At 49.0% G+C, this 62,107-nt stretch overlaps 2 protein-coding genes across 17 annotated transcripts; both read left to right on the forward strand.

The window, feature by feature from the left end:
* The first annotated feature begins 719 nt into the window (after window positions 1-719).
* LOC146356089 (uncharacterized) lies at window positions 720-23,086 on the forward strand. Of its 11 annotated transcripts, none has more exons than XM_084831214.1 (6): window positions 730-876; window positions 5,394-5,491; window positions 7,155-7,307; window positions 9,294-10,304; window positions 11,073-11,202; window positions 13,874-23,086. In XM_084831214.1, the coding sequence occupies exons 4-6, from the start codon at window positions 9,477-9,479 to the stop codon at window positions 16,348-16,350; spliced, it is 3,435 nt and encodes a 1,144-aa protein (XP_084687340.1). In that variant the 5' UTR covers window positions 730-876; window positions 5,394-5,491; window positions 7,155-7,307; window positions 9,294-9,476; the 3' UTR covers window positions 16,351-23,086. The 11 variants fall into 11 exon arrangements, with proteins under 11 accessions (XP_084687339.1, XP_084687340.1, XP_084687341.1 ...); XM_084831208.1 differs by having other exon boundaries at window positions 754-876; window positions 9,387-10,304; window positions 13,871-23,086; XM_084831216.1 differs by having other exon boundaries at window positions 754-876; window positions 9,387-10,304.
* A 4,025-nt stretch (window positions 23,087-27,111) lies between these two features.
* Window positions 27,112-54,690, forward strand: LOC146356090 (52 kDa repressor of the inhibitor of the protein kinase-like). 6 transcript variants are annotated; one of them, XM_084831506.1, is made up of 6 exons: window positions 30,411-30,866; window positions 40,507-41,104; window positions 42,003-42,126; window positions 47,621-48,202; window positions 49,528-49,596; window positions 52,357-54,690. In XM_084831506.1, exons 2-6 carry the CDS (start codon window positions 40,700-40,702, stop codon window positions 52,824-52,826), a joined length of 1,650 nt encoding a protein of 549 aa, XP_084687632.1. In that variant the 5' UTR covers window positions 30,411-30,866; window positions 40,507-40,699; the 3' UTR covers window positions 52,827-54,690. The 6 variants fall into 6 exon arrangements, 4 of the variants coding, with proteins under 4 accessions (XP_084687630.1, XP_084687632.1, XP_084687633.1 ...); XM_084831507.1 differs by lacking the exon at window positions 30,411-30,866 and adding an exon at window positions 38,472-38,644; XM_084831508.1 differs by lacking the exons at window positions 30,411-30,866; window positions 40,507-41,104 and adding an exon at window positions 38,543-38,644.
* Window positions 54,691-62,107: the final 7,417 nt, after the last annotated feature.

A 62,107-nucleotide genomic window follows, 5' to 3' on the forward strand; every position in this document is an offset into this window, starting at 1 on the left:
AAAAACTTCTCTCTATCCACTTTCTCCACACCAATGCATTATTGTGTATACTTCTATTTTGTCTCCCCATGCCCACCTTTTTTCTAAGCTAAACTGTCCCAAACATTCCTGATAGGAGAGTTGCTCCAGCCCCTTGATCATTTTGGTTGCCCGTTATTGCACCTTTTCCAACTCTACAATATCCTTTTTGAGGTGTGGGGACCAGAAAGCTGGGTTGCTTCCAGCACCTCCTGAAAACAGGAGCCATTCCTGAACTGCCCAGCCACAGTTCATTCTGTTTTTAAAAAGCGTAATTTTAAAAAGGTGTTTTAATCTTTTTAGCCTTTTACTATTTTACCATTTATGTTAACCGCTCTGAAATCTATTTTACATATGGAGCAGTATACAAATATTGTAAATAAAAAAATAAAATAAAACTGTACACAGTATTCCAAGTATGGTCACACCATAGAGTTGTATTTCCATTAAAATATGGTCCGTTTAATTTTCGATCCCTTTCCTAATGATCCCCCAAACTGGATTTGCCTTTCTCACTACTGTAGCAGCTGCATTTGTTGGTTTGTTTCCCCCTTCTCTTAAGAATCCCCCTTCCCTCCACCCTGCGGGTAATTTCCATCTGCCAAGGAAACAGTTATGAGTCTGATGAGAAGCGAAACTCACAGACAAACCACTCTTCGCCTTGGCTCTCAGAGGGTTAAAGAGAAAGAGCTCCGCGTCCTAGAGAGGCCCAGGAAGATGAAAGGGGAATGTGTGTGTGCTAAGAAAAAAAATAGTCAAAGTTCCTTCCTGTTTGAATTCCCTTCAGAAGAAGATGAATAGAGGAGGGAGCTGGAAAGATTCAAGCTGGGAGGTGCGTGTTGCCTGCCAGAAATGGTGGTGAGTATTGCAACGGAGGAAAACACAGAAAAGGGCCAATTTTGTCCTTCCTGCAGATTCTATGCCTTTAACAGCTGGAAGACAGGCAGAAATCCAACAGGAGAAGCTGTCCCCAGCATAGAGACAGTGATGGGGGAGAGCTTTCCCTGCTGGATTTCTGCTGTGAAAGGCACAGGGACCTGGCCAGAGAACAGAGGCAAACTAACAACAGCAACAAATAATGCAAGGGAGAAAATTGTTTTATTAGACCAATTAAACAAACCTTAATTAAGTCTTGGGTAAAGGATGTGGTGGTGATGGTGGCTGCTAGGTGAGATGGCTTTAAAGGGAGGTTAAACAAATTCACTGAGAAGTGCTAGCCATGTTGATGACTATATGGAGCCTCCTTGTTCATGTGCAGTATACCTCAATATCAGTTGCTGTGTGAGGTTTGTGTGCCTTCAGGTCCTGCTTGCGGGCTTTGTGGGGTATCTGGCTGGTCAGTGCAAGAAAGGAGAATTCTATGCTAGATCAAGGAGGCAGAACCTGTTTCAGCCCAAGGGCCGCATTCCATTTCAGAAAAGCTCTCCAGTGGTGCGCAGGGCCAAAATACTAAAAATACCAGTGTATTTTATTTAAAGCTCCAACTGCCAGCGCCTAAGCCTTAGGAGAGGCATTTCAGCCTTTTAGAATGGAGGAGAAAACTGCACAAAGCTGGGAAACCAACAAATGATTGGGAGTTGGGGGAAAGGGGGTGGGGCTAGGGAAAGGAGATAGGGTGAGCAGAAAGGGGTGGGGCCTTCTAGAAACCCTGAGGGCTGGATTGGGACCCCGGGTCTGAGGTTCTGCACTGCTGGACTATGTGAACAAAAGTTCAGATCCCAAAGGGCTCTTTATCCACCAATTCATTTTAAATATTTCTAGGCAAAGCTCTTCCAATACAGCTTACCTAGGAAACAAGAAGTCTGCAAACATGATCAAATTGTTGTTGTTGTTGTTCAGTCATTCAGTCGTGTCCGACTCTTCGTGACCCCATGGACCATAGCACGCCAGGCCTTCCTGTCCTGCGCTCTCTCCCGGAGCGTGCTCAAGTTCATATTCATTGCATCCGTGATGCTGTCTAGCCATCTCATCCTCTGCCGTCCCCTTCTCCTTTTGCCTTCAGTCTTTCCCAGCATCAGGGTCTTTTCCAGGGAGTTTTCTCTTCGCATTAGGTGGCCAAAATATTGGAGCTTCAGCTTCAGTATCTGTCCTTCCAATGAGCAGTCAGGGTTGATTTCCTTTAGGATGGACTGATTTGACCTCCTTGCAGTCCAGGGGACTCAATACAGTAGTTTAAAACATTTCAAAAGCCAGCTGCACACTCCCATGAAATTAATTTGAATGACTGAAACAATGTAAAACTATCTGCACTATAGATCACTGACAGTACAATCCTGTGTATGTCTACTCAGAAGTAAGCCCCACTGAGTTCAGTGGGGCTTACTCCCAGGAAACTGTGTATATGGGGTTAGAGCCTAAGGGTGCAATCCTGTGCACGTTTAGACAGAAGAAAGTCCTACAACTCCCAGCATTCCCTAGCTAGACTGGGAATTGTAGGGCTTTTTTCTGTCTAAACATGCACAGGATTGCGCCCTAAATAGTTTAAGAATGGCAACAGGCCATCATCTCTACTAAGAGCAACCTAAAAGAGATGGGTTATTCAGGCCCTTTGAAAAGCCTGCACTGGGGGATCCAAATGTATACCCCTTGGGAGGGAGTTCCACAAACATGGTTGTTGTTCAGTCGTTAAGTCGTGTCCAACTCTTCGTGACCCCATGGACCATAGCACGCCAGGCCTTCCTGCTCTCCGCTCTCTCCCAGAGTGTGCTCAAGTCCATATTCATTGCATCGGTGATGCTATCCAGCCATCTCTGCCATCCCCTTCTCCTTTTGCCTTCAATCTTTCCCAGCATCAGGGTCTTTTCCAATGACTTTTCTCTTTGCATTAGGTGGCCAAAATATTTGAGCTTCAGCTTCAGTATCTGTCCTTCCAATGAGTACTCAGGGTTGATTTCCTTTAGGACTGACTGATTTCACCTCCTTGCAGTCCATGGGACTCGTAAGAGTCTTCTCCAGCACCACAGTTCGAAAGCATCAATTCTTCGGCGCTCAGCCTTCCTTATAGTCCAGCTCTCACAGCCATACGTTGCTACTGGGAAAACCATAGCTTTGATTATACGAACCTTTGTCGGCAAGGTGATGTCTCTGCTTCTTACTATGCTGTCTAGCTTTGCCATAGCTTTCCCCCCAAGGAGCAAGCGTCTTTTAATTTCATGGCTACAGTCACCGTCTGCAGTGATCTTGGAGCCCAAGAAAATAAAAACTGTCACTGCTTCCATTTCTTCCCCTTCTATATGCCAGGAAGTGATGGGGTCAGATGCCATGATCTTATTTTTTTTAATGTTGAGTTTCAAACCAGCTTTTGCACTCTCCACTTTCACCCTCAAGAAGAGGCTCTTTAGATCCTCTTCGCTTGCTGCCATTAGGGTGGTATCGTCTGCGTATCTGAGGTTGTTGATAATTCTCCCGGCAATCTTAATTCCGACCTGTGATTCATCCAACCCGGCGTTTCTCATGATGTACTCTGCATATCAGTTAAATAAGCAGGGCGACAATATACAGCCTTGTCGTACTCCTTTCCCAATTTTGAACCAATCGGTTGTTCCATGTCCGGTTCTTACTGTTGCTTCTTGACCCTTGTACAGGTTTCTCAGGAGACAGGTAAGGTGATCTGGTACTCCCATCTCTTTAATAATTTGCCACAGTTTGTTGTGATCCACACAATCAAAGGCTTTAGCATAATCAATGAAGCAGAAATAGAGGTTTTTCTGGACTTCTCTTGCTTTCTCCATGATCCAGCGAATGTTGGCGATTTGATCTCTAGTTCCTCTGCCTCTTCTAAACCCAGCTTGTACTTCCGGTAGTTCTCGGTTCACATACTGCTGAAGCCTAGCTTGTAGGATTTTGAGCATCACCTTGCTGGCATGTGGGCCATCGCCAAAAAGGCACTATCTCTAACGCTCACCAATTGCCTTTCAATCAATTTCAATCTAATTGATTGAAAGGCAGGCCCATGAGCAGGTCCTCTGAAGCTGATCTCAAGGTCTGGGCATGCTCATGTGGGTGCAGACAGCCCTTCAAATATCCTGTCCCCAAAGCATTTAGGACTTTAAGTTCAATAACAATACGTTAGAGTGGTCATTCGCACTGATTAAGTCGACCATTTCTCAATTGGGCCAGGGACGACAGCCTAGAATCCATTTGCAGCCATGGTCCTTCATCCAGCTAGGGCAGGCAGTCAGCCTTTCCCAACCATGTGCCCTCCAGATGGGTGGGACTACAACCCCCATCATCCCCAGTGAAAACCAGAGAAGACAGCCGTTTGGGGAAGGCGGAGCTATGGATTTAGATGCAGATGTCTGCCTGCAGCTGATTCAGGCCATTTGTTTGGGCTGAAAGTTAAGGTCACACAATGTTGTTTTTGAGATTATTTTTATTGTTCCATTTCACTGTGTCAGGGAATAAAAGGTGGCCATTCTTTCTCATAAGGCGGAGGTGTTGAACCTCCTTCACCCTGAGGGCTGGATTCCATTTTGAAGCTCTCCGGGGTGTGCTGCACTAATGGGTGGAGCTGAAGGTGAAAGGGGTGGGGCTAACAATACCAGCATATTTTAGGTTAAAGCACTTATTGCCATTTCCTAATCCTTAGGGTAGGCATTTAAAACTTTTTAGAATGGGGGGAAAACTGCACAAGAGCCAGAAAACCACCAAAAATTGGGTGGTTGAGGGAAAGCGGGGGGGCCTTCTGGGGAACCCCAGGGCCAGACGGAGATCCCAGGAGGGCCGGATTTCCCCACTCCTGCCATAGAAGTATCTGTCACAGATTAATGGCTATCTGCTTGATGTTTGTAGGAGGGCCGGCCCAAGACATTTTGTTCCCTGAGGTGAAGGACAAGATGGCGTCCCCTCTCATTCTATGCACAAAAGCCACCTGGACCGGCAGTTGAGTCTTGTCTTCGACACTGGCAATGGGACAGCATCGTCCACTGCACTGGAAGGCAGCAGCGTAGCTTAGGGGCAAGGGCAGGCCATGTGGCCCACAGCTCTCTCCTTCAACTGGAACCTTGCTGCCACCTCCCAGTCTCTGCCGCCTGAGGCAACCGCCTCACTCTGCCTCATGGCAGGGCTGGCCCTGCTTAGTAGCAGGAAACACTGATTTTCACCATATTTGTGTACAGCTAGGTAAGCCAACTCTAATTCCATAATAGTTGCCACCTACTCTACTAAATACACATCTGCTGCTAGACACTGTATTTGGTTCTGTGAAAAGTTCACACCTGACTCCTCGCCATCCTCTTCCGTGAAAATCCACTACAGAGTGGATGCTTCTTTCCTTTTCTTTGGTGGGGTTCCTACTTAAGCTAGCAGTTTAAATGGAAACTCAGCTTTGCGAGATGGCTTGCATTTCTGCTTAAAAGCTGCATGTCGCCTTTCAGATGGGTGAAGATCTTTAACTAAAGCTCAAGGTGTTTTACAAGCGGAACTTGTGGAGTCAGAAGTAAGCCCCGCTGAGATCAATGGAGCTCACGCTGAGGTAATTATGCATAGCATTCCAGCTGTGTCTCTGAAATTTAATTACAAGATTTTATTACTAGTTTGTGTGTCTGTCTGTTTGGGATGTCTGTGTTTTATGATGGACTATTTAACCAGAAGGTTAGCTCCCTGGAGTATAAATAATAGAAAAGCAGCGTGTGTGTGTAATATTATTAAATATATATAATTAAGAGAGCAATCCTATGTCCCCTAGACAGTGTCTGGGGGAGATAGGATTTTTCTGTTCCCAGCTCCTGTTTTTGTTCCCCTCGTAGAAAGCTCTGTGAGCTCAGAGCCGGGAAACTGTGCTCCCCGCCCCCCCGCCCCCCCGTAGCTGGCACGGAGAGAACTGCAGCAGTTGCCCCTCTGTGCCTCTCTGTGAGGGCGAAAACAGGGCATTCCCAGGGATGGGGAGGGGAGGAGACCACAGAAGCTGTTTTAGACAGCTTCCTATGCAGTCTCCAGCCCCATTCCTGCTCCCTCCCCGAAGCCACACTTAGACGCCCAAAATTGGGCACCTAAGGCAAACTGCAGGGCAGCCAGACCTCCTCCATGCTTCAGCCACCCTGCATTAGATAGGCCGTTGCCTCCAACTTCAGAGGAGATCAGAAGTAACTGACTATCTCAATAGGATTGCGCCGGGCGGGGGGGAATCCTATCTGGTTTTCTGGGAACTGATCTTCCCCCCTTCCGGTCTGCCGTGCAGGCAGCGCAGAACAGCTCCACGCTCCGAAGAGGAGCACGGAGCGGCCAAAATGGGGCGTTCTGGGGCAGGGAAGGCAGAAATGCCAGTACGAAACATCCTATATGTTGTCCAGCAGCCTCCTCCCCCGCTCTGCCTTCCTGCGGCTAGACAGCCGAAATTGTCTAGCTGCAAATGCAGGGCAGCTGAAGCGTGGAGGGGACGATCCCCTCCATGCTTCTCCTGTCCTGCATTGGATAGGCGGTCGCCTCCGAGTTCGGAGGCGGCCGCCTGTCCCCATAGGATTGTGCCCTTAATGAGTTAAATATATCATTATGTGTGGGGTTGGACTCGATGGTCTTATAGGCCCCTTCCAACCCTACTATTCTATGATTCTGTGATTAAATATATTAAATACGTATAATATATTGAAGCATTTTTATGCTGCTTTCGATCAAAAAGTCTCCCAGAGTGGCTTCGATATACACAATAAAAACAAGACACAACAAAAACCCAGAGGCTTACAATCTGAAAATATACGACAGAAAAAGAAAAAGGGTTAGGGAGGGAAGAGGAAAAAAGTAAGCAGTCTTTCAGCAGGTCTGGTGGAAGGGCCTCATTTACACAACTGGGGAAAATAAAGCTATCTAGTCTAGCCAGAATCTCAGCAGTTAAAATCTCTCTGCTTGCTATATTTCTATATTTGTTCATGTTGTTGCCTCTCTTAATCGACTATTGAGAATTGAAATGCTGGCAAAATGAGAGACCCAAGATACCATGTAGACCACATTGATGTTGTACTGTGAGCTGCTCTGGATGCCTGTTTGGGTCAGAACATACATTTGCAGAAATGACTAAAAAATAAATATATGACTATAGATATTGAGAGGGGCAAGCTCATTTTGCCTGTGAATAATGATGTTATGTGAATTTTATGTATTCATTTATTATTTATTTACTGCTTTTTTATCGCACTTTTCAGACAATTCCAGTCCCCCAAAGCGGCTCCCATCAATAAAAAAGGGAGGAAAGCCCTGCCATCAGGCTTACAAACTAAAAAGACAAGACACGCAAGGGAAGGGGAGTGGAGGGAGAAGGAAGAGGCGGGAGATCAGTTTTTCAAGGCCAGAACAAGGTGATGAGCCACAAGCAGGCATTTAAGCGCACTTGGGGCCAGGCTGATCTTCCCTCGTTGGTGTTCCTGCTTGAACGAGGCTCTTGTTCCTTTGTCCGATGGAGTGGGGCAGAGCGTTCATAAGAATGTAAGCAGAGCCCTGCTGGATCAGACCAAGGGTCCGTCTAGTCCAGGGTTCTGTTCACACAGTGGCTGACCAGCTGCCCCAATGGGACGCCCACAAGCAGGACATGAGGGCAACAGCACCCTCTCGCCCATGTTCCCCAGCAACTGGTGCACGTGTGTTTGTTTATTTATTTATTACATTTATATCCTGCCTGTCTTCCATTGTGGAAACATAGGCTCACTGCCTCTGATACCGGAGGTAGCATATAACCATCAGGACTAGTAGCCATTGATAGCCTTCTCCTCCATAAATTTCATAAGAACATAAGCAGAGCCCTGCTGGATCAGACCGAGGGTCCATCTAGTCCAGCATTCTGCTCACACAGTGGCCAAACAGCTGTCGACCAGGAACCCACAAGGAGGACAAGAGCACAACAGCACCCTCCCACCCATGTTGCCCTGCAACGGGTGTACATAGGCTCACTGCCTCTGATAGTTCAAGGTGTTTTACAAGTTTAACCTATGGAGTCAGGTTCAACTTGTAAAACACCCTGAGTTCTTTTTCCTTCCTTCTGCAGTCCCAGGGCAACTGTCTGTTGTAGGTGATATGACTTTCTGGCAGGGAAGGGGGAAGTGAGCTCCCTACAACTGCTCCTTCTCTGGCCAGTCGCAGCCTTTGAGGTAGGTCATAGTTATTCCCATTTCACAGTTGGGGAACCGAGGCTGAGAGAGCAAAAGCTTCTCGGAGCTTTCCAACTGACTCAGTCATATGCAGCCCATTGGGGCAGGGGTGGGCACGCTGTAGCCCCTGGCCTAATTTCATGTGCTCCCCTGGCCTAATTCCTTCAGCTCTCTGCATGCAGTCAGTTCAGACCTTTGGCAAGAGCGATCTGTCCCTTCTTCCTCTGCCTTCTGGGCGGGAAGGAAGAGGGGGAGAGAAAAAAGGGGATGGCATAAAGAGAGAGAAAAGGAAGTGGCAGAAAGAGAAAGAGAAAAAGGATGATTCACCCACTTTTGGCTCTGGCCCTGCTCACCACTGCCTTTGGCCTTCCCATTGCTGACACACACACCCTCCTGACATTAAGTGTGAGGGAATGTGGCCCTCAACAGAAAACAGGTTTCCCACCCCTGCATTAGCGAGAACCTTTCCTTCCACTCCTGACACCCAAACAACATGCTGGGTTTCTTTCCCCTCGCTTTTTTTCTGGGGTCTGTAGAGATTTGGCTTTCTTCACGAAAGTTTGCGGGCTCTTTACATGACACCGTGAACCTCCAGGGCGTCTCCTGCACTAAATGCCCACTGTTCCGTTTTTAAATAGATCGCAGATAATGAGCTAACGAATTACCCCGTTGTGTTCCGCTTGAGTTCCCTCCGTGAAAAGAGGAAAAGTGGCAAGAAGAGGAGCGAGATCAGTGAAAGATAGCTCAGATACAGGGAGAAGGAGGGGGAAGGGGAGGGGGGAAAGGAAGCGCATGCAAAGGGAGTCATTGTGATCCTGCATTTAAAACGGAAGCAGAAAGCCCTGTTTTAAATGCAGGATTTTAGGCTGGTGTAGAGATGCCTGAAATGTTGGCTAGGGGGAAAAGCAGACATATACACCTTTAGTTTCTTCAGAGAAACTCAGGTTTTCTTCCTCATGCTTGGAATTTGATTTATTTATTTGTTTGTTAAGCGTATATCCTGCCTTTCCACTAAAAATAGTGTTCAGTGGGGTTAACAGTAAAATACAGATAAAATAACGGTTATCATTGAAACATTAAAACGTATCAAAAGCATATTAATTTGTTAAAAATTAAATAAAAACACACATAAAAACCCATAAATAAGAAAGAAATAACATCTGACTGGAAGTTATACATGTTTGTCCCTTTCCCTCGCAGGGAGAAGCCCTTCACTTGCTAGGGTGTCTGTTGAATTGTCTGTTCTCCCACTGAGAGAAAACTCATCAACTTACACAGCAAATTGTTTTGCAGACCTAAGACCCAAGTGAGAGGCTGGACATTTCTTCCAACATTTGGTAAGACAGTAAGAAGACTTGGAGCGAAGAGGCAGGGCTACCTCGGATGAGGCCATTCTGGACCTGGGACAAAATGGCTGCCAAGGAAGGAATGCAGTCAGGCTTTGGCCTGCGGTTTCACGCAGAGCCAGAGCAAGGGGTACATCGGCGGATTAAAATGGAGGAAGATGACCCATCGGATTGCACGTCAGGGGAGGGATTGGAGGAAGCCCCTCATATCATGCAGGCCGGGAGTATCCGGGAATTCTTGCAAAGGCCGCCTGGGGAGCACGAAGCCAGTGACGGGTTACTTCAGCGTTGGGAAGCCCAGTGGCAGGAGTTTTTGAAGACGCTGGAGTACCCACACTCGGAGTGGGAGACACCACAGCTGCTGGAGGAACCCACCCCATGGGACAATACAAAGGCCTTCCTGGTCTCCTTCGAGCAAGTGGCTGAGGCCTGCCGGTGGCCGCAAGAGGACTGGATGGCCCGTCTCCTGCCAGCCCTCAGTGGGGAAGCTGAGCAGATTTTTAGCAGCCTGGATACCAGAGACAGGGTGGACTACAACAAGGTGAAGGCGGCCATCTTGCGGGGGGATGCCATTAGTCGGGAGCGGCAGCGCCAGAACTTCCGGCGGTTCTGCTACCAGGAGGCCGAGGGACCAAGAGGCGTCTACAGCCGGCTCCAGAAGCTTTGCCACCGCTGGCTGAAAGTGGACCGGCACAGCAAGGAGCAGATCCTGGAGCTGCTGATCCTGGAGCAATTCCTGGCGATCCTGCCCCCAGAAATGCAGAGCTGGGTCAGGGAACATGGCCCAGAGACCTGCTCCCAGGCTGTGGCCCTGGCCGAGGATTTCCTGCAAAGGCAGCGTCCAGATGAGAGCTGGGAAGAACAGGTGAGAGCTGGCATTTGTCATGGTCAGACTCCCTAAGTCACATTTTCACCCTTGACACCAATGCCTGCCGAGCCTGTTCAGGTATAATGAAAAGCGAGTGCCTCTTCTTTTATTTTCATTAGTAACTAGGGAACGGACCTGGCTTTGCACATTTTGGAGTGGTCCTTAGTTTGACAGAGTGAAGCCTTCAAGCAACCTTTCCAGCTGTCCGAGTTGGACACATGGGGCCCGCCCCATCTGAGTGAAGCCATACTTGCTGGCACCCCTAGGCACGGCCACCTGAGGGAGAGGGCTGCCCACTCCATTCCCCAGGCGGTGGGGGCTGCCCCACAGCAGGGCAGAGGGGTTAGCCGAATAACTCTGTCCTTCGGCCTACTCATCTCTGGCCTCAAAATGTATGGGCCACAGAGCTTTGTGCTGGCTAGCAAAGTCTGCCTCCTAGTGGATGAAGATGTTGCTGCAGGCGTCAAACACACGGACGCATTTAAATAAATTAAAATCAATTAATGCATTTTAAAAACCAGTTAACCCCAGGGTGCACCACATTGGGGACCCCTTCACGAGCCCCATTGGAGATACCCGTGGGTGGTATGGCGCCTGCAGGTGCTGCGTTGGGAACCCCTGATATAAACCATAGCTTAGCATCATGTGCGAACTCAGCCCCTGTGTTTGAAGTCGCTGTTGAGGTCAGCTGATGTTAGGCACAATCCGCTTCTCTTTCCCAAAGCACCGCCACCTCCACTTCCGAGTCCCGCCTTTTTCTTTCAGGAGCTTGGACCCATTGAGGAGGTAGCTCTGGATTTCTCCGAGGAAGAAGAGGCTGCGCTGAACGGCGAGCAGAGGCAGGATTACAGAGAGGCTGAGGGGGAAGTTGACGACGGAGACGCCAGCTCTCTGGGTAAGCGTGACCTGGTTTTGTTTCCATTTCTTCTTATTTTTGAAATAAGTGTCCCACTTCTCCTCAACGAGCTCAAAAAGTGGCTAATAATAAGAAAACGGTCATAACGGCAGCAATCAGCATCTGTAAAACTCTGAAACGGACGACCAAAGATATTGGTATGCTCCTGTGTTCCGCTTCTGAAGAGGTGAGGAGTTTCAGGGGATTCAGCACTTACTCAGACTACTCAGACTCCGTTAAAACATTAAAATACAATATACAACATCTAAAAACCGTTTACATAAAAACATAGGGACAATATATACAAACAACATATAACTAAAAACAACTTTGAACTAAAAACAATTTTTAAAAAATCCAACAACAGCTTAAAACAACACAGCCTAAAAACAGTACGCAAGAGTCAGCACGAGGAACAAGAGTTCCCAAAAGGGAAGGCCTGCCGGAATAACAGCATCTTCAGTGCCTGCTTCAAAACCTCCAGCGAGGTCAGCAGGCGCGTTCCAACCAGCAGGTCGTTCCACAACGGAGAGGCGGCAAAGGAAAAGGTCCTCTGGCGTGTGGCTGCCAGTCTCACATGAGGCAGCCGCAGCAGAGAGCCCCCAGAGGACCTTAGGTGGCGGACTGGGACGCAGGGGAGGGCTGCGCCCTAAGGTGCCTTGGACCTTGACCATGTAAGGCCTTAAAGGTAAGAACCATCACTTTATATTTTGCTTGGAAACAAATTGGCAGCCAGTGTAAAGATTTTAAAACCGGTGTAATATGGTTTCCATGGGATGTCCCAGAGACCAACCTGGCTGCCATATTTTGTACGAAGTGTCCGAACTAAATATACAGGCAGCCCCAAGTACAGCGCAATGCAGAAATCAAGCCTAGAGGTTACCAGCGTGTGTACCACTGTTACCAGGTCCACATGTTCCAGGAATGGGCATAGCCGGCGTTATCAGCCGAAGTTGATAACAGGCACTTCTCACCGTTGCCTCCATCTGGGGTGCCAGGAGCAGGGTTGGGTCAAGAAGCACCCCAACCTACAAACCTGTTCCTTCAGGGGGCGTGCAACCCCATCCAGAACTGGGTGACATACCTCCATACCTGAATTAGGACTCTTCACGATAAGCACCTCTGTCTTGCCTGGATTCAGCTTCAGCTTGTTCTCCCTCATCCAGCCCATTTCCAACTTCAGGCAGTTATTCAGAGGAGTCATGCGTTCCTTGGATAAAGATGTTAAGGAGAAACAGATTTGGGTGTCATCAGCATACTGATAACACTGAGCCCCAAACCTCCTGATGATCTCTCCCAGCGGTTTCATGTCGATATTGAACAGCATCGGGGATAGAATGGAGCCCTGAGGGACTCCACATAATAGTTCCTTTTTCAAGGAACAACTATCCCTGAGCGACACCATCTGGAACCATCCTGAGAGAAAGGAGCAGAACCACTGCAGAGCAGTGCCCCCAACTCCCTCAGGCAATCCAGAAGGATACCATGGTCAATGGTATTGAATGCTGCTAAGAGCAATTAGTTGACTAAAAAGCGGACACAGCCTCCAAACACCAGCAACTTTGACTGATAGACAGGCAGGCAGGCAGGCAGGCAGACACTACCTCTATATGCTTATTATCCTAAAATCTCTACACAGTTTACATTAAAAAAATACATATAATACAATATAAAGACCAATGTAAAAACAAAATAAAATAATAAATACTAATAAATAAAACATTACAGCAAGAACAAAAGAAGAACAAGGACTGGAAAACATTTTTCTTGTAGCCTTGGTGGTCCTGTATTATGCAAAGCTGTCTACAGACTTTGCACTTCACTGCTGTTCGTGGATTCTGATTGTACCCTGAGACACTGCTGACCTGACACTTGTTTTGCACTTTGACTTCTCTGATCAATCACAAGACAGAGACCTGAGCCTGGGCACTGGACACATGCTCCATCTCCCAACATTTTGAAGCAGATGCTTCTCAACACCATTTTAGTATCTTCTTTTAAAAGGCACTGGCTAAAGATTTTATACCCTAGACACCCTTGTGGCAGGTAGTTCCACAGTCCCAAGTCTCAAAGTTCTCAAGCTGATTGGTGGGAGATTCAGGACAGATAAAAGGATGGAAAAACACTCTCACACAGGGCAGAGTTAAACTATGGAATTCGCTACCACAGGATATAGTGATGGCCACCAATTTGGATGGCTTTAAAAGGGGGTTGGACAAATTCATGCAGGAAAAGGCTATCGAGGGCTACTAGTCTTGATGGCTATGTGCTACCTCCAGTACCAGAAGCAGTGAGCCTATGTACACCAGTTGCTGGGGAACATGGGTGGGAGGGTGCTGTTGCTCTCATGCCCTGCTTGTGGGCTCCCGGTTGGCCACTGTGTGAACAGAATGCTGGACTAGATGGACCCTTGGTCTGATCCAGCAGGGCTCTTCTTATGTTCTAAACTTAGTAAAGGAATATCTCTCAATATTTCCTTTGTTTCTTTATGAAAATCGTAGTTTAGGAGAGTTTTGCTTATGAGAGAAATGCAGAAGAACAAATAACTGTTTTGGATAAATATTTGCAAAGCAGCCCATTATTCAGGTTGGTGCAGGTGTCTTGCAAGATGCAAAGGCTTCTGGGGCAAGTATTTGTCAGAGTGCTTAAAGTGTCCTCTTCGTTCCAGCAGGTGAAGGATGGATGAGCGCCAATGAGGAGGAGACCTCCCAGTCAGAAGGTTTTGATCGAGCACAGCTAAACAGGGCACCAAAGGTGGGGAGACCAGAAAACAAGGTTTCCCACTTTCATGAGCAGAAAGATGCTTCTGATGGCTGGCACCGAGCAGAGAAAAAAAAAGGAAATAACTTGCAGGAGAGACCAGAAACATCCGTTCTTTGGGAGGGTGATGAAGCCCTTGATTGGACTGGAGGACAACAGAGAATCCACAAAGGGAAGAGGAAAGACACGTGTAAGATTGGTGAGTGGAGCTTCAGGCAGAGTTCCAGTCTTATTAAACAAGAGAAAAGAGACACATATAAATGCTCCGATGGCGGGAAAAGCTTCAAGGTGATTTCTCACTGCATTTCCCGTAAAGGAAACCATGGAGAAAGGAAGCCACACAGATGCCCAGACTGTGGGAAATCCTTTATTGCCAAAGCACACCTTATTATTCATCAGAGAATACACACTGGAGAGAAGCCATTTCAGTGCCTGGCCTGTGGGAAAATGTTTGCCCAGCGTTCGAACCTCACCGTCCATCAAAGAATCCACACAGGAGTGAAGCCGTTCCAGTGCTCTGACTGTGGGAAAAGCTTTTGTTCCAGCACCAACCTTACCAAACACCACAATATCCATGTAAAAGGGAGCCCATATAAATGTTTAACTTGTGGGAAAAGCTTCAAGGTCCACTCTCACTTCATTGCCCATAAGCGGATCCATGCAAGGAGAAAATCACATAAATGTTCAGACTGTGGGAAATCTTTCCTTGCCGCATCACAGCTCATTATACATCAGCGAATTCACACAGGAGAGAGACCCTACAAGTGCTTGGAATGTGGGAAAACCTTCAGCCAGAATGCTCACCTTAACGTTCATCAACAAACCCACAAAAGAGTAAAATCATTCCAATGTTCTGACTGTGGAGAAAGCTTCCGTTCCAGGATCAAACTGGTCCAACATCAAAGAATTCATACAGGAGAAAACCGCTATAAATGCTCTGAGTGTGGGAAAACCTTCAGGGTAAACTCCCACCTCATTGCTCATAAGAGGAACCATACAGCCAAAAAACCACATAAGTGTTCATACTGTGGGAAATCCTTCTTTACCAAATCTTACCTTATCATCCATCAGAGAATCCACACTGGAGAAAGGCCGTATAAATGCTTGGCCTGTGGGAAAGGTTTCAGCCAAAGTTCACACCTTAATGTCCACAAACGAACACACACGGGGGTGAAGCTGTTCCAATGTTCTGACTGTGGACAAAGTTTCAGTTCTGGCACAAACCTTATGAAGCATCGAAGCATCCACACAGGAGATTGCCTGTATATATGTTCTGACTGTGGCAAAAGCTTCAAAGTGCATTCGCACCTTATTGCTCACAAGAGAATCCATGCAGCAAAGAAACCACATAAGTGCTCATACTGTGGGAAGTCCTTCTTTGCCAAATCATACCTTATCATCCACCAGAGAATTCACACTGGAGAGAGACCATACAAATGCTTGGCTTGTGGGAAAAGCTTCACACAGAGGTCACACCTTACTGTTCATGAAAGAACCCACACAGGGAAAAAGCCATTCCAGTGTTCAGACTGTGGGAAAAGCTTCAGGGTGAGGTCTCGCCTTATCACACACAAGCAAATCCATAAACCCAAAAAACCCCATAAATGCTCCTTCTGCAGCAAAACCTTCATTTTCAAGTCTTACCTTATCATACATGAGAGAATGCACACAGGAGAGAGACCGTACAAATGTTTGGCCTGTGGCAAAAGCTTTAGTCAGAGTTCACACCTTAATGTCCATCAAAGAACTCATGTGGGAAAGAAGCCATTCCAGTGCTCCGAATGTGGGAAAAGCTTTCGAGTGCGCTCTCAACTTATTGCTCACAAGAGAATCCACACAGCAAAGAAACCACATAATCATAACAATAAGAATAATGATAAGAATAATAATAAGAATAAATGCTTGGATTGTGGGAAATCTTTCATTTCCAAATCGTACCTTATCATACATCAGAGAATCCATACAGGAGAGAGACCCTACAAATGTGTGGCCTGTGGGAAATGTTTTAGCCAGAGTTCCCACCTGACGGTCCATCAAAGAACCCACAAGGGAGAGAAGCTGTTTCCATGTTCTGACTGTGGGGATAGTTTCAGTTCTCAGGTGAAGCTTCTTAAGCATCAGAGAATCCACATAAATGGGAACCCGTTTCAGTGCTTGGACTGTGGGAAATCCTTTGTCACCAAGTCACAGCTTGTGATACATCGGAGAAGCCACACAGGGGAAAGGCCCTATAAATGCTTGGACTGTGGGAAAGGGTTCAGCCAGAGTTCAAATCTTATTAGACATCAAAGGATTCACTCAGGGGAGAACCCCTATAAATGTTCAGACTGTGGGAAAAGCTTCTGTTCAAATGAGAATCTTATTAAGCATCAGAGAATTCACACATAAATAAACAAGATCCTGTATGTGTTCACACACTGTCGGAAGGCTGTCGAAGTGCACAGACTTCAACAACGCATTCCATTTTGTTATCCGTTGCGGGGTAGGGGGAACCGTATATCACAAAACATCACACTGCAGCTCAGAAAGCTTCTGTGGTTATAACTTAAGAATTTGCTACTCATCGGAGAATCCATGGAGGAAACATTTGTTGTAAATGCTTAGACAAGCCACGGTCAGAACACAAACCCGCAACAGATTCTGAACCTAGGACCTGAGGAGTGTCAAAGTGGTTCACTTTGTATACCATCACACAGGTATGGCCAAAAGAGGGAACTACAGGGAAGCCACCAAGGATATCTCTTAACAATAATAGGCCAGAGTGGGTTGTGAGGTACTCCTTGATCTTTGTAAGGCCTTCCAGGTCACACATGCTAACTGGTCTCCTTGTGACAGACTGCTTTGGCCTGTGGGTTTTACCCCTGCTTTACCAATTTGACAGGAGCAGGGTCTGACTCCCACACAGGTGGGAACATAGGAAGCTGGCTTTCACCAGCTAAATCTATTTGTCCAGCTAGCCAAGTATTGTTTATTCTGACTAGCAGCAGCTTTCTGGGGGCTTGGGCCTTTCACAGCATTTGTTATCTGACACTTTTTAAACTGGAGACCAAGGGTCCATTTAATCTAGCATTCCGTTCACACGGGGGCCAACCAGCTGCCCATGGGAAACCCACAAGCAGGACATGAGTGCCACAGCACGCTCCCGCCCATGTTCCCCAGCAACTGAGGTACATAGGCATACTGCCTCTAATACTGGAGGGAGCACAGAGCCATCAGGACTAGTAGCCATGGACAGCCTTCTCCTCCAGGAATTTGTCTAACCTTTTAAAGCCATCCAAATTGGTGGCCACTGCTACATCTTGTGGAAGTGAGTTCCATAGTTTGACTGTGGGTGTTGAGCCTGGGACCTCCTGCAGGCAAAGTATCTGTTCCACCACTTAGCTCCAAGGGAAATCTTCTGCGACAATTTAAATCTTTAACCTGCAAAAAGTCCATATAAAAACAGACTTGCTTAGATGGTTTAAAAAACAACAACCATCAGAAAATCTACACAGGAGAGAAGCCATATAAAAGACATATATTCTGGCTAAAGCTTCAGCTTTAGTCATCACGAGAGGATCGAAACACCCAAGAGAAAGCATTCCAGTATTGTCTGTTAGATGTCTTAGAATCTACACAGGAGGGGAACGCTTACGCATCATGAGGAATTGAACACCCTTCATTAAAAAAGGGAAAAAATACCTTTCGTTTAAAAAGCTAGTCTGCTGACCGATTGAGAGCTTTTCACCTGTTTTTTTAAGGTAGTATTTTGGGGAGGTGCTGATGAAGTGGATGTTCTCTTGAACATCCACTTCATCAGCACATCCTCTGTGGTTGAGAAAATCATTGTCAGAAGCAGCTCACAAATGAGCTGCTAATGAAGGACTAGGTGGTGAAGGCTGTGGGAAGACCTGTTCCTAATAGGTGTATGTGGAGAATGCAGAGATCTTCCCATTTCAACAGCTGTGATGGGCAGTCCTTGGTTTCTCAGTCTTTGGTACCATGGCCTGAGGCCACCATCTGTTTGCACTGCCCCTCAAGGCAAGCAGATATTACTGTCCAGGGGCAATGCACTAGCAAGTGAATTAATCTTGGCTCCTTTTGGAGCTGCTTAGATCACAGCCTGTTCATTGTGTGTACCCCTGTGTGTGGGACGTAGCACATAAGACAACAGGAGGGATTAGGACACTAACAAGCATCAAATTAAAATCAAGAAGACAGGCTGCATAGGGAAAGAGGTAAAGGGGGGTGGGGGTGGGATTGCAAACCAGCAATAACTTCCTTCTGTGGGCATGACCGATTGTGCTTCTGAGGTTCAATGTTGCTGTTACACAGGGATTGCTCATTTTACATTTAAAACCCCGGAGTTGTCAAGTACATGAGTGCACATCTCCAGGCAGAAAAAAATGTGGGGCGGGGACGTTCTATGCTTTTCAAACTCGGTGGGGCCATCTGGGGTGGGATGACTGATATACCTGGATGTGATGTCATGGAGGCACTGTCCAATGGGGGGTGCAGTGAGCCTTGTTCTCTGTGAGCCTTCTTCAGAGCCCCCCACATCAAAACGTATAGGGGATTGCCTTACCTTGCTAGTTTTGGAATTGGTCTTTTTCAACAACTTCAAAAAGTTGTTGAAAGCCATCCCAGAAAAGGGATAACAAATAACGCACCAGGATGTGATGTCATGTAGGTACCGTCGAATCAGGGGCCAGTGAGCTTTGCAGCAGCACCCCCTCTCCCCCCATAGCAAAACGTGGATAGTCTTGCTGGCTAGCTACAGAATTAATTTTTTTTAGCAACTCTTTCTCACACTATGAGATTTTAGAGATCTCGCAACAGTCTGAAGATGATGACTAGAACTAGCCCAGACCCAGACAGCCCAAGATTTTCACTTGCAAACCTGTTTTTAATCCAAGGCGCTAAGGACCTGCTCACCTCTGTAGGCTGCTCAGACTGAAACAATAGGGTCAAAAGAACATGATAATGAAGCTCAGCATCCTGGTCAAGTATAGAACCAACACTGAGTGCAGCCCTTTTCCCCTTATGCAGATCTGCCTCCACAGAAGCTGCGGCTTTTTCTGGATGTTGTCTGAAGAGTTCTCTCTCCCTTTCACCATGCATTTAAAATTAATAGGTAGCAACAATGCATAATTTTCTAATGTACAGTTTTTACCTTCCTATGTGGTTCTCCCCTCCCCCCTCTCAATTGTTCACAAACTTCGCTTTCCTGTCATGCAACTGGTGGTTTCAGATACCTTTGACATGGGTCTGTGTGCTTTCTTTTACATTTCTAGAAATAAGGGGTTGGGTTTCTTCATTTTCAGATTTTGGGGAAGTACTGGAATGACTACCTGCATGTTGCCCTTGATAGTAAGAATTGATCGTAATTATCAATAATATATTTTATTGTTATTGATCATCTCAGCAAGGGCAATTCTTGAGGCATAAACATTGGTGCAGCTGTCTTTTTGTCTGGTTCTGGCCTTGCCACTTGCCCCCTCAACGCTGCTGCTAGCCCTAGTGGGTAAGTAAAAGGCAGATACAACCTCGGAGCAAGGGTACTGCAGGCTGGCAAGCGCGACACTGTGTAAAGCAGAAGTGGGCAACCGGTGGCCTTCCAAATGTTTTGGCCTACAATTCCCATCAGCCCTAGCAAGAGTAGCCAATGGTGAGAGATCATGGGAGTTGCAGGCCAAAACATTTGGAGGGCTACAGGTTGCCCACCCCTGTGTAAACATTGCAGTGTTAGGTCACCATCCCATAGCATCACACACAAATCCACAGTGTGGTTCATAAACACACACTGACTGGATTTGCACAGCATGCTAACCCACACCCAGTGGTTGAGCGTGGGAGGTTGTTGAACTGTGGGTTGTTTGTTGAACCCTGGGTTAACGTGTTGTCTGAAACCAGGACATTTTCCACAGGGTGGCTTGTTAACTATGTAGTGTGGCTTATTTTTCTTGAACAAGCTACCTTGAGAACCCATTGTTTGTTGTTATGTTGTTCAGGGTGGTGAAGAAGCCACACTGCACAGTTAACAAGCCGCGCTGTGGAAAATGTCCTAGGTTCAGACAACATGCTAGTTCAACAACGACATACACTCAGCCACTGAGTGTGGGTTAGTGTGTTGTGTGAACAGCCCCACAGAGTACAATCTAACACTGAGTTAGGACTGCTAAAGTCAAATGAAACTAGCTCTCTGTATGGCCGTCTTGATGGCTTTAAAAGGGGTTAGTGACATGCATGGAAAGAGGTTCAGTCAGGGCCAGAAATATTGGAACAAGGATAACTGCTTTGGCAGTTGGCCTCCGTACACCACTGCATTGAAGTTGAAAGGAAACACACCCAGATGGGAGCAAAGTCAGGACTTCCAGCTGTAATTCAAGGGCTGTGACAAAAGTGGGGCACTACCCATTCAGGAAGGACAGCCAGTGGCATACACACACACCCGTCATTGGGGGCTCATAAGTAATGGAACGACTGGCTGACAAGCAGCTGCATGGCCAGGTGTGGCCTGTTTCCTGGGTACCCCATGACCAATCAAGCAGATAAAAGGCCTGGAGGAGGTTCTGAGTGTTACATTTGCATTTGGTAGCTGTTCACTGGAACTCCCAACATGAGGTCCAAAGAGGTGCCCATGCAAGTGAAGGAGGCCATCATTAGGCTGAGGAAACAACAAACCCATCAGAGAGATAGCAAAAACAGTGGGAGTGACCAACGCAACAGTTTGGAACATCCTGAAAAAGAAGGAATTAACTGGCAAGCTCGGCAACAGCAAAAGGCCTGGAAGGCCACGGAAGGCAACTAAAGTGGATGACCGCAGAATTCTGCTACTGGTGAAGAGGAACCCTTTCACAACATCTAGCCAGGTCAAGAACGCTGTTGCGGAGGTAGGCATGTCGTTGTCAACATCTACAGTCAAGAGACAGCTTTATGAATGTAAATACAGAGGCTTCACAACAAGGTGCAAACCACTGGTAACGCTCAAGAACAGACAGGCCAGATTAGCCTTTGCCAGCAAACACCTAAAAAGCCTGCCCAGTTCTGGAAAAAGATTCTTTGGATTGATGAAACCAAGCTTAACGTGTACCAGAATGATGGGAAGAGAAAAGTATGGAGAAAGAAAGGAACAGCTCATGATCCAAAGCATACCACATCATCTGTCAAACATGGTGGAGGCAGTGTTATGGCATGAGAGCCAGTGTGGTGTCGTGGCAAGAGTGTTGGACTGGGAGCTGGGAGATCCGGGTTCTAGTCCCCATTCGGCCATGGAAGCTCACTGGGTGTCTTTGGGCCAGTCACACACTCTCAGCCCAACCTACCTCACAGGGTTGTTGTTGTGAAGATAAAATGGAGAGGAGGAGGATAATGTAAGCCGCCTTGGGTTCCTTGCAAGAGGAAAAAAGGCGGGATATAAATGCAATAATAAATAAATAAATAAATAAATAAATAAATGGGCATGTATGGCTGCCAATGGAACCGGGTCACTGGTGTTTATTGATGACCTGACTGCTGATAAAAGCAGCAGGATGAATTCTGAAGTGTATAGGGCTATACTTTCTGCTCAGATTCAGCCGAATGCTGCCAAACTGATAGGACACCGCTTCATATTGCAGATGGATAATGACATACAGCAAAAGCTACCCAAAAGTTTCTCAAGGCAAAGAAGTGGGATGTTCTTCAATGGCCAAGTCAGTCACTTGATCTCAACCCAACAGAGCATGCTTCTCACTTACTGAAGACAAGACTGAAGGCAGAAAGACCCACAAACAAGCAGCAGCTTAAGGCAGCTGCAGTAAAGGCCTGGCCAAGCATCTCGAGGGAGGAAACTCAGAATTTGGTCATGTCCATGGGTTCCAGACTTCAGGCAGTCATTGACTGCAAAGGATTGTCATCCAGGTATTAAAGGCGATCCTTAAGTTTGAAATGATGTTGGTTTGTTCCATTACTTATGAGCCACCAACGATGGGTGTGTGTGTATGCCACTGGCTGTACTTCCTGAATGGTTAGTGCCCCACTTTTGTCAAACCCCCTGAATTACAGCTGAAGGACCTGACTTCGCTCCCATCTGGGTGTGTTTCCTTTCAACTTCGATGTGGTGGTGTACAGAGGCCAACTGCCAAAACCGTTATCCTTGTTCCAACATTTCTGGCCCCGTCTGTATATCTAAAGCTGTTTTAAAAGTATTTTGAGAGAAAGACAAAGGCTGACATTAATGAGACCATAGCATTCAACAGCAACAACAATAAAAAATGAAATTGCTTACTGAGGGGAAAATCTATGGAAAACTGGAAACATGGTATGGGTAAAATTTGTCCCAATATTTATAAGTTATTGGAATATCTTCACAGCACAACTTATTCTCAAATGTTATGTAGTAATGTGAACCTAGACGGTTATAAATTATTGCATCTTATAATGGGAAATATATCAAATCTATTTGGGGTGGGGGGAGGAATGCTGTCAGAAACACTTAAGATTCACTAAGGAACTTCTACCTGTGATCATTACAAGGAAATGCAGGAAAGATGTAAAGAAAATGAGTAAATGAAATCCTACCAAAAAAAAAGAAATAATTCCCTCTTGGATTTATTTTTTTCTCCTGGAGTCAAACATTAGGCAAACATTAAGAGGATTTACTCTTTTACACGTCGGATGCTTCAGACAATGTGTTTTGCTAAGCACTGAATGCAAAATCTGTAGCCAGAATGGCTACAGATGTCAGGAGAGGTGGTGCCAGTATTCAGAAATGACCTATTTATGTAAGAGTGTGAAAAGGATGGGAAAAAAATGGATGTATTTAATTTCAGATGGACCTTGCTTCTGGTGTTTTGATGCAAAAAGAACAATGTACTCACAAAAATAGACCAACATTTTTGTTCACCATGAGAAAAGCAACAAACTCTGTGAATTTGCCAAATGAAAAAGGAATTGTAGCATCTTACATTTCTTATATGACAAATGATAATAAATATATCTCTATATATACACATCCACCCCACCCCAAGCATTGGATTATTGAAACACTTGCAGGAACTTGTGTGTGTGTGTGTGTGTGGTGTGTGGCTCTTGGACAGGTTCTTAAAAAAATATATATTGTGCGGGGCAAAAAAGAAAAGAGTTACCAAATGCCATATTGATATACAAACCTCGGGTCACTGATACAGTTTGATTAACTGGCACAGGCCACTGTAGATAATGCCAAGTAAGCTTGGGAAAGAATTTTCCCACCTGTGTAAATTGCGTATTTCACAATTTGTGGGAAGAAGAATTCTTTGCAATGCAAAAGTTCGCTGCGAGTGGTGTGTCCTATTCGGTACCATCCAATATAGAGTAAAGTATTATTAATTAAAGGCATCCCCAGAAACTCTCCCGCCCAAGGCAGATATATAGATTTAGAGCACAGGCAACGTGAGAGCCCGTGTGGTTAGGATGCTGGACTGAGACCAAGTTCAAATCCCTGCTTAGCCATGAAGCTCGCTGGGTGATTCAGGGTCAGTCTCACACTCCCTCTCAACTTTAATCTACCACACAGGATTACTGTGAAGATCAAAGGGATGGGACCACATACACCACCCTGAGCAATTTGGTGAAAGGATGCAATAAAAAATATAATAAATACCAACATTTATTTTCCTGTTTGCAGGGAGACTTGGAGCATATGGCTGCCTCTTGTGACCCTGATCACCCTACAGTCAACTTTGTAGGGTGATCACGGGGCCTGCAACAAAATGTTGCAGTGTGGAGTACTCCGGTTAGCTTAACATCTGTTCCGAGTAAATTGGTTGAAGGCATTATTAAAGATAAAATTAGCATATAGAAGGACAAGCCCTGCTGGAAAAGAATCAACATGGCTTCCACAAAGGTAAGTCCTGTCTCACTAACCTTTTAGAGTTTGATTGATTGATTGATTGCATTTATACCCTGCCTTTTTTCCTCTTGCAAGGAACCAAGGTGGCTTACATTATCATCTTCCTCTCCATTTTATCCTCACAACAACCCTGTGAGGTGGGTTGGGCTGAGAGTCTGTGACTAGCCCAAAGTCACCCAGCGAGTTTCCATGGCTGAGTAGGGACTAGAACCCAGATCTCCCAGCTCCTAGTGATCCGGTAGACATTGTTTACTTGGACTTCCAGAGGGCTTTTGACAAAGTCCCTCACCAAAGATTCCTGAGCAAACTGAGCAGTCATGGAATAAGAGGACAGGCCCTCTTATGGATCATAGCTGGTTAAAGAACAGAGAGAGTAGGAATAAATGGTAAATTCTCCCAGTGCAGGGAAATAAATAATGGGGTCCCACAGGGATCTGTTATTGACCAATGCTTTTCAACCTGTTCATAAATGATCTGGAATTAGGAATGAGCAGTGAAGTGGCCAAGTTTGCGGATGACACCAAATTATTTAGGGTGGTTAAAACAAAAAGGGATTGTGAAGAGCTCCAAAAGGATCTTTCCAAACTGGGAGAATGGGCATCTAAATGGCAAATGCGGTTCAATGTAAACAAGTGTAAAGTGATGCATGTTGGGGCCAAAAATCCCAACTTCAAGTATAGCCTGATGGGATCTGAGCTAGCAGTGACCAACCAGGAAAGAGATGTTGTGGTTGTGGTGGACAGCTCAATGAAGATGTCAACCTAGTGTGCGGCCACTGTAAAAAAGGCAACCTCCATGTTAGGCATAATTAGAAAAGGTATTGAGAATAAAACTGCCAATATCATACTGCTTCTATACCAATCTATGGTGCAACCACACTTGGAATACTCTGTACAGTTCTGGTGACCGCACCTAAAAAAAGATATCGTAGAGCTGGAAAAAGTGCAGAAAAGGGCAACTAAAATGAACAGGGGGCTGGAGCATCTCCCCTGTGAGAGAAGGTTATAACAGCTGGGATTGTTTAGCTTGGAAAAAATGAGGGTAAGGGGAGACATAGAGGTGTACACAATTATGCATGGTGTGGAGAAAGTGGATAGGGGGACATTTTTCTCCCTCATGATCTTAGAATCCAAAGGGTCCATCCCATGAAGCTGTTTGGTGGGAGATTCAGGACAGATAAGAGGAAGGACTTCTTCACACAGCGCAGAGTTAAGCTATGGAATTCGCTACCGAAAGATGTAGTGATGGCCACAAATTTGGATGGCTTTAAAAGGGGGTTAGACAAATTCCTGGAGGAGAAGGCTAACAGTGGCTACTAGTCCTGATGGGTATGTGCTATCTCCAGTACAAGAGGCAGTGAGCCTATGTACACCAGTTTCTTGGGGAACATGGGCAGGAGGGTGCTGTTGCACTCATGTCCTATTTGTGGTTTTCTGGTGGACAGCTGGTCGGCCCCTGTGTGAACAGAATGTTGGACTAGATGGACCCTTGGTCTAATCCAGCAGGGCTCTTATGTTCCGTGTTTCAGCCAGTCATGCCATTTTTGATAATGCTCCATTCCTTTACCTCACCACCTTCCTCCTCCCTGCAGCAATCCGTCAGCATGCCACATCCATGGAGTGGATGTCCTCAGTGGCCTGTTTTTAGGGGGGGGGGGTCTGCTTCATGTGGCGCAGAGTTGTTGGCAGCAGTATTGCAACCGAAACTCTCCCCATGACCTGAGTTTGATCCCAGCAGAAGCTGGGTCTCGGGTAGCCAGCTCAGGTCAACTCAGCCTTCCATCCTTCCGAGGTTGGTAGAATGAGTACCCAGCTTGCTGGGGGAAAGGTAGTCACGCCCGGGGAAGGCAATGGCAAACCACCCCGCTATAGTCTGCCATGAAAACGCCAGCGAAAGCGGCGTCTCTCTAGGGGTCAGTAATGACTCAGTGCTTGCATAGGAGGAACCTTTCCTTTCTCCCTAGTTTCTTTTGTACTTCTGCAAACCTTGGTTTCCTGTGAACCTGCTCATCCCTCTCTCTTGTGTGTGGATGGTGCTGTTTTGATGACTTTTCTATTAGAATAGGATGTAATTTTTTCATCCCACTTTGTTCCTTGAGACACTTTCAGTAAGATCTCCCTGACCAATCTAGTTAGTGCCACATTCTGCTTCCTTGTTCTGAAGTGCACATATATGCCCAACAGCAGCAAGATGGTTATGTATAAAGGAGAAGGGGACGGCAGAGGATGAGATGGCTAGATAGCATCACTGATGCAATGAATATGGTCTTGAGCACACTCCGGGAGAGAGCAGAGAACAGGAAGGCCTGGCGTGCTGTGGTCCATGGGGTCACGAAGAGTCGGACACGACTGAACAACAAAATTTTTACTGTATTACTTTGAGCTGCCCGCAGAAAGAGTCTTGTGGAACTCACAATCTTGTCCTTGACTCAGAATTTATTTGTGGTGATAGTTGTGGGAACAGGAATTTTACTTGGGGGGGTGGGGTTGTGGGACTCAGTAAGAGTTTCTTGTTGTTCCATCATTGCAAGGCTTTTAAACAGCTGTGCAACAGAGAGAAATTCAACTGGTGATGTCTTCTTTCAGTCACTGGAAAGATGTCACCTGTTGAGCGTCTGGGTCTTCGAACAGTTGCACAGCAGAAATTCTACAGGGGAAGCCCTCCTGCCATCACTGCAAATGCTTCACCTGTTGAACTGCAGGGCCTTGAAAGTTGCGTAGCAGGCAAAAGCTCAACTGGAGAAGGCTTTGCTCCATCACTGGTTAAGCTTCACCTGTTGAACCTTCTACAAGCTACACAGCCGTTAAATTAAAGACTCAAGAGCGCTCCCAGCAAACAAGGCGGCGCCCGCAACGCAAACGGGGCGGGAGGGGGTGACAACCCAGCTTGGCTATGTAAAGGTTAACATGATAGAGCACTTGCAAACGTATTCCCAGAGGGGGGTGACAGGATGGCGGCCTCTCTGGCTCCTCTTCCGGTGGTTGCGAGCAGCCAACCAAGAACGGCGGAGATGGAGGCGAAGTAGTCGCGGCAGCCAATCCACAGCTCGCTCCCGCCGTGGTTCCCCACCTCCAATAGTAATGGTAGGGGCGGGACTGCACAAAAACTAACCAATAAGCGTCGGAGGGATTTGCGTCCCGTTGTGGGTGAAGGTGGGGCGTCGCGATTGGTCTATGATGCACCGCTCCTCAGACGCCTATTGGTCCCTTGGCTCGGTGGCCGCCAACCAATAAATAGTAGAGGGGCGCGAGCGCATGGGGCAGAGGCAACCAATAGGCGGCGCGGCAACTTTTAAATCCCCGCGTGCCTTTCTCTTCTTTTCCCTGAACGTCGCTGGTCAAGGCAGCGTCGTTCTTCCTTCCCTCGGCGTCTCCTAGCAACACCCCCACCCCCGCCGGCTGCGTGGGAGACCCCGGGAGCGCCGACCTGAGCGGGCCTTGTAAGTCGCTCTTCTGTTTCCACCACCGTCATCTGCGCCGCTGCTGTGGCGGAGCTGTTCACACGTTCCTCGCGTGTACAGCCAACACGTGTAGAGAAGGGAGTAGAGGCCTTGGGCTGGCGAGGCCTTCCCCTGCCTCCTCCCTGCGTGTGAGTGTAACTTGTGACCAGCGTGACTTTTCAGACGTTCAATTAGACACGTGCGCGCGCGCGCGTGTAGACGTGGGATCTCCACTGCAGGCTCTGGCCCCAACCATCCACACTCGTTTGTTTTGAACAGCTCCCACGGGATTCTAGGCGCAACCTCAGCTTCTCCCTCTGGGTCTAAGGGCACAATCCGTTAGGGATGCCTCTCGGCCTCCGAACTTGGACGCTGACCAGCATCCTATGCAGAGCAGAAGGATCTTTGCCTCCGTGCTCGTCCTCCTCTGCATTATTGCTAGGTGGGTTGTTGTTGTTTTTTTGCCTGTCTAGATGATGCTCTGTGGAGCAGGAGGGAAGGAGGCTGGAGGATTCTTCGTGAACCGGCCTCCCCGCCCACAGAACGGACCCCTTTCTCCTTTGGGAGGTTGCAGTTAGGACCTCAGAGAGGCAGCCAGCACGGTTCTCCCCACACTATTAGCGGTGCAGAGAGTGCCTTTTAGGGGCGCAAAATCAGTGGGTTTACTAACCGTTTCCCTGACTTGGTTGTCAAATCCATTCTTTTCAAGCACTCTTCTCCCGTAGCTGAATGGTTTCGCAAAGCATTTCTGTGTTCGTTCAGCCACATTAGGTTTTTTGCAAAGCATTTTTCTGTCCATGGGCCAGACTCCATTGGGATGTCTTCCAGTCCCATGCATTTTGCTTAGAAGTCAATCCCACTTCGTTTAATGGGGCTTTCACTCATGCAAGTGTGTATAGGATTGCGAAGCAGCAGAACATAGGATTTGGTATAGTATTTCCCACAGAACAATCAGGTAATGTTGTTTTTTATTTTATTTTTTCCCAGGATTGTGAGAACGCAACAGACCAACATTTTGTCCTTGCTTTCCAGGGTAGCATAACAGGATCACAATGAACACTGTGGAAGCCCTGCAGCAGACTCCCTTCTCCAGCCTGACTTTAGCTGACCAGCTACTAATCAAGGAGATGGGACCAGACACTCCCACTCTGAACCTCCAGCAGGCTGCGAGTGAACGAGGAAAGCCATGTACCCGGCGGTTCACCCCATACTGGTACACCAAGAGGCCCTGGATGTGTGGCAGCAAAATTAAAGATGCTCTTTTTTGCTTTCCCTGCTTGCTGTTTGGGGGTGAGGCAGCTTGGACCCAGATAGGGGTCACAGACCTGAAGCATCTCACTGGGAAGACAAAGAAGCATGAGGCATCCAGGAGTCACATTGAGAGCTGTGTGCAGCTGACCCTGTTGAGCAGACCAGTCATTGCCCAGCAGGCGGATGAGGGCCACTGTGTTTCTGTGAAGGAGCACAATCAAGAAGTCGAGAACAACCGATACATCCTGTCCAAGATGATCGACTGCATTCGCTTCAGTGGAGCTTTTGAGCTGTCCCTTCGAGACGGGATGGAGGATTCCACGGAGCTGGGGATTTTCAGAGGACTGGTCAACCTCGTGACGTCCATTGACGCAGCCATGGAACTTCATGTGCAAAGCGCCATAGTGTTCAGAAGCCCCTCGGAGACAATCCAGGATGAATTGCTGGACTGCATGTTGATGGTGGCAAGAGATCACATCCGGCAGGAGCTGAAGAGTGCTTCTTTTGTGGCCATTGAAGCGGCAGATGTCGCAGACGTGGCTACAGATAGTCAAATCGTCCTGATTTTCCGTTACCTTGACAAAGAGGGCTTGCTGGTGGAACGCTTCTATGGCTTCATGCAGGTGCTGGACTCTCAGGCTGAAACCACGGCTGTGGTCTTGCTTCAGCAGCTGGCAGAGCTGTTCCCGGAGGAGAGCGACCGGAACAAAGTCATCGCTCAGAGCTACGATGGAGTGGGCATGATGTGCCGTGAGTACACCGGAGTGCGGAAGGGCATCCAGGATCTATTTCCCAACGCCCACTATGTTAACTGCTACGCTCGTCAGTTGGGCATAGCGATGCAACAGGCAGCTTCCCAGATCAAGGAAGTGCGGGTTTTCTTTTCGGACCTTTCCGGATTCCCGGCATTCTTTGGCTGTAGTGCGAAAAGGAATGCAGTTCTGGAGGAGGTTGTGAAAAGAAGACACCCAGGCGCGGCTCAGACACGGTGGGACTTCAGCATCCGGACAGCAAACGTGGTGTTTGAGAAAAGGCAGGAACTCATTGCATGCTTACAGGAAATCAGAGGCTGGGAGTTCAACAGCAGCGCAGCCCACAAGGCTAGGGGACTTCTTCAGATGCTGCAAAGAGATGGTGAGTTCCTGTACCTGTTGTCTCTGTTCCACAGGCTCATGCCGCACATCGATTTCCTCCACAGTCAACTCCAGGCAACGGCCATTGATGCTGTAGCAGTGAGGAGAGCAACCAGGGATTTTGTGAAGGCTGTCAGTTTGGTCAGGGATTCGATTGCAGGCTTGTTGTCAACGTTGCCCCAGGAGGCTCAGCTGCCCAGAGGCAAGACAAAGGGGAGCATGGACCGGATCGCAGTGGAGGTCTGCAACCTTGTCATCGCACACGCGCAGGAACGCTTTGCATTCACCACTCACCTGACAGCAGCAATGCTGGTAGAGGGGAATTTGTTTGAAATGCATAACCAGAGGTTCCCTCAGCCGGCACTGAAAGAAGCCGTAGAGGCATATCCAATGCTGGAGAAGGATCGACTCAAGGCAGAGCTTTCCATTCTGCACAGGAGGCCGGAGTTCAGCAACTGCAAAGATGCTTCCACGCTCCTACACCGGCTTTTGGAGAACGATCTGGAGAAGACTTTGGAGCAGACAGTGACCTTGCTGAGAATCCTCATCACCACTCCCAAGATGACAGCAGAGGCGGCGCCGTCCTTCTCGGCTCTGAAGCGGATCAAGGCCTTCCTGCGGAACACGAAGGTGGAGGGCAGGTTCAACGCGCTGGCAATGCTGTCCATTGAGAGAGAGATGATTAAAGAGATCCCCAACTTCACCCGCCGGACCGTGGAACTCTTTGCACGACAGAAAGACTATCGGGCCACCTTTCTGTACAAATGAGAAGTGCCTACTGAAGCAGAGGATGGGGTGGCTATAAAGTAGGTGTGGTGCAGAACCTCTTTCAGCCCGAAGGCCAAATTCCATTTCGGAGAAGCTCTGGAGGGCTGCATTCCAGTGGTGGGTGGAGCCAAAGGGAGAAGGGGCGGGCCCCCAAATACCAGCATATTTTACCTGAAAGCTCTTACTGACAGTAACTAAGCCTTGAAGGAGGCATTCGGTGGGTGGAGGGGAGAACTGCGCAAAAGCCAGGAAACCAAAGGATTGGTGTTTGGGGGCAAGGGTTGGGGCAAGGGAAAGGGTGTGGCCTTCTGGGGAACTCTGGAGGGCTGGATTGGGACTCCCAGAGGCCACTGGGCTGGGCCTGAGGTTCTGCATACCTGCTGAAGGGGAGGTGGAAGCCACACAACTTTCTTCCAGCCCTGAACCGAGCGTGACAGCATCCAGACCTTCTGAGTCAAAGGTAAGATGCTATTCTTTAGGTTTAAGTGTACTGAAGAGCTTAAAGCTACAATCCTATGCACACTTACCTAGGAATATTTTTATGTATTTATTTCATTTCTATACCACCCAATAGCCAAAGCTCTCTGGGCGGTTCACAAAAATTAAAATGAAAGAGCACACAATAAAACAATATAAAATATATAAAACATTAAAACCACAGGATAACAATACAGCCAGAATAAAACCAGAATAAAACCTAGCAGCAATGCAGAGATTTAAAATACAGATTTAAAACAGCAAAGCTAAAAGTCTAGAAAGCTAAAATGCCTGGGAAAATAAAATGGTCTTCACCTGTCGGTGGAAAGAATACAATGTAGGTGCCAGGCAAACCTCACTAGGGAGCTCATTCCACAGCTGGGGTGCCTCAGCAGAAAAAGCCCTCCTAGTAGCCACCCGCCTAACTTCCTTTGGCAGGGGCTCACGGAAGAGGGCCACCGAGGATGATCTTAAGGTCCGGGCAGGCACATATGGGAGGAGGTGATCCTTCAGTTAACCTGGCCCCAAGCTGTTGAGGGCTTTGAATGTTAATACCAGCACTTTGAATCGGGCCCGGAAATGGACTGGCAGCCAGTGCAGCTGGAAAAGTACTGGCGTAATATGAGCTTGCAGGCCCGTCCCTGTTAACAATCTTGCTGCCCTATTTTGGACCAGCTGAAGTTTCCGGACCGTTTTCAAAGGCAGCCCCACGTATAACGCACTGCAGTAATCCAGACGAGAAGTTATCAGAGCATGGATAACTGTAGCTAGGCTATCTCTGAATAAGGGCATAGTTGGTATACCAGCCTAAGCTGATAAAAAGTGCTCCTTGCCACTGAGTTCACCTGTGCCTCAAGTGACAGTTCTGGATCCAGGAGCACCTCCAAACTACGAACGTGATCCTTTAGGGGGAGTGCAAATCCCTCCAGAACAGGTTGAATATCACCTAGCCGGGCAGACCCATTAAACACATAGAGCTTACTTCTGAGTAGACATACATCAGCTTGCACTGCTAGGGTACGTGGATCTTGTGAAGGAGGAGGTTGTGTAGCAACCTAGGTACAGTTGGTCCTGCCTCTGGTGACCCACCCTCCACCCCACCAGCCACAGTGGGCACCAGCTGCCACTGTCTAAACTGCAGACCCCTCATGGGTACTACATTTGGCCTAATCTTTGCCCTTTTGTGTTCCTTCCCACATCTCCTGCTAGCCAGATGAAGAGTTCTGGAGAACCACACCTAAAAAAGGATATTGTAGTGCTGGAAAAAGTATAGGAAAAGGCAACTAAAATGGTCAGGGGGCTGGAGCATCTCCCCTGTGACAGAAGGTTACAACAGCTGGGATTGTTTAGCTTGGAAAAAAGGGAGGGTAAGGGGAGACAGGATAGAGGTATACAAAATTATACATGGTGTGGAGAAAGTGGATAGGGGGACATTTTTCTCCCTCATAATCTTAGAATCCAAAGGGTCCATCCCATGAAGTTAATTGGTGGGAGATTCAGGACAGATAACAGGAAGGACTTCTTCACACCCAGAGTGGCTGGGTGACCAGCCAGATGGGCGACTAATAAATTTAATAATAAATAAATAAATAAATTCACACAGTGCAGAGTTAAGCCATGGAATTCGCTACCAAAAGATGTGGAGATGGCCACCAATTTGGATGGCTTTAAAAGGGGGTTAAGACAAATTTCTAGAGGCTACCAGTCCTGATGGCTATGTGCTACCTCCAGTACAGGAGGCAGTGAGCCTATGTACACCAGTTGCTGGGAAACATGGGCAGGAGGGTGGTGTTGCACTCATGCCCTGCTTGTGGGTTCCTGGTCGACAGCTGGTCAGCCCCTGTGTGAACAGAATGCTGGACTAGATGGACCCTGGGTCTGACCCAGCAGGGCTCTTCTTATGTTCTTATAAAAGCTTGCATGCTCTTTTGTGGCATTTTGGTTGGTCTTAATAAAAATATTGCCCAAGTGTAGATTTTGGGGTATATGGCTATCTTTGATATCATCATCATCAACATCATCTTACTATTTCAGTTTTTCATCTACTCCTTGGTTATTTTTGTAAGTTTTCGTGTATGATATTCATTTCTGGAGCATGTGGGTTTTAAGTTTGACATTGTCTTTCTTGATTAGCAACCTTGATTACCTCTCTCTCTTGTGTGTGGATGGTCCAATTTTGACTGTATAAGCGATGGCACTCAAGCTTGAACACTGGAAATGGAAGGAACTAGAACAGTAAGGAAACCAATAGAACAACTGGAAGTAGTGACGAATCGTAGAAAACTGCATTATAACAATTAAATGAAATCTTGGGGGGTTGATTAATTCAAAAGTTGCATTATGCCTTATTTGAAAAGAAAGCCAAAGCAAACCTGAAGCAACTGAGGCAGTTGGAAGGGGCAGTTCACTGGTGTGTGTGTGTGTAATGGGGGGCAGCATTTGGAGTAATTGTGATGCTCATCGGTGTGTGCTTGGTTGCAGTGTCGGACCACCAAAGAAGTCCCAGCCCAGCAAGCGGTCTTATAAGGGGAAGGGCATAGTGGAACCGAGATGCAAGAGAGAGAACTGTGTCTGAAGCGCTGGTGGCAATGATCCAGAGATCTCCAGAGAGAGGGTCCAGGAGCGATAAGCAGCCAGTAGCAGAGGAGCGCACAGGCTGCAGCTCCAGGAGGAGCAGGGGTGGAAGGAAGGCAGGGCAGCCCAGCACCATCATCCCAGGATTCCTGTTTGGAGGGGGTTGCTTAGAGGCGAATGGTGATAGGAGGACTCTGTCAGTAGCTCAAATAACGAGAGGTCATCTGGGGCAGTGGTGTTGAAGCTCGGGCAGGGCCGGCCCAAGACGTTTTGCTGCCTGAGGTGAACAACAGGACGGCGGCCCCCTCCCGTTCCATGTACACAAGGTGACTGGACTGGCAGTTTAATCTTTCTGCAATACTGGTGCTGAGGGGGCGTCCTCCACCGCACCTGAAGGAAGCAGGCTAACTTAGTGATCGGGGGCAGACCATGGAGCACAGAGGTCTCTCCTCCAAGACCTGGCTGCTGCGTCCCAGCAACTGCCACCTGAGGCAACCGCCTCACTCTGCCTACTGGTTGGGCTGGCCCTGGGCCCGATCAGGCCCGCCCAGATTCTCCCGGTGGCCCCGCCCCTTCCCATGGCCCCGCCCCCTTCCCTCAACCACCAACTGTTCAGTGGTTTCCTGCCTTTGTGCTTTTTCTTCTCTCGTTCCCAAAAGTTGCAATGCCTCTCCTAAGGCCTAGCCACTGGCAAGAAGAGTTTTCAGCTAAAATATGCTGGTAGTTTGGCCCCGCCCACCGGTGGAATGGGCCGCCCCCTCCTCGAGAGCTCCGAAATGGAATTCGGCAGTCGGCCTGAAAGAGCTTCAGCGCTGCAGTATGCAGCCAGGTTCTGTCAGAAGGACTAGTAGGTTAGTTGGGGCTCATCTCCCACAACTCCCACCCCGGGCCTTAAGATGTCTGAGAAGGATGAAGAGCCCTGAACGTAAGGTCTCCTGGTCCACTCCGCTGGGCCCTGTTTCCTCAGGATGACAACCGCCACCCCAGGAACTGATTTGCCCCAGAAGGTGAAGAACAAGATACTCAACGGGGAGTATCTGGGGATATTTTCCCCTGGGGGCCCTCTCTACAGTCAGGGCCTGCAGAAAAATAGAGGGGAGAACTAGATCTCTGCTTTTTTGAGGTACATGGAGGTGATCTGTGCTTATCCGGAGCAGGGGATGGCCCCTGCTAAACTACATGGCCCTTCCCCAGCGGATCAGCCCGCAGCCGCCTTGCCGCATGATGCCAGATTTCATTGGAGGGCAGCCAGTAGCCCTCGGCGGTGCTGGGATAGACAGCACTGGGAGCTAGATTTTGAGGCTGTTGCTTACACAAGTCCCCCACCCTTGCTCTAAAATTACCTAGCTGCATCACGGCCCAGGGAGAAGCGGAGCTATGAGGAGGAGGAGGCGCCTTGCTGCTCATTCGTGAGCAGGCTGCAGCAGCAAGGAGGATGAACAGCAGCAGAGGGGCTCCCTATTGGGCCCGTGGGCCTTGGCAAGCACCCAGTGATGCTGACCCCCTGATGGCAGCCTTGTCAGCCAGAGGTCTGGGTTGGGGTGTGCACATATGTATTTTGTTTTAGTATGTGTCATCTGTAGTAAGCCACCTTGCTGAGCCTTTAAATCTGCCACCCCCAGCCTAGGTCTCTCCAGTCTCCTGCAGCATGGGCAGTGGTCAGGGAAAATGGGATTTGTCACTGAAAACATCCAGAGGAACTCAAGTTGGGGAAAGCTGCTGTACATCGTTGTCGAATGTCCATTTTTCTACAGCACAGAGGTAGAAAGCAGTTTCCCTGATTTTGGAATCAAAGAAAATGCATGGTTCTGCCCTCCCTTTTGGGGGGTAGATTGCTTTGTGCTAAAATACTATGGGTTGGATCTAAACTTGGTCATGCATAGAGTAGGTCTGTCGAAACTAAGGGGACTTAAAAGTAGACTCATTGAAATCAACGGGGCTTAAGTATGACCAAGTCTGGATCCAGCCCAGCTGGGTTCCATAGACCCTGGCCCTGCTGATGTTGTCGCAACAGAGGGGAAAAGGTGGGGGAGTTCTGAGTGCTGCAATGGGAAAATGAGGTTGCCTGTGAAATGAAACTATAGCTGGGCCACACATGTTATTTCTCTTGCTGCAATTGTTTTTTAAGTGAACACTTCAATAAAGCATGAATCAGGACAAAAATGGGTTGCATGGGGCTGGGGAGGAAATCTTTGTTCATGTGGCTTGGGGTGGGGTGGTTGTGCCAATCTTTGACTACCTGTGTCGCTGGCTGCCCACACTCACCTGTAGCAAGGAGGGAAGCTGTTAATTTTTAAAAAGGTTGGGCATCTGCACCCTTTTGATGTTGATTTCAGTACTCCAGCTCCTGTTTAAACTCTGGTGGACAGATGTGGGCCCTGAAGGTTATTCTGTACTGTGTTGCTGTAATACTGGCAGAGTGTATCCAAAGCCTATGAAGACGATGCTGTACCCATCAGTATTCGGTGAACGTGTTTACTTTTATTAATTTCTGTACTGCCCAAGACTGGTGGGGCCTGCAACAAAATGGAACAGTGAACAGAAACACTTCATGCTGCAGCAGTCAGTGCTCTTTACTGTTTCCCCTCCCACCCAGTTTTCCATTTGCAACACCAGCCCCAGTCAGTTGACATTCTGTGTGTGGCCACTGAGCATGCACTTTCTTCATTGGACTGTCTTGGGGGATTTCCCCAGAGATTGTACTTCTACAAACCTTGGCGTGCCCCCCAAAACTTGCTTATGTGGATGTAGGTGGTGCTACTTTGGCTAGATAAGCAACGGCACTCACAACTTGAACATCGGGAATAAAGGGAATCAGAACAGTACAAAGTTCGATAAAACAACTGGGAATAGTGATGAAAAGCAGACTCGAAACCAGATCAAACCATGTAAAAGCCTAGGCCAATAAAAAGGTCTTTGCCTGTCATTGAAGAAATAATGTGGGTGCCAGGTGAGTGTCCTTGGGGTGAGAGTATTAATAGAGATGGGATGCCATGACTGAAAATCATTCCTCCTCCCCAGTTTCTACCCAATTCAACCTAAGATAGTGAGGATGCTCAGTGAAAGCATCAGCAGATTGTTTTGTGCACAGGCACATTTATGGATAGGATTGGTTACTGACTGCTGAAGTCTGCTTTCATTTTCTGAAAGAAAAAATTCTAGCTCTTAATATGGTTGTGAAGATACCACCTCTACATTGCCGGCAGATTCAAGACCACAAAAGCTAGCCCAAGACATCTTTGCCTCAGGCAGCAATAACAAAATGTCGTCCTTTCCTACTCCATGCCTAAAAGACTGGCAGCTGAAACTTCCTTCCATACAGTACAGAGCTCTCCAAGCATCTGCTGCCTGAAGCCAGAGTTAAAAAAAAGAAGTTAGATTTGTATAACACCCAACTGGTATACAAATGCCCTCTGGGCAGCTTATGATACTGCAACCAAACAATAACAGAATAACCATAAATAAATATGGCTTTAAAAAGGGAGCAGACAAATTCATGGAGGATAAAGAGAGTGATGGCTGCTAGTAATAGAGCTATATATTACTTCCAGTATCAGGGGTAATATGCCCATGTACTGGGAATTACAAGTGGGAGGGCACTATTCAGGATTCTGGAGGAAGCACACAGCCATCAGGAGTAGTTGCCATTGATAGCCTTTCATGAGTTTGTCCAATCCCCTTTTAAAGCCTGTCAATTGGTGGCCATCAGTACATCTTGTGGAAGTGAATTCCATAGATTGATTAACTGTGCTGTGTAAAGAAGTCTGTCCTTTTATCTGTCCTAAATCTCCCAATGATCAGCTTCATGGAATGACCCCATTGGGTTCTAGTGTTATGAGAGAGGGAGAAAAATGTCCCCCTATCCACTTTTTCCACACCAGGCACAATTTTGTACACCTTTAGTCCCTTCATCCTTTGGGTTGTCCCTTTTCCAACTCTATGGTATCCTTTTTGCAGGGAGGTGAGCAGAACTGTACACAGTATTCCAAAGGTGGTCATGCCATAGATTGGTATAAGTTTTGCAATATGAGATCAGCAATGTGATGTGGCTGCAAAAAAGGCAAATGCTATTTTGGGCTGCATTAATAGAAGCATAGCTTCCAGATCCCGGGAAGTACTAGTTCTCCTCTACTCAGCACTGGTTAGGCCTCATCTGGAGTACTGTGTCCAGTTCTGGGCGCCACACTTTAAGAAGGATGCAGACAAACTGGAGAGGGTTCAGAGGAGGGCAACAAAGAGGATCAGAGGACTGGAAACAAAGCCCTATGAAGAGAGACTGAAAGAATTGGGCATGTTTAGCCTTGAGAAGAGAAGACTGAGGGGGGATATGATAGTGTGCTTCAAGTACTGGCAAGGCTGCCACAGAGAGGAAGGCCAGGATCTCTTCTGGGTCATCCTCAAATGCAGGACACGGAATAATGGGCGCAAGTTACAGGAAGCCAGATTCCGGCTGAACATCAGGAAAAACGTCCCGACTGTTAGAGCAATATGACAATGGAGCCAATGACCCAGGGAGGTGGTGGGCTTTCCCACACTGGAGGCATTCAAGATGAGGCTGGACAGCCATCTGTCGGGGATGCTCTGACTTGGATTCCTGCCTGGAGCAGGGGGTTGGACTGGATGGTCTTGTAGGCCCCTTCCAACCTTACAATTCAATGAGATTGGCAGTTTTCTTTTTGATTCCTTTCCTAACGATGCCCAGCATAGAATTTGGTTTTTTCATAGCAGCTGTGCACTAAGTTGATGTTTTCATTGAAATCTCTCCCCCACCCCGCCCCTCTCTGTCTTTCTTTTATGATGAGCTCCTTCACTTCAAAATTTACTGCTACACCACTATTCACCTGGGAGTAAGTCTTGGCTCGCACTGTCAGTTAACGGTGAGGGAACAGTGGCTTGCCTAAAGCTGGGGAAATAAGACAAACTCAAAACATTGTCGACACTCCACAGAGAGGGGGCCCTATAGGGTTAACCTCACCGAGCCGTCCTCGCCTAGAGAGCCTGAGAAATCAGATCTAGTGTAGCGAAGCTGGCCAAGCGTGAAAGCGCCTTCCTGGTGGGGGCAGGGGAGGAAATGGCCTTTTCGAATTTCGCAAGGAGCAGGCGGGGGCAGCTGCAATCCTAGCAGAAGCAAACATTCCCCCGCCCCTCTCCTCCCACTTAGAGGGGAGGGGGGAAAGGCGTGAAGAGGTGAGCTCTTAACATGGGTTGCATGCATGCAGCTTTTTTGCGCGGGGGGTGGGGGAGGGATTGCAATGGGAAAGGAAAGGAAGTCAATTGATGCAAGGTACTGAAAGGTGAAGGGAGAGAACCCGCATCTATGAGGGCAGCTGTTTCTAGCTAGCAGTGACCCAGGCTGGAGCAAAAGACTCTCCCCGCCCCAAATGTTTCTTAGATTTTTTTTAAGGCAGTTGGAAGGCATAAGAATCCCAAACTGAATTTAGCTTTTATTGGGTGTATTATTGGGGGGGGGGGGACAAGACACGACACCCCTAGATTTTTTTTAAAGGTATACTGCAGTTGGAAGGCATAAGAATCCCAAACTGAACTTAGCTTTTATTGGGTGTATTATTGGGGGGGGGGGGACAAGACACGACACCCCTAGATGTTTTTTAAAGGTATACTGCAGTTGGAAGGCATAAGAATCCCAACCTGAATTTGGCTTTTATTGGGTGTATTATTGGGGGGGGGGGACAAGACACGACACCCCTAGATGTTTTTTAAAGGTATACTGCAGTTGGAAGGCATAAGAATCCCAACCTGAATTTGGCTTTTATTGGGTGTATTGCGGGGGGGACGACAAGACACAACACCTCTTGCATAAACAGATCTGTGCACCTATTCCCATGTGCTTCCCTCCCCCACCCCCCTCTCCACGTTATAGTTCTACCTTGTAGGTTTGCCAGCATCAGTGTTCATCTACAGATCTTCTATAATGTCAGATAAAGCAGGCTATTCCCAGACACCCCATCCATGCAATAGCACGGGTTCCTCCGTTCCCCTGATGTGAAGATGTGATATTGCTTTGTTACAGCAGGATCTGCTGTTTGAATGGATCCTTGGTCTGATCCAGCATGGCTCTTCTCACGTTCTTAAGTGCTAAACAAAAGTGGTGTTTTATTTTTAGAGGGGGGTGTGTGTGTGTGTGTGTCTGTCCAGAATCAGAAAAATTCTGATGGTATTGTTATGGTAGCGATGGCCACCCATTTGGATGGCTTTAAAAGAGGACTGGACAAATTCCTGGAGGAGAAGGCTATCAATGGCTACTAGTCCTGATGGCTATGTGCTACCTCCAGTTATCAGAGGCAGTGTGCCTATGTACACTGGTTGCTGGGGAATCCGGGCAGGAGGCTGCTGTTACATTCATGTCCTGTGGTGGGCATCTGGTTGGTCACTCTGTGAACAGAATGCTGGACTGAATGGACCCTGGGTCTGATCCAGCAGGACTCTTATGTTCTTAATTATGGTACTCGTTTTTATCATTATTTGGGATTTTGGAGGTAGCTCAGTGGCGGTGCGCACAGCTTGGTCCGTGTGATTGGGCAGCCTGTGGCCAGGTTATCTGAAGGATCATCTCCCAAATACACCTGCCTGGACCCTTAGATCATCTTCAGCCGTCCTTTTCCAGGTGCCCCCGCCAAACAAATAACATTAATAAATAAAGGGAGTGAGGTGGGTGGGTGCTAAGAAGAGGGCCTTTTTTGTTGTGGGACCCTGGTTGTGGAACGAGCTTCCCAGAGAAGCTCACCTGGCACCTACATTGTGCTCTTTCCAGCACCAGGTGAAGACCTTATTTTCCCAGGCGCTTTAGTCTTTCAGTTTTCAATCTGTTACTCTGTTTTAAAGCTTTGCACCTCCGCTACGTTTTATTTTGGTTTTTATTTGATACTGTCATTTTAAACTTTTAAATCATGTTTTATCATGTTGTATTTTATGGTTGTAATTGTTCTGAGCTGCCCAGAGGGCTTTGCCTATCAGGCGGTATCAAAATGTAATAATAAATAAATGCTGCCTTATTTCCAGTAACCCAGAATTTTTCTTTTAAATTCTAGGTTATTGTTGCATGCAAACCAGACCGCTGTGGCTGTGCTTTTCAAAGGTTCTCTCCCTCCCTACTCCTGTTTCTGTCCTTGTTTCCCACACGGGCAAAGCCTCTTGTGCCCGTCAACACCTGTTTGTATGAATACTTTGTAGCATTGCCCAAAAGACCCTGGAAGATTAGGCTGCAGACCTGACATTTACCCAATGCTTGCAGCAAAAGAGAGAGGTCCGCGAGCAATAGGGCAGGCCAACTCTGTCACTGAAAGAGACAAAATGGCTGCCGAGCGAACCAAACTGGGGCCCCAGTTCCAGGCCTCCCAAGAGCACGGGCTGCAGCTGCAGATAAAAATGGAGGACGATGACGAAGAAGAGGCCAGAGCAGCGAAAGGCCCTCGTGTGATTCAGGCTGGGAGCCTGAGGGACATTTTGGGATGGGTGGGGCCAGAACAGGTGAAACAGGAGCCCAACGAGGACCTTCCCCAGTGCTGGGAAGCCCACAGCCAGGAGCACCTGAAGCTTGCCCGCTCCCCACATTCAGGATGGGGGAACCCCCAGCAGCCGGAGGAGTTCGTGCTGAGGCAACGAGGAGTCAAGAGACAGGAGCAGCAGGTGAAAGCCAGGGAACTGTGTTGCGGCGCGGTGGGAGGTTTGCCCTATGGCCAGAATTAATTTCAGGCAGGCTGCCCTTCTCTGCAGTGGGCCCTTTTAGGATGCTGGGGAGAAAGGGGGCTCAGCCCGCCATTGCAGGAAGGGGGCACTGGACAACACTTGCCAAGGGCCCCCTTGGCCTTGGAGCAGTGCCGGCTCTAGGATTTTCAGGCCCTTTGGGCAAGGCACCTTCCAGGGGCCCCTCCCTCAGCGAGTCTCTACTGTCTCACTGCCGTTCTCACCGGCTGCTCCTGCTCCTCCTTTTTTACCTCACCACTGCTACCACTTGCAGTGACATCTCCTCCTCACCGCCGCCCCTTGTCCGGGCCGGAGCGAGAGGCAGGGGAACAAGCAGGTTGCCATGGTGAAGAGGAGGAGGAGCAACTCCAGGGGGCTCTTGTCAGCGGGCCCCTGCTGGGGTGTGGGCCCTCGGCAGGAGCCCAGCCAGGCCTCCCCTTGACGCTGGCTCTGGTGAGCCACCTCAGAGGTCACTATAGGGGGGTAAGATATAAACATGGCGGCCCCCTTTCTTTGGAATTCCCTGCCCCTGGAGGTCAGGCAGGCACCAACGCTGCGTTGTTTCCCGTGTCTCCTGAAAACAGCACTTTCCCAGGAGGCATTCCTTAATTGACCAGCGACGGTTTTTATGGGCCTGGTGTTTTTTTAAACTAGTATAATTTTAACGTGGTGTTTTAAACTTTTTTTTCTTTTACTGTTTTATTTCTTATGTTCACCACTCCGAAATCTGTTCTAGATACGGAGCGGTATATAAATATTGTAAATAATATAAATTAAATATAAATGAAATAAATAAAATAATCCACTCCATGTGTGAACCACCCTTTGTCGCCGTCCGCAGGTGCCAGTTCTGTTCGAAGAGATGGAGGTCCATTCCCCAGAGGCTGAGCACCCTTTGCTGGACAGGCGGCACTACCTCCGCAGAGAGGCCAAGCAGAGACTGGAGAGGGAGGCCGGTTCACTCGGTAATGCTTTGTTCTGCCCCAAGATACTGGCAGGGGCCTGTGTATTCTGCGTGAGGGCAGACAAATAGCCCAATTCCCTGTACCAGAGGAGCCCAGTTCCCTGTACCAGATATCTTGGAACCCAATTCCCTGAACCAGATATCTTGGAACCCAGTTCCCTGTACCAGATAGCCTGGAGCCCAGTTCCCTGTACCAGATAGCCTGGAGCCCAGTTCCCTGTACCAGATAGCCTGGAGCCCAGTTCCCTGTACCAGAGAGCCTGGAGCCCAGTTCCCTGTACCAGAGAGCCTGGAGCCCAGTTCCCTGTACCAGAGAGCCTGGAGCCCAGTTCCCTGTACCAGAGAGCCTGGAGCCCAGTTCCCTGTACCAGAGAGCCTGGAGCCCAGTTCCCTGTACCAGAGAGCCTGGAGCCCAGTTCCCTGTACCAGAGAGCCTGGAGCCCAGTTCCCTGTACCAGAGAGCCTGGAGCCCAGTTCCCTGTACCAGAGAGCCTGGAGCCCAGTTCCCTGTACCAGAGAGCCTGGAGCCCAGTTCCCTGTACCAGAGAGCCTGGAGCCCAGTTCCCTGTACCAGAGAGCCTGGAGCCCAGTTCCCTGTACCAGAGAGCCTGGAGCCCAGTTCCCTGTACCAGAGAGCCTGGAGCCCAGTTCCCTGTACCAGAGAGCCTGGAGCCCAGTTCCCTGTACCAGAGAGCCTGGAGCCCAGTTCCCTGTACCAGAGAGCCTGGAGCCCAGTTCCCTGTACCAGAGAGCCTGGAGCCCCGTTCCCTGTACCAGAGAGCCTGGAGCCCCGTTCCCTGTACCAGAGGAGCCCCGTTCCCTGTACCAGAGGAGCCCCGTTCCCTGTACCAGATACCTTGGAGCCCAGTTCCCTGTACCAGAGGAGCCCAGTTCCCTGTACCAGAGGAGCCCAGTTCCCTGTACCAGATAGCCTGGAGCCCAGTTCCCTGTACCAGATAGCCTGGAGCCCAGTTCCCTGTACCAGATAGCCTGGAGCCCAGGTCCCTGTACCAGATAGCCTGGAGCCCAGGTCCCTGTACCAGATAGCCTGGAGCCCAGGTCCCTGTACCAGATAGCCTGGAGCCCAGGTCCCTGTACCAGATAGCCTGGAGCCCAGGTCCCTGTACCAGAGGAGCCCAGTTCCCTGTACCAGATACCCTGGAGCCCGGTTCCCTGTACCAGATAGCCTGGAGCCCAGTTCCCTGTACCAGATAGCCTGGAGCCCAGTTCCCTGTACCAGATAGCCTGGAGCCCAGTTCCCTGTACCAGATAGCCTGGAGCCCAGTTCCCTGTACCAGATAGCCTGGAGCCCAGTTCCCTGTACCAGATAGCCTGGAGCCCAGTTCCCTGTACCAGAGGAGCCCCGTTCCCTGTACCAGATACCCTGGAGCCCAGTTCCCTGTACCAGAGGAGCCCAGTTCCCTGTACCAGATACCCTGGAGCCCAGTTCCCTGTACCAGATACCTTGGAGCCCCGTTCCCTGTACCAGAGGAGCCCCGTTCCCTGTACCAGAGGAGCCCCGTTCCCTGTACCAGAGGAGCCCCGTTCCCTGTACCAGAGGAGCCCAATTCCCTGTACCAGATACCTTGGAGCCCAGTTCCCTGTACCAGAGGAGCCCAGTTCCCTGTACCAGAGGAGCCCAGTTCCCTGTACCAGATAGCCTGGAGCCCAGTTCCCTGTACCAGATAGCCTGGAGCCCAGTTCCCTGTACCAGATAGCCTGGAGCCCAGTTCCCTGTACCAGATAGCCTGGAGCCCAGTTCCCTGTACCAGATAGCCTGGAGCCCAGGTCCCTGTACCAGATAGCCTGGAGCCCAGGTCCCTGTACCAGATAGCCTGGAGCCCAGTTCCCTGTACCAGATAGCCTGGAGCCCAGGTCCCTGTACCAGATAGCCTGGAGCCCAGGTCCCTGTACCAGAGGAGCCCAGTTCCCTGTACCAGATAGCCTGGAGCCCGGTTCCCTGTACCAGATAGCCTGGAGCCCGGTTCCCTGTACCAGATAGCCTGGAGCCCGGTTCCCTGTACCAGATAGCCTGGAGCCCGGTTCCCTGTACCAGATAGCCTGGAGCCCGGTTCCCTGTACCAGATAGCCTGGAGCCCGGTTCCCTGTACCAGATAGCCTGGAGCCCAGTTCCCTGTACCAGATAGCCTGGAGCCCAGTTCCCTGTACCAGAGGAGCCCCGTTCCCTGTACCAGATACCTTGGAGCCCAGTTCCCTGTACCAGAGAGCCTGGAGCCCAGTTCCCTGTACCAGATACCCTGGAGCCCAGTTCCCTGTACCAGATACCCTGGAGCCCAGTTCCCTGTACCAGATACCCTGGAGCCCAGTTCCCTGTACCAGATACCCTGGAGCCCAGTTCCCTGTACCAGATAGCCTGGAGCCCAGTTCCCTGTACCAGATAGCCTGGAGCCCAGTTCCCTGTACCAGATAGCCTGGAGCCCAGTTCCCTGTACCAGATAGCCTGGAGCCCAGTTCCGTGTACCAGAGAGCCTGGAGCCCAGTTCCCTGTACCAGAGAGCCTGGAGCCCAGTTCCCTGTACCAGATACCCTGGAGCCCAGTTCCCTGTACCAGCGGAGCCCAGTTCCCTGTACCAGATACCCTGGAGCCCAGTTCCCTGTACCAGATACCTTGGGGCCCAGTTCCCTGTACCAGAGGAGCCCCGTTCCCTGTACCAGAGGAGCCCAATTCCCTGTACCAGATACCTTGGAGCCCAGTTCCCTGTACCAGAGGAGCCCAGTTCCCTGTACCAGAGGAGCCCAGTTCCCTGTACCAGATAGCCTGGAGCCCAGTTCCCTGTACCAGATAGCCTGGAGCCCAGTTCCCTGTACCAGATAGCCTGGAGCCCAGGTCCCTGTACCAGATAGCCTGGAGCCCAGTTCCCTGTACCAGATAGCCTGGAGCCCAGTTCCCTGTACCAGAGGAGCCCAGTTCCCTGTACCAGAGGAGCCCAGTTCCCTGTACCAGATAGCCTGGAGCCCAGTTCCCTGTACCAGATAGCCTGGAGCCCAGTTCCCTGTACCAGATAGCCTGGAGCCCAGTTCCCTGTACCAGATAGCCTGGAGCCCAGTTCCCTGTACCAGATAGCCTGGAGCCCAGTTCCCTGTACCAGATAGCCTGGAGCCCAGGTCCCTGTACCAGATAGCCTGGAGCCCAGGTCCCTGTACCAGATAGCCTGGAGCCCAGTTCCCTGTACCAGAGGAGCCCAGTTCCCTGTACCAGAGGAGCCCAGTTCCCTGTACCAGATAGCCTGGAGCCCAGTTCCCTGTACCAGATAGCCTGGAGCCCAGTTCCCTGTACCAGATAGCCTGGAGCCCAGTTCCCTGTACCAGATAGCCTGGAGCCCCGTTCCCTGTACCAGATAGCCTGGAGCCCCGTTCCCTGTACCAGATAGCCTGGAGCCCAGTTCCCTGTACCAGAGGAGCCCCGTTCCCTGTTCCAGATACCTTGGAGCCCAGTTCCCTGTACCAGATACCTTGGAGCCCAGTTCCCTGTACCAGAGGAGCCCCGTTCCCTGTACCAGAGGAGCCCAATTCCCTGTACCAGATACCTTGGAGCCCAGTTCCCTGTACCAGAGGAGCCCAATTCCCTGTACCAGAGGAGCCCAGTTCCCTGTACCAGATAGCCTGGAGCCCAGTTCCCTGTACCAGATAGCCTGGAGCCCAGTTCCCTGTACCAGATAGCCTGGAGCCCAGTTCCCTGTACCAGATAGCCTGGAGCCCAGTTCCCTGTACCAGATAGCCTGGAGCCCCGTTCCCTGTACCAGAGGAGCCCAGTTCCCTGTACCAGGTATCTTGGAGCCCAACTCCCTGTACCAGATATCTTGACTTTGTCCTAGTCATCATCGTTCCTGCTCTATCTAAAAGCAAACAAATTTGGCTCCTTGGGGTCTCAATTCAGCCCTCTGGGGTTCTCCAGATGGTGCCACCCTCTTCCCTTGGCCTCACCCCCCTTTCCACTGTCGACCAATGGTTAGGTGGGTTCCTGGCTTTTGTGCAGTTCCCCACCCCCTCCATTTTAAAATGTGGAAACACCTCTCCTAAGGCTTAGTTACTGACAGTAAGAGCGTTAAGCTAAAATATGCTAGTATATTTGGTATTTTGGCCCTACCCGCTTTTGCCTTTGGCCATGCACACCACTGGAATAGTTAAACTGTGGAACTCACTACCGCAGGATGTAGTGATGGCCACCCATTTGGGTGGCTTTAAAAGGGGGTTGGACATATTCCTGGAGGAAAAGGCTATCAATGGGTACTAGTCTTGATGGGTATGTGCTACCTCCAGAACCAGAGACAGGGCGCCTATGTTCTGCAGTTGATGGGGAACATGAGCAGGAGGGTGCTGTTGCGCTCATGTCCTACTTGTGAGTTCCTGGCTGGCCCACTGTGTGAACAGAATACTGGACTAGATGGACCCTTGGTCTGATCCAGCAGGGCTCTTCTGATGTTCTTATGGAATGTGGCCCCTGAGAGCTTCTCTGAAATGGAATTTGGCCCTCGGGCTGAAAGAGGTTCTGCACCCCTGTCCTAGGGAAATTCTGTCCCCAGGAACACCTCCAGATGGGTTGCAACCAGTCATTAATAAGGTGCTTTTGTAAGAAAACGAAGGGGAGAGGGGAAAAGAACTTTGGCTATCTCATATTTAAAAAGCAACACACACGCTATGAATGGTCTTAGAATATTGCCTTTACATAGGTCCCTGAATACTGGCCCCTGTTTTGCAGGGGATGAATAGTCCCAGAAAAGCCTGAGGAGAGGTGTGGTATGCAGGATGCCTTTAGTAAAAACCTAATTATTCTACCTTACCTTTGAACATGTGTATTTATTGCCTGTATCTCATCTTTTATGACAATTTTGTTAAGCTGCTTTGTTTTTGTTTTTGGTTATGGTCTGGTTTCCATTGTAGTATTTTGAAAATTTGTAAATTCAACTCATGTGTTTTATGGCCAGTGGTGCATAAATAATTTAAAATAAATAAAGGATAAACTATTACGGCTTCTGACCTCCTTGAAGAGTGCTAGGAAAGGGTGAAGAAAGAGATATATTAAAATCAGAGGAAAAGTGATGTCAAATCTAAACTGAGGTTTTAAATATGGTTTACCATTAGAGCTGCGGTGAAGAACCTCCGCGTGGGCTGAATTTGGCCCTCCAAAATTCCCCAGACGGCCACGCCCCTTTCCCCCCAACCAGTTATGGTTTCCTGCTGTGGCATGAATTTTTTCCATTCTGAAAGTTGAAATGCTTCTCCTAAGTCTTTTGTTACCAGCAGTAAGAGCTTTAAGCTGAAATATGCTGGCGTTTTTTATGTTGTAGCCACACTCCTTTTGCCTTTGGCCCCGCCCACCACTGGAATGCGCCCGCCGAGTGCTGCTCCAAAATTGAGTGTGGCCCTTGGGCTGAAGGAGGTTCAACACCCCTCTTAGATGGATGTAATGATTAGATGAATTCCAATGAAAGTTTCCCCCACGCTTGCGCTCACTTCTTTCTTCTCGGTAACAGTTGGCTCCATCACACCGATGCACAATTTCCCGAAGATGAGCCGTCGTGGCACCAACTGGTCGTACGCCGAAGTGATTGACCTCTTAGATATTTGGGGGGAGCAAAGGATCCAACAAGTCCTTCAGAGCAGCCACCGAAACATGGACACCTTCCAGGTCATCGCAAATGAGATGGCCAAGAGGGGGCACGAACGGACGGCCCAGGAGTGCCGGACCAAGACCAAAACAATGCGGCGGGACTACAAGAAGGTCAAGGAGAGCAACTCGGTCGGGAAAGGGCGCATGACATGCCCCTTTTATGACCAGCTGGAGCGCATCTTGGATTCCGGTGTTCCCCACCCCCCTGGAAGGACACAAAATTTCAACCCCCAGGAGGAGTCGGGAGGAGACGACGCTCCACCGTGTGCTCCAGAGGAGAGGGCCCCCCATGAAGAGTCGGAGGGGTCCGTCGAGACCCAGGACCTCTTTGACCCCTCCACTCAGTTTTCCATTGAACTTGTCGATTCAGTGGACTCCCCCACTGTGGTGTGCAAGACAGAGAATACATACGAGGAACCAATAGGCACCCCTCGGCCGGCTGTGGGTAGGTACCCCGTTTTTGTGGTACCAAAGATGGGTCAGATTTTTCACCCTCTCCCCTTGTGCAAAGAGGCATAATTGATTTGCAGAGAAAGGCATGTCGGGGTAGGGGGGCGAGGGGGAGTCCAACACTCTTTGTTCAACTTTGGCCCAGCCGAAGAGACCCCGCTGTCTGGTCAAAGGCAGAGCCGGAAACTGGGAAGTGCCCCTCTCTGCTCCGAACGGGGGACTACAGAATGTTCCTTCTGATCTGAAGAGAAGTTTAACCTTTCGATGCCTGCCCTCCCATGTGATGGAACAAAAAGGGATCTCGCAGGAAGCCCTACTTCCCTCTCCTCATCCGCCAGTGGAAAACTATCCTTGCACACCATGTGCACAAAACCGTAGGTGACTTCAGAGGTGGTGGTTTGTGGGGGGCAGGAGGAATCCGGTGTTTCTTATGAATATAGGAAACTGCTGTGAATCAGATCGGGCTATTTGTCCATTGGGCAGGACACCCTCCATGGGCCCCCTCCCTCAGTGAGCCTACCTTCATACTGCCACTCTCACCAGCTGCCCTTGCTTCTCCTCTTTCTCCTCATGGCTCCTGCTTGCTTGCTTGACAGGTAGAGAGCCAGTAGGCCATAGCATCTACTGATCCTCTTTCTCACCACCACTGTTGTCTGGGCTGGAGCGAGAGGCAGGGGAACAAGCAGGTTGCAACGGTGAAGAGGAGGAACAACTCCAAGCGGCTTCTGTCAGTGGGCCCCTACTGGGGTGTGGGCCCTCGGCAGAGGCCTAACCACACCAACCCTTGGTGCCGGCCCTGGCCTACTACCTGATCCTTTTCTAACTGGAGATGCCAGCCCTTTCTATACCCTTTGTACAGCTGCTGATCAGAGATGAGAGCTTTTCCCTCCATGACAGAGGGGGTGGGGCCAGGGGAAGAAGTTGCTGAGTGTGTCAGTCCTGCTTCCTTCTGAGCCTTGTCCTGCTTACTTGTGAGTAAACATGATATTCATGCTTACTTTTGAGTAGACATGGCATCTGGGATGCTTTTTGAAAGTCCTACTGAGTGATTCCGTCCTCCTTACTTCTGAGTAGACTTGCAGAGGCTGGTCCTGTGTACTTGTGAGTAGACATGCTGCACCTGCTTACTTCTTAGTAGGCATGCTTCCTAATATAAATCAGTAACAATGGAATTGGGGGCGGGGACATTTTGTGCAGTCCCACCCACCTTTGCCTTTGGCTACACCCACCACTGCAGTGCGGCCCCGGAGAACTTCTTTGAAATGGAAAAAGTTCTGTCACCCCTGGTATAAATGAATGCATTTCTCTTGGATCTTTTAGAAGCTGACCATCTGCCGCCCGCCCCTCCCAGTATTCCTGGCAGCCCAGCCACCACTGGCTCCACAGCAGGTAAAGGTGACGTTGAATTCCTACCATTTACTGGATTGGAAGTTTTTTTTTTTCTTGTTTGGACACTCTGCCTCCTAAAAGTGGTACCCAACGGCGTCATTCCACAAACCCAAATAACGGTAGCGGAACCCCACTGAATCTTTCCGTTACGCTTGCACAGCCCCTTGCGCAAATATAACTTTAGTTGGATTCTCCTGTTGCGCGTCGTTCGGAACCTAGTTTCCACCAGCGCAACGTTATTTGGATTAGCAAAGGGCATCTTTCTGGTTAAGTACTGTACCTTGGTGGTGGAGGCATATTCTCCCTGTTCATTGACACAGCCATCCCTGAACCTGGTGCCTTCCAGATGCATTGGAGCGACAACTCCCACCATCCCCATCCAGCATGCCCAGTGGCCATGCTGGCTGGGGGTGATGGGGTTTTATTCCAACACATCTGGAAGGCGTCAAGTTGGGGAGGGGCTGCATTGAAAGAACATGGGAGAGGGGCTGGCAGAACGCTGTCCACACATTCGGCCGTGTATTCCACGAATGTGCAAACCAATATACTCCGAATGTGTAGATGGAGTAGCTGTCCGGCATGTTTGCAAGCGGGGCTGGCCCACGGGGCCCCGCAGCCTTTCTCATACAAGAAAGTTGTGTACAATAAGTGCAGGTGCTTATTGTAGCCAGGCCCCCAAGGAGAGTCCAAAAAAAGCAGACAGCTGCATTGATCCCTATCAACAAACCAGTTTGAGCAGTTCCCATCTCCACCAGAAGCAGGTCTTTTGTAATGCTAATAGGTCTTCATTGCCGATTGAAGGCCAAGGGCAGAATCCAAAGGGGCATCACACCCCTGCCAATTCTCTTGTGCCCTGCCAATTCCCGTTGCCCTCTTCTTCTGGAACAAAGATTTAGCCCTTCCAGGGGCAACTGGAAACAAGTGAAAACTCTTGTTTCTGGAATGGGGCAGGTCAGCGGAGATCGCATAAGGGAGCTTCACCAACCTGTTGCCATCGAGAAAGAAGCTTCTGCTCATTTCTGGGCTTATTCTGGGAAGTGCTAAATCCCTGTTGTGCCAGCGGGGGATCCCGCTGGCACAGTGGAATTGGCAAGACCCACGGCTTGCACATCAGAATCTGTGGGGCGCAAGAGATTCAGCAGGGGCATAAGGACCCCTTTTAATTCTGCCCCAAGCAACCCCAAAATTTTGTTGTTGTTGTTCAGTCATTCAGTCATGTCCGACTATTCATGACCCCACCACAGCACGCCAGGCCTTCCTGTCCTGCGCTCTCTCCTGGAATGTGCTCAAGTCCATATTCATTGTATCGGTGATGCTATCTAGCCATGTCATCCTCTGCTGTCCCCTTCTCCTGTTGCCTTCAATCTTTCCCAGCATCAGGGCCTTTTCCAGGGAGTTTTCTCTTCGCATTAGGTGGCCAAAATCTTTGAGCTTCAGCTTCAGTATCTGTCCTTCCAATGAGCACTCAGGGTTGATTTCCTTTACGATGGACTGATTTGACCTCCTTGCAGTCCAGGGGACTCGTAAGAGTCTTCTCCAGCACCACAGTTCGAAGGCATCAATTCTTCGGCGCTCAGCCTTCCTTATAGTCCAGCTCTCACAGCCATATGTTGCTACTGGGAAAACCATAGCTTTGATTAGACGGACCTTTGTTGGCAAGGTGATGTCTCTGCTTCTTACTATGCTGTCTAGGTTGGCCATAGGTTTCCTCCCCAGGAGCAAGCGACTTTTAATTTCATGGCTACAGTCACCGTCTGCGGTGATCTTGGAGCCCAAGAAAATACAATCTGTCACTGCTTCCATTTCTTCCCCTTCTATATGCCAGGAAGTGATGGGGCCAGATGCCATGATCTTAGTTTTTTTTAATGTTGAGTTTCAAACCAGCTTTTGCACTCTCCACTTTCACCCTCAACAAGAGGCTCTTTAGGCACAATACATGGTTGCTGGGAAAATTCATTTTCCTCCAGCTACTGTGGGGATTGCAGCTCAGCTCAGCGGGAGCAGGGGATTCTGAGAGTGGGCAGCAGATGTCGTCGGCATCGGGGCTAATAAAAAATGCCAGTGCTGCGTCCCTGAGAGCCCTGGCTCCATCACACCACTACATCCATGTTTTCAGCATGTGGGGTTGGGCCCATCTGAACCCAGGTTCCCTGAGGCCCAGTTTTTTTTCCCTAAACATTCTTAGTACTTCTGCAAATACATGGGGTTTCCCCCAAGCTGGCCGATTCCTCCTTCTGCCATTTTGGCTGCATAAGGATCCACATGGGGAGGATGAGTTTGCTCTTAGTATAGAGCAGAGCTGGGGAACTTCAGACCTGGGTCTTGATCTGGCCCTCCTGGGATCCTGATGTGGCCATCTAGGGCTCTCCAGCAGGCCACGCCCCCTTTTTCCAGCCTTGCCCCCTTTCTCCTGACCTCCAGTCGGCTTTTGTGCAGTTTTCCTCCCATTCTCAAAGGTTGAAAACCTGCCTCTCCTAAGGCTTCGTTGCTGGCAGGAAGAGCTTTAAGCTACAGTATGCTGGTAATTTGGTTCCACTCCTTTTGCCCCGCCCACCACTGGAATGTGGCCCGAGGGCTTCTTCACAACTGAATTGGGCCCTCAGGCTGAAAGAGGTTGGCCGCTCCTGGTGCAGAGGGTCTCCAGTGTTTTCAGCTTATCCTTGTAAGATTGACTTCCTTGTCCCAGAATTCCGTGCAGCGTTTCAATTTCCTTGTTCTTGTTTCTCTCCCCCCACCGCCCCCGAAATGGCTTGCTTTCAGATGTACATATAACCCCTTCTCACAGTCCACTGCCTGGGCCTACAGGCCTCTCAGCTGCTGAACGTCTCGCCAACCTCCGGAACCGGCATAAAAAGACCCGGAACGATCTGGCCCTGGAACTGGCGAGAGCGGCTGACCGGCGAATGCAAACAGCCACTGACAGGATCCTTTCTGCCCTCGACGGTTACACCAAGGCAGACCTGGAGGAGCGCGAGAAAGACCGAGCAGGGACTGAGCAAATCATCGCCATCATGCACCGCCAGACAGAACTGTTGGAGCTGCTGGTCCGGCAGCAGCCCTCTGCCCCAGCAGCCATATCTCTGGCCCCCTCGCGGCACGCGTGGTCTCCACGGACTGGCCAGGCAAGCCACCGGCCTGCGGGCCCTTCCTCCTCCCGCCTGGGTGCCCCCAGGCGGCCGTTGACGCCCAGGGCACGGAATAGAAGGAGGCCTCAAAACTACAGCCCTTGATTTTCTCTTGTGCATGGACAGCTTGTTGTAATTTTTATTTTTGTTTTGGGTTCTTACCATGATTTTGGTCATTCCCCCACCCGTCTTTGGGGTAGAAATATAGCATTTTCATTTTTTCTACCTACCAAGTGGAATCTAAAGGGCCTCGTTTTTAAGGTCTACCAAGTGGAATCTAAAGGGCCTCATTTTTACTGCCTACCAAGTGAAATCTAAAGGGCCTCGTTTTTAATGTCTACCAAGTGAAATCTAAAGGGCCTCCTTGAAACCTTTCTTGGTAGTTTGTAACCTTTTTGCTAAAAACTACTGAAAACCATTCTTTTTCCTTTTTTCTTTTATTAAAAATAAATAAAATAATCTCACAGCCTGTCATGTCCTGACATTTCGGCAGGGGTTTTTTTCTTCAAAGAACCGGCAGACTGCTGTTGCAGCTGGCAGCTCTATTTCTGAAGAGGCCAAGCCCCCAATGTTTGGCAGTCCTGGCTTAATCCTGAGCAGTGGCTGAGCCCCAGAACCTATCTTTCATCGCTTGACCTGAACCCTGGAATATAATAAAGTGTCACATACAATGTGAAGAGCCAAAGTCCGTTCATAAGCATCTGGGGCTAAAGCGGGCATTGGTTTCCTGGGCAGGAGGGGTGGCTTTGAGTTGGTTTGAGCCCCGGTGCCTTTTCTTTTTCTAGTATTAACCTTGGCTGGGAATGTCATCTTTCTATTATGAGAATGATTGGCTAATGCTGACACATGCTCCTCCCTTCAACAGATATTTCCAGATAACTCTCAAATCTAGGCCCCAAACCAGAGAGGCGGCCTCATCATGAGGTAATCTGACGTAGCTGCCTCAGGCTGTGTGCACAGTAAGGGCTGTTGTTTTTTAAAAGACGTTTTAAAAACAGATCTTTAAAAAAAAGCTGCCGATGGGGTCAGGGGTGTTGTTAGGCCTGGGCTTATCGGGCACTGGATCTGAATCTATTCTTCAGGGTCCCAAATCTGTATTCCCTGAGTGTCCATAAAGCCAATGGAAGATTTATTTCTTACCTTCGTTGCAGTCCAGTTGGTGATTTTCAAGGGGAATTGCAGATGGGCAGGGAAGACATAACCCTACTGCTCCCACATGCAGGAACACTCTAGAGGAGCTATCCAGGGTTCTGAACCTGGGATACGGTTCATCGCCTTGGACAGCTCCTTTAGAGTTCTGGCGAGTTCTGACTGAAACCCAGAATGGATTCACATCCCCACCAAAATCGTAGCCACCAGCCTCCCCTGCCTCCAAGTCAATCTCTCCACCACTCCACCCCAGCATGGCAATTAAATTTAGAGGGTGGAAACCCTTCCATTGGAATCAACGGAAATGTTTCTTTTAAACTTAATTGCATGGGGGGGGGGAATTTTCCTCCAAGAGGGAAAGAGGAAGGTTTGTGTGTAGGGGGGGAGAGATTGCAAATCAATTTTAACTGCAGAGGAACTCCTGATTTGAGGTGATCTGGGGCAGGGCGCAAGTTAATTAAAGGATTTATTTTGTTGGAGCTGATCTGGATAAGAAATGAATTAGCTGACTTTTACCTTTTGTGAAATTTAAATAAAGTCAAGTCGTTATTTCTGAATTTGCACGTATCGCTGTAACGGGTGAAAAGTGATGGCGGTTTGTACTTCTCATCTGATGCGATCCTGGTCGACTTCCAGGTTTCAGGGTCCGGTGCATAAGATGCTCTGGAAGGGAGCGCCTGAGGGTGGCCACCTCCTCCTCCTCACCGCGATTTTTGCCGCTGTCGGTTGCTTGCATCTCCCTCTGGACCAAATTTGTACCGCTTCACAGAGAAAGAGGGGAAAAGGAGTGCTTCTTCTTGCTCCTCTTACTGATAGCTCTGGTGCTCCTCGCTTACTGGCTGCTCTTCTGAGTGCAGGGGTGGGCCAGAAATATTGGCCGACCCCTGCACTAGCTGTCCTTCCTCAATGGTTAGCGCCCCACTTTTGTCACACCCCTTGAATTACAGCTGAAAGTCCTGACTTCGCTCCCATCTGGGTGTGTTTACTTTCAACTTCAATGTGGTGGTGTACCGAGGCCAACTGCCAAAACAGTTATCCTTGTTCCAATATTTCTGGCCCTGATTGTATTTCAGCCCGAGGGCCAAGCACAGTTTTGGAGACGCGCTCAGGGGCCGCATCCCAGTGATGGGCAGGACTGAAGGCAAAGGGGGTGGAGCCAAAGGCAGGAAAGTCAGGAAACCACCAAACAATCAGGGTGGGGAGAAAGGGGGTGAGGCCAAGGAAAGAGGGCATGACCACTGGGGAAACCTTGGGGAGCTGGATTTTGTCCCTGAGGGCCTGAGGTTGCCCACCACTGTCTCCGTCTTTGCTCAGCAAGGAAGAAGAGCAGTATAGACCAGATGCACCACAGAGTGGAAGTGGGTTCCCACCTCGTGCATGGGCCTAGTGCATGGTGCACGGACCTTGGCGGGTGCTTGGCCATGCAGGTCTCTGGCACCATTGCTTATCTGACCACCATTAAATAGAACCTGGTATTCACCTGGTAGTAGAACTTGGTATTCGCCTGGTAGTAGAACCTGGTAACAGGACCTGGTATTCACCTAGTAATAGGGCCTGGTATTTGCCAGGTGCATGGGCCTTGGCGGGTGCTCGGCCATGCAGGTCTCTGGCGCCAGTGCTTATCTGACCATTATTAAATAGAACCTGGTATTCGCCTGGTAACAGAACCTGGTCTTCGCCTGGTAATAGGACCTGGTATTCACCAGGTGCATGGGTCTTGGCAGGTGCTTGGCCATGCAGGTCTCTGGCGCCAGTGCTTATCTGACCACCATTAAATAGAACCTGGTATTCGCCTGGTAATAGGGCCTGGTCTTCGCCTGGTAATAGGGCCTGGTCTTCGCCTGGTAATAGGGCCTGGTATTCGCCAGGTGCATGGGCCTTGGCGGGTGCTCAGCCATGCAGGTCTCTGGCGCCAGTGCTTATCCGACCGCCCTTAAATAGGACCTGGTATTCAGTCACATTCAGCTCAGCATGTTGACTTCACCATCTGATGTTAGCTGAGGTTGCCACTTGAAGGCAGCCAGGTGTCCTGATGGCCACCACAGGCCAGGTGGCTGCCAATGGAGCTGCCACGGTGCTGGAGTCTCAGCAGACCTTTTGGCAAAGTCGGCAGGATGTGCCACTAAATGCTGCCTTCATCCCCCCACCCCTCCAAAAAGTGACATTTGGATACAAAGGGAGTTAAAACTTTCCAATGCATAAATAAAAGTGTATTTTGCAAAAGCGAGTCATACAGAGGGGGCAAAGTGGTACGTAGAGAACCACGTGGTGAGACAGCCTTGTGCTTTTCCTCTGGATCAGCATGGGGCCCTGGTTGGCCTCTGCAGCCCTCTGAAAGTCGCGGTGGTGGCCTACGATGGGCTTGCAGAAGAGAAGAGGAGGCTGGATGTTGAGTGCTGTTGTATATTCCTCAAACAATCAACATTCAGCATCTAAACCCTCTCCATTGTTGAAAAGAACACGTTTCTAGTACTGAAAGGGACCGAAAAGTTTTTCCTGCAGGCCCAGTGCCAGCTCCCGTTTTGGAGGGCCTTTGACACGGCACCCTCAATGGGCCCCTTCCCTCAGTGCATCTGCCTTCTCACCACCATGGTCACCAGCTACTCTTGCTGCTCCTCCCCCTGTTTCTCCTCATGGCTCCCGCTTGCTTGCTTGGCAGGCAGAGAGCTGGTAAGCACGTAGGCCATGGCATCTCCTGCTCATCCTTTCCACCACCACCGTTGTCTGGGCCAGAGTGAGAGGCAGGTGAACAAGCAGGTTGAAGAGGAGGAACAATTCCAGGAGGCCCTTGTCAGGAGGTTCTCGGCAGCTGCCCGACTATGCCTACCCTTGGTGCCAGCCCTGTGTAGGCCTCTCGTCACTTGGTCTTAGAAAATGGAAGGGCATTAACAACTCTGTTGAGGGAAAGATGGAAGAAGCTGGTGACCCAGTTGGTTTGGGGGAAGTGGAAGGAATTCCAGTTTGGGCAGGCCTAATGGCAGGTTTCGGGTGTAAGGAGGTGTAGTGGAAAGACTTTGGAAGAACACAAGGAGTAAACATTAAAACATTTCCCTCCCCGCTTCCCCAGAGTCAAAACAGCCAACATCTTTGTGTTGCTTCTTTACTATGAAGAATGCAGTACCGTCAGAACCTTGTGTCTATTCAGCATGCAAATAATATTCAGCCTCTGAAACACCTTTTAGTTTAATAAACCCCACCAAGTTACTAGTCCTGAGGGTGGGTGTGAAGGTTTTCAGTAGGGCTGTGCAGGGACCCTCTAACCCACAGCCTCGGCGTGTTTCGGAACCGGTCTGACCTGCTCTGCTTTCGGCTCCAGATCTGAAGGGAGACTCGGGCAGCCCCTGACCAGCCGCATGAGCCCCCTGGTCCCCCTGACCAGCTGCGTGAGCCCCCTGCTCCTTACCTGGACCCATGGGGAACTCGTGCAGCTGTTGCCCTCTTCAAGGGACATTTAATTTCCAGAATAAGAGTTGCCATTTTAAAAGAAAATAGTGACTTCCTCAAAGAGGGCGCCGGCTGCAGGCGCTCCCCAGGTAAAGAGCGGGGGACGTGCACAGCTGGGTGGGCAGCTGTCCAGCGGTCCGAAGCATGCCGGAGCACTTTGGATTGATCCGACCCACCTCGGTGTGTTCCCAACCTGCTCTGGATCCAGACCGAAGAGGCCCAAATCAGCCCGCTTTGGCTCGGAATTTGAATCTGGAGCCGAAGCGGTGCCCAGCCCTAGTTTTCAGCTCCTTCGGGTTGGAACACCTGTTGCTCTCCAAATGTTGTTGGACTCCAATTCCCATCAGCCCCAGTCCAGTGGTCAAGGTTGATGGAAGTTGTAATCTAGCAACATTTTGAGGGCCACACGTTTCTCCCACCCCCTGTTTCAGAAGATGAGAGAGTGGATAGGAGGTGAAGTTATAGCCAGAGGGGACTTGTGCAAGACCATCCAGTCTTTGTTTTGGGCCCAGCAAGGATTAAAACCAGGGGTGAAGAAAGCAAGGGTGGAATTCACATTCCAGTGGACCAAAGACAAAAGGGCAGGGCCAAAAATACCAGCATATTTTATCTTAAAGCTCTTAAGGCTTTGGAGAGGCTTATTTGAAACCTTTTAGAATGGGGGGAAAATACATGAAAGCCAGGAAACCACCAAGCAATTGGTGAAAGGGGTGGGGCCATCTGGGGAACCTTTTGGTCCCCAGCCCTGACGTGCTCCACCCATGATTTAAACCAAGACCCAAACTCAATTCGAACTTAGCCGTGGAACCGAGGGATCTGCTTGACACCTGTTCAGTTTATTCATCTGGCTAACCCAGTTTTGCCTGCTCAGACTGTCAGAAGCTGTCTAGGGTCATTGGCCGAGAAAGTCTTTCCCTACACAACTGGAGAATGGTGGGGATTGAACCTGGGACCTTCCAGATGGAAAGCAGGGGTTCTACCACTGTGCTATGGCCCCTTCCCTCCTGCCCTGTGCATAGCCCAGACTGGACTTCGTCACCTGCTGACCAGGCCTTGTGCAGGAGAACTGCCTATGGACAACAGTTGCTGGGAACGTGGGCAGGAGGGTGCTGCTGCACTCGTGTCCTGCTTGTGGGTTTCCCGTGGGCATCTGGTTGGCCCACAGAATGCTGGACTAGATGGAGCCTTGGTCTGATCCAGCAGGGCTCTTCTTATTTCTTAAGTAGATCAACACACCTGGAGGGGACCAAGTTGAGGAAAGCTAATTCACAGAATTACTATCGGGGTAGTTGGCCTGTGTACACCAGTTGCTGGGGAACATGGGTGGGAGGGTGCTGTGGCACGCCTGTCCTGCTTGTGGGTTTCCCGTGGGCAGCTGGTTGGCCACTGTGCAAACAGAATGCTGGACTAGATGGACCCTTGGTCTGATCCAGCACGGCTCTTATGTTCTTAATGTCCATTTGGGTCATGCTACCTATTTGTAAGGAAAGGGGCTGGGAAGCTTAATGCATTCAGGTATTCCACAGGACGCTTTTATTCCTCTCCTTCCAACGCCACTACCAATTTCTATTTTATGTTCTTCCCTTTGTAGGGAAAGGGTTGGATCCAGATTTACGCTGGATTGACTGCGCTGGTGGAAGTGGCCTTCCCCACGCCCTCCAACACGAAGCAGCCCCCTGAAAATACAACACGGAGAATCAGGAGATGCTGATAATGGGGTGAGCTGTGGTGTGGCAGGGAGGAGGGCTCCCCAAAAATTGGGCAGAAGGACCCTCCAGGAGCAGAACCCGCCCTCTCTCAGGAGGCAGATTCTGGATCCAGCCCAAGAATGTTTGAATGTCTTTTCCTCCTGGCCGCATTTAGGCTTCCGTCCCCTGCATGGCTTCTGCTGTGTCTTCGCTGGCTAATAGATGCCCAGTACTAAATTATGCACGCGCGCGCACACGCCCCCCCCCCCAACAGCAGCAACCCAAATGAACTTTGTAGTCGCTTTTAATTCTATTTTTTTAATGTTATACTGGGTTGAAGCATCCATTTTCTTAATGCAGTTCCTCCTTCTTCAGTATATACACAGAATGCAGCAGCAAGTTAAAAGATCATTAAAACAAATTAAATCTGCCCACAATTAAAGAAACCATACAGCGCAAGTTTATACATATATACTCAGAAGTAGGCCCCATTGAGATCAATGTGGCTTAGTCCCAAGTATTCATGCGCCCTTGCAAGATGGAAGCCTCCAAACATGGAGGCTTTCATGTATCCAGTGCCCTGCCAGGCTGAAGCCAGGGAGCGTGACAGAGGCGATCTTCTCTTCCTTGTCCTCCAATCAGTGGGGTTTTTGCTACATGGGCTTCTTTCCCCTTCTAGCAATGCCACTTCAGACTGGGAGGGAAGGAAGCTGGAAAAGGCTCAGGATAGTTCATATCCTGGCCTCTCTCTTCCCCTCCTCGCCCCTCCTACCAGAATGCCCCCTTTTCTCCCTCTCTGAGGTTGATTTTTCCAACCTTGGAAGCCAGCTGGTGCAGTTCTGTCCATGTGGTCTACGAGGGACCAAGGAGGGAGACTGGATCTCCGACTCCCTCTTCCAAGGTGGGAGCACTGTCTCCGAGCTTGGAGGGTGGAATCCCTACTATCCTGTTGCCCTTCAGACAATGTCTAGGGGCCATAGGATTGCTCCCTTAATTGTTGAATTGTATGTGTTTTAGTTGATGGATCATTTGATTAAATTTGCATATGAATGAAAACAATAACTCCCTCTATGTCTGGTGTTCAGGCATGAGTGCCATCGTTTATGTAGCAAAAACATCACCACCCACACAGGAAGGAGATATCAGTAAGCTTGGGGGAACCCCAAGGTTTAGAGAACTCACCTCCCCCAAAGAACATTTTAGGAGAAAAGCCTAAACCGGGGAAATCCAAAACAGCCCAATGAAATCTGAACATGCTCAGTGGCCATGGAATGCTAACTGATCAATATGGGGGGGGGGGCAGCATTGGAGTAGAGCAGGAATGGGGAATGTGTGGCCCTCCAGATGTTATTGACTACATAGCCATTGGCTATGCTGGCAAGGAGTGGTGGAAGTTGCAGTCCAACCACATCGGGAGGGTCACACATTCCCCATCCCTGTAATGGAATATCTTGGAAAAGGATATGGCTGGCTGGCGCCCTGAACAGGAGCACACCATACTGCCACATTTTGTTTCAGGTCTCCTTGTAGTACTGAAGCAAGAAGCATGCTTGGTTTTTATATAGAGTGTGTGCGTGTGTGTGTGAGTCATAGAAGAGGCAGCATCTCAGAAGAGGCATTCCTTCATATGAGATGGAGGAATGCCTCTCTTAAGATGGTGCCTACCATCTGCCTTTTTATTTTTACTTGTTTTGAAAATTACACACACACACACACACGAATACATGCAGAATACACACGAATACACGCAGAATACACATACATACACACACATGTACACATACACAAATCTCTCTGATCGATCATAGAACCTTTTTAGTATTTTTAATCAATAATTTTAATTGAGTAAACCCTGTGGCCAGATGCAGTTGGACTGCAGCTGCCCTCTCATTCCTGACCATCAGGTGGGGTTGTTGGAGATTGTGTCTACATTGGAAGGGCAGGCTATAAATCTCATGAAACAAAGAAATCCTAGCTAGGGAACCAGTGTGGTGTGGTGGTTTTAGAGTGGCTTTCCTGTATGCCTAAATCAGTGGTGTTAAACCTCAGGCCTGGGGACCAAATCCAGATCGCCTGGGGTCCCAATCCAGCCTCCAGTTTCCCCAGTTACACCCCCTTCCCCACATCACCAGGTGGTTCCTCCCCCCGCCCCCCTGACCCCAGACTGCCAATTGTTTGGTGGTTTCCTGGTTTGGCAAAATGTCTTCCACATTCTGAAAGGTTGAAATGCCTCTCTGAAGGCCTAGTTTCTGACAGTAAGAGTTTTATGGTAAAATATGCTGGTATTTTGGGTGATTTGACTCTGCCCCCTTTGCTTTTGGTGCCACTGGGAAGGCATCCCCAAGAGCTTATCGGAAATTGAACTTAGCCCTCTGTCTGAAAGAGATTCGACATCCCAGGGCTAAATATTTATTTATTTATTTATTTATTTAAAACATTTGTAGCCCGCCCTGTATCATTAATAGGGCGGCATACAGATAAAATAAATTTAAAAGGTATAAAACAATAAATAATTTAAACAGCTAAAAAAAAATTAAACCATTAAGCAAGCTAATACCAATTTAAAAATTTAAAACAATAAAACAGTTAAAACAATGTGCAACTTTAGGGAATTCCATTAGCCCTCAAAGGCTTTGGTGAAAAGCCATGTTTTTACTTGGCACTGAAACAAAACCAGCGTCTGTGCCAATCGGGCCTCCAAAGGGAGGGCATTCCACAAGGGGGGGCCACAGCAGAGAAGGCCCTCTCCCACGTCCCACCATAGTGTATGTCTTACACTGGTGAGATGCAGAGGAGGGCCCCTCCAACGGATTTCAGTCCTCGGGCAGACCTGTATAGGGAGAAGCACTCCCTCAAATATTGAGGCCTAAATATTTGTTTATAAATATTTATAAACAAATATTAAATATTAATATTAAATTAACTAAATATTTGGCCTGGCATGCTATGGTCCATGGGGTCATGAAGAGTTGGACACGACTGAACGACTGAACAACAACAACAAAATATTTGTTGGCCTAAAACTAAAAAAAAAACTTGGTTAAAGTGCCTATCTCCACAGAGTCTTGTTGGCCTGTCTAGTGCAAGGGCAGGCAAAATCGTAGA

This window comes from Heloderma suspectum, chromosome 2 (genome assembly GCF_057233095.1).
Source record: "Heloderma suspectum isolate Gila_16-S chromosome 2, 16-S_ref, whole genome shotgun sequence".
Taxonomy (NCBI): Eukaryota; Metazoa; Chordata; class Lepidosauria; order Squamata; family Helodermatidae; genus Heloderma; species Heloderma suspectum.

What these genes read in the sequence shown, in the direction of transcription:
- LOC146356090 (XM_084831504.1), top strand. Translation starts at nt 28,307, where the DNA reads ATGAACACTGTGGAAGCCCTGCAGCAGACTCCCTTCTCCAGCCTGACT.
- LOC146356089 (XM_084831208.1), top strand. Translation starts at nt 9,477, where the DNA reads ATGAGGCCATTCTGGACCTGGGACAAAATGGCTGCCAAGGAAGGAATG. An exon ending in ATGAGAGCTGGGAAGAACAG is followed by an intron (nt 10,305 to 11,072) that starts GTGAGAGCTGGC and finishes TTTTTCTTTCAG; the next exon opens with GAGCTTGGACCCATTGAGGA. An exon ending in CGGAGACGCCAGCTCTCTGG is followed by an intron (nt 11,203 to 13,870) that starts GTAAGCGTGACC and finishes TCTTCGTTCCAG; the next exon opens with CAGGTGAAGGATGGATGAGC.